Below are 71,812 nucleotides of genomic sequence, written 5' to 3'. Positions count from 1 at the left end.
ATACCACCTGTATTATATTACTTTACATGTATTGTTAGGATTTGGTAGCAATTCTAGCCACTTAGAGAACGTTTATTAATGTTTTCATTATGACCACGAGTTCATACACACGAGTCTAACGTGACTAGCTGTAAACTCCGCTAGCAACTTTCCATGCATTCAGTGTAGTTTAGCTTAGTGCTCATGGAAAGTGCAATTCAGTCTAGCAGGAAATGAATGTACATTTACTTTAGCATTATGTTTATTCATTACCTCCGTATGGTCTACGTCTGAGTGTTTAGTGAGTCTCAGAATATTAATAAACTCGTTCTGTGCACCTGAACATTCCATGTTGCACGTCTCCCTTGCTAGTAGGGCTGACAGTGATTGTATAGGAATCATGCATGTAATAAAGCCCATTCAACTACTTATTTTTATTTTGCTTGTGCAGATGCTGTTTTATCTATGCCAGTGTCTGAAGGCATGTTTTGTTTGAACTTTTCCTAAAGGAATAAAAGTGATAAGCCAGTTTTGGTCTCAGTCCCTTCACTGTCTGACTAATAGTTATATATTACTAATATATTAATAAAGCTTAACCAACTTTATTATAAGGGTCCCCCATACTGATAGTTATATATTACTAATATATTAATTAAGCTTAACCAACTTTATTATAAGGGTCCCCCATACTGATAGTTATATATTACTAATATATTAATTAAGCTCAACCAACTTTATTATAAGGGGCCCCACACTTATAGCTATATACTACTAATATATTAATGAAGCTTAACCAACTTTATTGCAAGCGTTTCTGGCGCCGACAAGAGTGGCGGCATGTCAAGGTAGCTCCGTGTTTTTTTCTTGAATTTCCCCTTCGGGATCAATAAAGTATCTATCTGTCTATCTATTGTAAGGGTCCTATGGGGAGTGGTTCATATTGGGATAGGCAGAAGCACATAATATCAATTAGTTAAATAATAATAAGTCATTAACTTTTCTATTAACATATAGTTTGTAAATAAACATTTAACATTTAAATTATGTAAGAAATAACTGTTAATTAGTTCCAAAAATACATTTAGTTAACTATTAACACATAATAATACAATATTAGTTAATAGATTTGCTAAAACATTAACATACATTTTTATTTGCAAACAACAAATATTTAATTGATGATGAAAAAACTATTAACTTGTGCCAAATAGATATGTTAGTAACAATTAACAAATATTAACAAAGGGTTAGGTAATTACTAGTTTGCTATTTATTATGGCACCTTATTATGGAGTGTTACCGATCATTTTGCTACATCCAGTTTCATAACAATGCTCTCCTTTTGTCTAGCTTTCCTATGTATTATCTTTTTGCATGGTTGTTTTTCTGTTGATTTATATTTAAAATGAAATAAAATATTGTAAAAAGTTTTGAAAGTGGATGAGTTCCAAAATCACTGAGTAATCATGTTTAATAATCGTGATCTCAATATTGAACAAAATAATCGTGATAATATTTGCAGAACTTGCATGTGTTTCATCAATCTAAAAAAAACATTGACACCTGGCAAGACTCAAAACCTTTGGCAAATTTGGAATTTGCTCTGCAGGTCCATCTGGCCAAGAGGCCATTGAAGCCCATTTCTAATGTCCCTAAAACATACAAATACAATCGCTAATCCAATTGATAACGTAGCTAGAAGCCTAAGTTGACTCAAGCATGAATGAGTTTATAAGTTAGACAGTAGGCTACGATGTACATAGACTGTAAACATGCCCGAATTGAATGTAGTACAATTTCACTTTGAAACATTATCGTTAGATAAATAAATGCTTGCTTACCATTAAGGTGGAGCGGCGAACTTGACAGAGAGCTGAACACGGTTGACTGTTGCTCAAAATGATCTCCCGCCGGACAGTTCAAACGTCGTCGCGCGGTTAACTAAAAATCCACTACTTTTCAATCACCACGTCAAAATTTCCCAGTAAACCATACATCCATGACTTTTCAATATCTTTTAGTGAACTATGTATCGATGCTCTATCGATAAAATGACACGCATAGCACAATTATTTAAACTGACACACAGAGAGCAAAACCTCTTCTCAAGTCTCAAAAAGTCTAAACACATTTTCTGCTTTACAAACATTTTGCAATTCAAAATGACACTTTTCAAATGCACTGAACACAGATCTCTGCATAAGACAATCTGACAGTCACATGTTTCCCATTTCAAAACACTGCCATTCAAAATGACACTACATAAGCTAATTGGCCTAGGGTGGATTAAGGTATATTGGGAAATTTTTTGTATTTTTATCTTCTGAGCTTAATATTGTCATCAAGTTACAAACATAACCCAATAAATGACACATTTCTGAATTCCTCAAGGTGTCATCTTAGTGAAAAAAATAAGTCTTCATGATATTTTATTAATGCATGGCTCACTATTTTAGTTCAGTTGTCACAAAACTATTTTTAAGCGACATGTTTGGTAATTTGGGACAGTATGTTTGGTAATTTGGGACACCGACTTGTGGGTGTAAATGAATGTATTGAACTATAATTAAACATGTTAAATAATGTTTTAATGGATTTGTTATCCATAAATATATATTTAGGTTATGCATTATGTGTAATCTTCTGATTTGGTTAGATTATACATATTATTACATCCAGAAACATCAGATTTAGACTATTGACTAAGAGAAATTAGGCCTTCAGCAGGAATCCAACAAGTTTTTTGAAAAAACAATAACATTTTATTTATATTTGGTAGAATTAAATGTTTTCATATATTCAACAAGTCATGTAACAATAATACATAATCAACAGCACACAAATGCATCAATAGGCTACTGGTGACACCACCCGCAAGGACACAAAATGATGCTGTAAACCAATTTCATCGCAGTTCCACACATGAGACGGAACATCTTGAAGGCTTGAAGGCCATGTCCTCATAGGTCTTAAACCATTGGCTGACGACTACGGGGTTGAAACAAGCAGCCCGAGCCGCAGAAAGGGCCTCTGGCTTCCTCAGACCAAGACGGCAATGTCTCTTTATGAAGGCCTTAAACCAATAGTGGCCTGCCTGACCTTTGCCCTCAGAAAAACCTTTTAATCCATTTGCCTGTGCAAACTGAAAAGCAAGCTTCTGGATTTCTGGCTTCCTCATTGGAAAACCTCATCTTGCTAGGTTTTCGATTATCTCTGCTAATTTAGCCTCATCCTGCTCTGACAGAACTGGCTTTCGTCCTGCTACATGCTTATGTCCTTTGAGCACACCTTTACCCGTCTTTGGAGGGTGGATTTTGGGACATTCCAGGCCCTGGCAAGATAACGGAGCTGAGGTCTGTTGCCTGCCCTTTCCAGTTCCCTGTAGCCTACTCCTGCAATGCTCCCTTCATTCTGCTCTCCTTCCACATGTTGTACTTTCCCTTTAATTTTCCCTGTTTGTTCACTCTCCCTTGCACCTCACTCTCCCTTGGTCTGTCTGTCTTTTTCCTGGGTGCCATTCTATTCTGTAAAATGAATTAGTTTCATAGATGAGAACAAACTCATAGATTAGGCAAAGTGCAGAAGAGTCCACACCAAATACATTAACGCTAGGCTAGGTTTACTAGGCTACTAGGCTAGTTTACTAGGCTAGGTTGCTTCAAAGATCAATTAATATGTCTCATCACTACCACACAAGGTCTAAATATGCTTTTACTTCATTGTTTTAACAACATAGCCTTTATTATTACTAATTTGTCAGGATATTATTGACATAAAATGATCTGACCCAAATTACAAGGCCCACTACACGCAGCTCTGACTGTTAACAACCTTAGCCTCTAATTTCATCTGCTAAAAGTTGTCTAGGATACATCACTGAGGTTTTGTGTTGTTATAAATGTGACTTTTCACTTTTAATCAGGTTATTTATGACTAAACTATTGACACATTTCATTGTATACCCAAAAAAGGTTGTCCCAATTTACCACACCATGTTTGGTAATTTGGGACAACAAGAAAATGCTCAAATTAAATTAATATAAACATAATTTCAAAACAATGATTGTTTATTTTAGTGCAATATTACATCAAACATATTTGCTCAACATTGATGTCAACATTTAATTAATCATACATACTTTATAGCCTTATATTAAAATCCACCTAAAGCAGATGTCATTTTTCTTACCTCTTGATTTTGGGGGTCAACTTCCTGTTTGATGCTGACCACACCCCGCTGTCAGATGTCACCTACATTATGTCATGTGACTTTAATTATATGCTTCCTAAGCAATGTATTACCACCCCTAACTTGACCATAGCCCTTTCAAGGCAGAATTAAAATGCTTTTTCCTTATGCTGTTCCAAATTACCTGATGTCCCAATATACCTGAAGTCACCCTATATATGTGCATATGTTGCACTGACTTGTTTGGTGAAAAATAAAAATAAATAAATGTTTCAACAGCACTGGTGTGTAGGCTATCTGCAAATACTTCTGTGCATGTGAACAATCTGAACTATTAGTATTATGGCAAAGCATAGGCTACTAAAGATGAGAGTGTTTTTCATTATGCCCAACAGTGTGTAGTTGGTTAGACAAAAATCTGGTATGAATGAAGTGTGTGCCATGTGGTGCAAACATTTGATTTTGATAATGCTATATTTTGGTTGCAGTGCTTCTTTTTGCAGGATATTAAGGTATTTTGCAGTTTGGGTGTGTGGTTTTGTGAAATATGTGTGAATTTTGATAAAACCAGACTAGTTTGCAAAATTGTGTTTTAGCTATTGGAAAAAAACTGTAATTAGGAATTTAAAGAATTTAACTAAAGCCTGGCTAACGCCAGACCTCAATCGCGCGCGTAAGACAGCATGGGAAAACCTGGGCTATAAACTAGTAGTAATAAGGTGACATACATTTTTATCTCTGTTTGGGGATACCAGGTCTATATGCAAGGACTGGACTTATTGCTGGGAAACTTGAAGCCAAATTATCAGTTTTAACACAAACTGGTAGTAGGTTCACTTATATTTAAAACTGCATTAAAAATAAGCAAAAGGCAGTGTTTTGAAAAATAGACACAGAGTTTAGAAAATGTGTGTAAACAGTTGTAAAAAACTGCAATCAGTCGTGGGTGTGTTTTGGGCGTAACATTCTTTAAGAGTAATGACAGTGACACCTGTCATTCCCTTTACAGTTTTTCTCAATTGTTTACACACAATTACTGGTACTTGAGCACAATGACCACAACATGCAACTCGTGCACCAACCCCCTGAACCAGTTCTGCTAAACTACAAGCACAATTCCTGCTTTGCACTCAAATTACAGTTCTAAAGCACACTTTTTTCAAAACACTATGACAATTCTCTGCATTTGGCACAATTTTCATGAAGATCTCTTGTTTTCACAAGGAACACACTGCCATTCAAATTCTAAAGTTAATTTCCCTACTTTACACTGACTCATCACAGGCAAACACCTGTCACACAGTTTTACAATTGACAATCAGAGCTTTAGCATAAAGCTAGTGATGTGGATGAGGTGCTGTGGCCAGACCGAAATAGAAGAGAGGATGCATGCAGCATAGTTTTTTTTATTTTTACAGTAACTGTATACAGTCAATTATTCTGTTGTTTTGTATGTAGACCACTGTATGTGCAACTTTGTGTTGGTTGGGATGTACACTGTGTACATAGTTTTTTGTGGGAAAAATAAAATATATTTGTTACCGTGTATTTGTGTGTTCTGTGTATAAAAACAATATTCTCAAATTCTGTCTATTACTATTCTGTCTGTAGTAAGTGTAACACTGAACAAAAAAAGGCCAAAGTCATTATGATGAATGGATAAGTGTTTCCCATTCATCATAGTGTTTTACATTGAGCACATCAGTGTTCAACTGGTTCTTATCAATGTCTACTCATATAATAATAATAATAATAATAATAATAATAATCTTTATTTATATAGCACTTTTCAAAACAAAGTTACAAAGTGCTGTACAATAAGAACATTGTCATTGACACAGACTAACAAAGACAATAGATGCCGGACGGAGCGGCGTAGTCGCCAGCGTACCCGTGACACCAAGACATACAAGACATACAACAAACAAATTAATAAATAAAATAGATACAAATTAAAAATAAAATTAGTCCAATTTCCAACCGGCTGAAAATGCCCAAGGGCAAAGATGACCCGCGTGAAAACTGCGCACAGCTGTGTCTTCACGATGCAACACCAACAAAGTTCTTCATAACTGACCAACCCGGAGAATTCACTGGCAGTCTGGAGAGCACTGGAAGGACACAGTCCGAATTTGTGATGGGCGACCCTGCTGATTATCAGCTCGGTGGTCCTAGACAGTGACCGTTTGTTGTTTGTTGTTTCATGGTTGACGCTGTCATCAGTTTCTTAGCACTTAATCCAGACTCCAGGCACCGGTAGATGCTAGCATGGCAGCTCGCATGTCAGCCGCAGCTCGGTGGTCGTGGCAGCTGCAGATCTCTTGCAGATTGACGTTAGGTGACGGTGCAGTAGGCACCCTTGCTGAGCAATCCCTCCGTCCAGACATTGGATGTGCAGCGTCACAGATGGATGAGGGACTTCAGAGACATAAGGCAGGCTAGCCAAGGCGCTCATCAGCCCAATGGAAGCTGGTTAACGTTAACTTGACGTTCATGGTGTCAGCCGAGTTTGTTCATCAGAAAAAAGGACTAAGAATAACACAAAAACGATCGAAAATAACATAAATAAAGAGTGATTACATTTAACTAGAAAAATAAATACAAAACATTAACTTGCTTGAACACTTTTTGCAAAACTTCAGCTCATTGTGTCAAAACTTTACACACAAGCAGACACAACACTGGGAAATAAACCATTCACATCTATGTTGAATTGAAACTCAGATTAGCAGCAACACACTAGTGTACCTTATATAAAACACATGCAGTCTTTAATTTGCACTGCTTTTATTCAGTTAATCAGTTAGCATTCTGTGCAGCTCAATGCAACAGTTTTTTGTTTTGTTGCTTTTCCAACAAACCAAAAATACACTTCTGTAAATACAGAAAAACAGGCTTACAGTAAATGTGGACTCTGCCCAGCTTCCCTCATTTTCAGGCCATGATTTACTGTACCACATGAAATATTGCTCCGTGCATAGCCTTTTCGACCACATCCTACTCCTCTCTCTCTTTGTCTTCCTCCTCCATGCTTGCAAAGTTCTCAAAATCGCTCAACTGAAGCCTATTTGTGGCTGGCTGATTGGTGTTCAGTTTTGTAAGTATTTTGAAGTGTGCACCCAATGTTTTTTGCATTTTGAATAGATGTGTTGTCCCAATGGTACCCATGAGATTTCATTTATGAGCGAAGTGTCTTATGTATGAAATAGTGTGTGTGCAGGTGCAAGTGTGTTGCAGGAAGGTGCAAGCGTAATGAAGAATTGGAACTAAAGTGCAAAGCAGTGATTTTGTTTAAGGTTACACTTTGTTTAAGGTATTGTAACAAAAGCTTCAAGTTTTGTTACTGTGGTCTAAGCATGTGTCTATAGTGTTCAAGCAATGGGCAAAACCTGTAATTAATCCTTTGTATTATAAGATGAAATGAAGCAAAAGTGGAGCATATACGTACATGTGTTAAATACTACAACAGTAAGATCTTGATTGATGTAGGAAGCTTCCTGACTTGTTTAATGCTGATAAAGGTCTTGAGGCAGGTGGTAGTTTGGTATGTTTATGACAGACTCTTCTGCCCGGCGACATCAGACTCTTCCCCTCATATACACACACTCCCAGCAGACATGGCCTCATTCTCACAGGCACCAAGGACTCACATATACACTGTATACTATATCTTTAAACCAGACAGTCATACGTACACACACACACACACACACACACACATACACACACACACACACACACACACACACACACAAACGTGTTGCACACACACAGACACACACACACACAACACATTGAGGGAGAGAGAGAGCTGCTGTTTTTAAAATACTTTCATTGAATGACCATTAGGGGGCATACTGGTGGTCAGACCTGACCAGATAGAGAGCCACGTGATTGTAATAATCACATCACTGATTCATGGTTAGTCATAATGTAATGTCCCATATTCCATGGCTCAGTGTCAGTATAGTTAATGTAGAAAATAATGTTGAGGTTCTGTATGATTGTGAAGTGGTTTGCATGCCTTTACAAGCGCCGTTGTCTGTGTGTGTGTGTGTGTGCAGGGTGCGATTTGTAGGGGGGGGATGGTGAGGATTTCCCCCCCTCTGGTTTTCCTATCCCTACCTCTGCTAAATTATTTTTTATCGTCGGGGGGGACAACATTTATCCCCCTCTGCCCCTCATATTGATTAATGCTACTTCATATAAGTAAAGCGCTGCAACGTGAGAACAGTCTAGATGCTGCTGACACAGTGGCTGCGTGATAACTTAATATGGCCTTGATCGTGCAGGACATTTCAGAATGTCGAGTGTGTAATCCATCATAAATGGCTAGGTTCAATGGAAAAGTTATCTGGACAAATGAAAGAAAACGAGAAGGATTCAGTGAAGCATAATAATGTTTTAGAACCTTCAAAATTAGAAAACTGATGCAACTGAGATGGAGGACAACTGCACGTAGAGTAGAACGTAGGCCTATTGTCCGAAGGAACTTACATTAAATGAGGAGATATTTGCTGAATGTCACAAAAAGTGTTACAGAAATTGCTTGGCATCGCTTATTCAATGGCTCTCTACCAAAACACCTGTAGTTTGCGGAGGATGAATGAGAAAGCACTCGTTTGATAAATCAGCCAGTAGTAGACAAATGTACAAAAAACTTATGTACTGCAAAAACGAATGTTGGTGGGTATTTAAACTATCTAGCGGGTGTTTTAACAGCTGCAAGAAATAGAAGCTTCATGGTCTTTATGTTCTGGTTCGTAAATTAGCCTATTTTCATAAAACTTCAAGTTGCCCTATAACTTTACTCTCCAAACTCTTCACTGCACTGTAGGCAATTAACTGACAGTATGATAGGCTATTTATTTTCTGTAGGCTACAATAAACACATTTATTTTTTCAACTTTTGCAATATTACGCACTTGGCTACTGAACGCAAATCAGCAGGAAAGAGAATGCACGTAGCGCAATGTGTAGGCTATTTGGTTACCAACTAACAGTGTTAGCCAATTCACTAACTTAAGACTTCAGTGCCATCATATACAACGTTCTTTTACACAACAAATACAGAAAGGATGGAGGCAGCAAAAGTAGAGAAGTCATTTCAGATGGGGCAAGAACAAGGTGAATTTGTATGCTTGTCAAAACGTAGTCCTACCCTGCATTAGAGGAGCTGATCATCATACCAAGCACACTCGCTGTTTGAAGTCATACACCACGGTAAACTAAAACTAAAATGTTACAAAGGTGGCAAAAATAATAGGGTATTATTAGCCATGACATTACTAGGCTATGAATCATTCGTTCATTTTTTTGTTTTGTATTTTGGTGGTGGGGGGGGGGTTACAAACTTATTCAAAATCATCCCCCCCCCTCTGGTTTTTACACAAATCGCACCCTGTGTGTGTGTGCGTGTGTGTGTGTGTGTGTGAGAGAGAGAAAGGGGGTGGGGGGGGGGTTAGCATGTGTATAAGCCTGTGCTTCCATTTCTGCTTTCCATGCTGGAAAAACAACTTTTAATAGCAAAAGGATTCAGTGAGTCAGTGACACTCACACACACTCTCACACACTCTTGCATTAATCCAACGCCAACGGTTCAAGGACTAATCACTGTTCAACAGGTAAGGTCTGCCAGCTTTGATTAATATTTACGCCGTTGAGTGTGTGTGTGGGTGTGTGTGTGTGTGAGTGTGTGTGTGTGTGTGTTACAGATAGCCTGTATTACACCATGTCATGAAGTGCTTGTGACCTCAATTGAGGTTAGACAGAATCATATGTTGTAGTATAAGATTAAGAAGCTCACACACACACACACACTCACACACACACAGTCAGCATGACTGTTCCATATGGCCATTTGTAAATACCTATAATTCAGACAGCTTGACCAACAATGGATTACAAGGGTACATGCACCTGCACACATTTGTGTGTGTTTGTGTGTGTGTGTGTGTGTGTGTGTGTGTGTGTGTGTGTGTGTGAGAGAGAGAGAGAGAGAATGCAGGAGCTAGTGACATGCATGAGGAAGTGACATCAAACCAACAGGTAATTTATCAATACATACACCAGGTATAAATCACTGTTTGTGCACACATACAGACTCAAGCATTCCGTCTCCCTGTCGTCGGGTCAAAGTTCTTTGGGACGCACAAACACACACACACACACACACACACACACACACACATAATTACAGGCAGTTAGGTGGGTTGGGAACCCGCAGGTGTTGGTGTGTCCGAGGTGTCAAGGGGAAGATTTGCTGTGTGACACCAGAGGACAACAATAACAGACACCAGGGTAAGGAGTGTACACATATGTGCACTCAAACAGGTAGATACACACACACACATACAAACACACTCTCTCTCTCACACACACACACACACACACACACACACATGCACATTCAAAGTGAGATAGACATAGGGAGAGTGAGAGAGTAAAACTCCAATCCACATGTGAGCAAACTCAACTCTGGAGCTTGTGTTTTGAAGAGGTAAGTGAGAGAATTGTGTGTCGCTTAGGTTTGCATCTTTTGTGTGTAACTGGTTTTGATCTTCATTCTATTAATCATTAATTGTGTTAGTTTATTGTCACTCTGTTAATGTGCGGCATGGAAAAGAGCTTTAGTCTCCTATCCTAGTCACAGGTGTGTATGCCTACTACTACTTTGCTTAAAACTACAGAGACAGACACACACACACACACACACACACACACACACACACACACACACACACACACACACACACACACACACACACACACACACACACAATAACACATGTTCTTACAAAGCAATTGATCAGTCATATATACATATGTAGTCAAATAGTCAACATTAACACACAGAGAAATACTATTTTCTGATTGGTTGGTGGAGTGGATATTAATTCGGGACACCTATGAAGTTGATCTGATAAACAAAAAAAAGTTGATTCCATTGTTGCGAAGCCTGCTTCCAGGCTCAACAGTCGTCGTACTATGGTTGTTATAGATACCATTCATAAGCATTGATATGGAACAATGATTAAACTTTTTTTTTTGTTTTGTAAAAGCATATCATGTTGTGTTATTGTGTGTGTGTAGATTAAAGATGAGTGAGTCAAGCTCCAACAGTTGCTGCTCAAGGCTGAGATCCTGCCCTAAGCCCAGAGGATTTGTGTCCACAGTCATCACCAAAGGTGTGTGTATGTGTATTTTAAAAGTGCGTTATTGAGTGTGGCATACATATTGTATAATTCTATCCGAAAGACTCAGGGAGGTATAATGAAAGTTAAAACACGTTTTAATCCATCAAAGGATATACAAAAGGCCTAAGCAACAATAAGACAGTCTTTGGCATAGGCCCCGTCCTCGGTCCAGGTCACCGAGTGTGCAGACCCTTGCAGATCCTGCCGGTATGAGACGGCAGGGGCGGAGCCTACCCCCTGGACATCTGGACAAGGCCAAACTGGTGGTGGTTAGGGAGGGAGGGTGGGAACATCGAAAATCGGCACCTGAAAGCAACAGGCAGGTGCAAAGTAAAGTGATTATAAAGGCTGATGCAGACTGGTGATTGGTCAGAAGTAATGAATGAATGAGTGACGCATGCATTGAGTCTTCCTTACAGAATTTAACGCTAACGCTTCCATTTCTATCCGAAAGACTCAGGGAGGTATAATGAAAGTTAAAACACGTTTTAATCCATCAAAGGATATACAAAAGGCCTAAGCAACAATAAGACAGTCTTTGGCATAGGCCCCGTCCTCGGTCCAGGTCACCGAGTGTGCAGACCCTTGCAGATCCTGCCGGTATGAGACGGCAGGGGCGGAGCCTACCCCCAAAGAATAAGAAATAAAGATACCCACCAGAATGCTTAGATGGTCATCCTCTCTGAAATAGAGCATACCAATATTAAACAGTGCATGTTGTATTATCCGGTTGAACTCGGGAGATGAATCAGAGAAAGCAAGACAGACAGCAGAATAAACTGATGATTTGATGAGGATGATTATTATGATGGATTCAACCACCTGTGACTCGAATTCTATGATTAAAGTTATGGAAGGGAATTGAGCTTACGGATGTTCAACCCATTGAACAAGACTGCTTGAGTGACTAGTGCTTGCAGAAGCTTAGCTTAAGGGTTAACTAACGACGTGCAGGGCGATGAGCTTGCAATTACAGATGCTCAGGGTCAGTGCAGGGGATAGAGCCTGCAGTTGCAGATGCTCGGGGTCAGTGCAGGGGATAGAGCCTGCAGTTGCAGATGCTCAGGGTCAGTGCAGCAGAATAGAGCTTGCAGTTGCAGATGCTCAGGGTTAGTGCAGCGGGATAGAGCTTGCAGTTGCAAATGCTCGGGGGACGATGAGCTCGCAGTTGCAGAAGCTCAGTTTAGTGCAGAAGAAATAGAAAAGATTATGACCTGCACAAATGCAACCAAGCCAGTACGGGCACCAGAAACGAAGAGATGAGTAATATGATTACATTTAGATAACCACCACCAGACATTTGCAAGAGGAAGTACATTGATTACAAAATGCTCATTACTGCTGAGTGAGTCTTTAGTAATTAAGAACTCAGTAACCGTACAGTCCATAGATTCTTGTGAGCCTTGTGACGAGCAAATGGAGTAGCTCTTAATTGATAAGCAAGTTGATGCAAAATATTACAGTTTGTGAACTCCATTTGTTACAGTTCAATGGTGAACAGAAGCTGCAAGGACAAGATGTACAGGAGATGAAATTAACAGGTACTACTGTCCATCCGGCAGAGGTAAAGCCATGTTAAAGAAAGCTAAATAGCACAACGTATAGGCCTACTATTAGGATATAAATGTAAACAAAGCAAGGTTTAGATTAATGAATTAATTATGTTGACTTACCCCAAAATAACAGCACGGTGTAGTGTCCATGACAGATTATATCCGATTTAAGTACGACCCCTAAATGTGATGACTGTTTCCGTGAGCGAGCCGCATCCTGCAACGGAATGGAGCTAAAGGCAAGGGCAAGATGAAAAGAGTGAGGCCATGCTTTTGTACCTTGCTCTTGGAAAGGCCCCCCAAAATAAGATGAGCAGCATAAGTAACGTTAGCTAAACAAGACAGGAAAACATGAAATAGACATTGTCCATGGGTAATAAGTTCAGAGAGAAAGGTATAGAGAACAGATAGAAAGCTTGAGCACTCTGGTGAAAAGAAGAAAATGATCGGCATGGTCTGCAGCGATTGCAGCGAAGTTGAGGAGCTTGCACAAGCTCAGAGCTTTCGTAAGCTCGGTTCTTGCACGGCAAGAATGTAATGCAATGTGGTGCAAATCCCTGTGGAAAGTGCTTAATGATCGTTCTCAGTCCGGGACCCGAAGCGTGGAGACCCTCGCAGATCCTGCCGGGTGAATACGGCAGGGGCCGAGCCTACCCCCAAAGAGAAAGATTGGAAAGGCCTACCCGAGGGTAGACGTGAGGCTGGGACACTTCCTGGAACAGAGCATAATCAAAGAGAACATTAATATGAGACAAATCCTTCGTTAATAGTAAAGTGATTCATGAAAGGAAATGAAACCGAGAACAGATGATAGGAAAAGTGTACTCTTGCGGGTACAGAAGACATAACCAGCATGGTCTGCAGCGATTGCAGCGGGGAGCTGCACGAGCTCAGAGCTTTCGTAAGCTCGGTTCTTGCACGGCAAGATGTAATGCAATGTGGTGCGAATCCCCGTGGTAAGTGCTTAATGATCGTTCGGTTCGATAACGATTGATGATTGCGATTTGATGATGCGATTCGAGTCGACTGTCGAGTCGAGTTGCGTATGTATATGATGAGTGAAGTGGGGTGATGGAAGGATAAAGGAAATTAACTGTTGTGACGTGATTACCCGAGGTTGCTTGCAGAAGCTAGACCAAGGGCGGCGGTGCGTAGTGACTAGAATGTATTAACACTTTATTCTGTGCCTAAAGTGCCGGCTGTGCGTAGTGACTGGAGAAGAGTGGCTCGGGTCCATCGTAATTAATATAATGCTTTAGCTGAGCCGAATAACCACCACCAGACCTTTGAAAGGTAGCTTACCTTATTTGGCACTTGCGAGAGCTATTTGCGCATCTAGAAGGGCTTGATCCTGAGGTCTTATATAGGACTCGTAAGCCGACGAAGACCATCTTCCGAGCAACTTGATAGAGGATGCAGGTAATCCTAGAGCGGCTGCTGACGTTGCAGCGCCGATGCGAAAGGGATGGCCAGTATATTGGGAGGTTGAGAGCCCGCAGCTACCAACCGCTGTCGACAAGTGGATTCTGAACCATTGTTTAGACATAGATAACCCAGTGGGTAGAAGAAAGAGGTGCATTTGGAGAAGTGTGTGGGTGAAGTTTAACATAGTTGATCATAGAAGTATAGGGACAGAAGAGTTATTTACTTTAGAATCTCTGATAATGACCACAGACCTGAGGTGTCCATTTTAGAATGTTTCAGAAATACATAGAAGTGGGAGGAGAAGAGGATGGCTGAGCAAGCCAGATCCTGAGAAGGGTTAAGAACCTGGCTGTCAGAACAAAATTCCCCGGAGCGCATGAACCCATAGAAAGCCATGAGGAACACTGCTTCAAGGAGTGAATTGATAGGGAGTGAAGAGAGCCAGGGTTAACTAACCAGCAGCAGACCTAAGGACACAACAGGACAAGACAAAATACAATCAACGGATACATAGCTGGAGTACACTAGCACTTATGGATGGTCGCTGAGGATGATTTAGCATAACTAAAATAAAGACGAAAGATGGGAGAGTAATCATCATGCTTACTGGGTGAAATAAGATTAAATGTGAGCAAAGCACTGCTCCAGAGCCAAGTGTAAGTGGGTGTTTAGAATATGTGAACCAGCATCACAGACCTAGTAAATTAAATAGTTAGAGTGAATTGGTGATGTAGCCTAATAATTGCTGGTTGATTTGATTATATGACGATTGAGAATTATGTGATTGAGATTCGAGGACATATGGATATTCGATAGTGAATTGCAAAATCTAATGATTTAACAATGCAAGTTCACTATTCTGCTGCTCCTACTGTGGTGGGATAAAGACATGAAGGGTTAGCGTATAGCTTAGATGAGGAGGTAAATAAGTTGACATCACATGACCTGGATGAAGTAAGATTAAATATGAACCAAAGCACTGTCCCTCGATGAACGTTTTGGCTATAGGCCTACGTGAACCAGCCCCGCATCCCTGCATGAAGTAGATAGTTACGGTGAGGGTCAGTACTCCACTGCCGACAGATGCATACGCTTAAATTAGAGAGAGAGGCATTTACATTAAACGAAGAGGAGCTGCTCCTGAAATGGAAAGATTATTAAGATGTTAAGTAATGAAGAAATGGGAAGGAATGCCATCCCTGTGCTTGCGGCTGCCGTGATGTAATGGGAGATTACGAATGACGACAAGCAAAGTGCATTGTGCTTGGAAAAGTATATGAGTGAGTGCAGTATTGGCCTGAAGGAGAGTTTGTGCCTGCTGTGAGGTGTTGCTCTTTTGGCAGAGAAGAGTTTGAGGAAAGATCTTGTTCTAGTCCCTACAGCCTGAAGACCTGCGAGGAGGAATGGAGTGGTTAGAGAGGAGACATAGCATTTTCAAAAGGACCTAGCAGGCAGGCAAATAAACAGCCATGATACATTTACGTTGCCATTAGTTAAATCAACGAACACGATGTATGGGCCTACATATTATGTACATAACCAATGACAGTAACAGACAATAATGATCAGCCAGACAGGAGAATGAAAATAAGACTAATATGGCCTTCAGGTGCATCGGAAATATTATGGTTAATGACAGTAGCCTAGAAAGGGACAGGGACTAGGAAGAGTACTTTTGTCCCTGTTGGCCTTCCATGCACGACCGCCTGACCGGCGAGACAATTTGCCTAGATGTGGACCTAGCAAAGCTGTATCATGGCAGCTTTGGCAAGGAAACCATCGCGAGTGTCGATAACTGGAGTAACGGAGTTTTTTAAACGGTTCCGTACATGTATGTTAACAGCGTAGCCTGATAAGTCAGACGGTTTTCGTCAGAAAGTTTAGCAACCATATTTCCGTTGTTAGCGATACGACGTTAACCTCATTAAGCGACTAGGATCTAACACGAGACTAGGGTGAAAGAGAACCTTCGAGCCGCGGAACTTGTCTCTTTCCGTTGATAAGACCGGGCGGACAACCCGAACAGTGGCAACAATTTGGCCTACCTTACTCTCCGACGTTTACGAGCTACTATCCTACAAAGTCAAAGTCTCCCAACCCCCGAGACTTTGGTGAGATGCGTCCAACTCGGTTGAAGCGAACGAAAGGTAGGCTAAGCTACTATGACTGCATCACATGTTAAAGTTGTGGCGAAGTGAATGACTAGCTAACCGGGCATGGATACGGAACATCGAAAATCGGCACCTGAAAGCAACAGGCAGGTGCAAAGTAAAGTGATTATAAAGGCTGATGCAGACTGGTGATTGGTCAGAAGTAATGAATGAATGAGTGACGCATGCATTGAGTCTTCCTTACAGAATTTAACGCTAACGCTTCCATTTACGCTTTGTGTTTTCCAGTTGTGATGCCACCATCACCTTGGGTGGGCGTGGGGTAGAATACATACATAATTTATGCTGACATGAATGACAGGTGATCTGCTGTGTTTTTAGAGAGTGTATGCGTGTATTACGGATATGATATTGTCTCATCTCTTTGTGTGTGTGTGTGTGTGTGTGTGTGTGTGTGTGTGTGTGTGTGTGTGTGTGTGTGTGTGTGTGTGTGGTGTTTCAGCGGTGATGGGGGCTCTGGTGTTTGGCGTGGTTTGGGCCATCACAGGTGTGGAGTGTCTGCCGGGGGAAAACCTGTTTGGTCTGGTCATTCTGTTCCTGTGTGCGGTGTGTGGGGGCAAACTGGTGGGCCTCATCCAGTTCCCAAACCTGCCCCCACTTCCACCACTGCTGGGTAAGAGGAATGAGCTTTTATCAGTGTGTGGACATAAGTAAATGGTCAATGTGTGCATGTATGTCTGAACCTAACCTTTATGGATGTGGGAACCTGCACATTACAGTAGTTTTGTGAAGTGTGTGTGTGTGTCTGTGTGTGTGTGTGTGTGTGTGTGTGTGTGTGTGTGTGTATGCGTGTGTGTGTGTGTGTGTGGACACAAGTGTTTGCAATTTATTGTTATAGTTAATTACCCGTAACTGCATTATTTATCTGACACTTGTCTCATCAAATCTCAAATGTACTCACAATGTTAACGCTTCAGCACAGTCGCTATTCAGACTGCTGAGAAGCAGCCTACAGAGCTTTGCTCTGTGTATCACCACTGACACAAACTCCAGTTTTTAATTCCTGTTAAAGATACAAAATAAATTACTATTCATTTCTATTAACCCTCTCTCTCTGGCATCTTATGGCTGTCACCGTGAAAGTCAGTTTGAGTTTAGCTAGCGCCAGCAAAATAGATAGATAGATAGATAGATAGATTACTTTATTCATCCCCAGAGGGAAATGATGGTGTAACAGCAGCAATTAATAATATAAACATATATCACACATAAACATACATACAAGTTAAAAAAATAAATACAATTGGAAATAGACATAATTCAGTGATGGGTCATAGCCTAATTAACCATAAAGTTTATGATAAACCCATGCCAGGTTTATTTGCAGATATATCTTAACATATAACGTTAATATTACTCCTTTCTGGCATGTTCAGTAAAGCTAACATTATCATATCCCACTTACAGTTGACTAATAACCAAAGCGTGAACCACCGTTGTGTTTTCTGCTTATGGATGTCAGGACAATGTATTTGTATACAAGTAGGCTAACGTCTCGTCATCTCATTTGTGATTACAAAAAAGTAGCCTGCTAATTTACCTTCACTGAGGTTACGTTAGTCTGAGAGTCGTAATGTTAGGATAGGTTGAAGGTTAGTGAACGAGTGTAACAGGTTCATTATCATCAATTGGTCAAGTTCAGATAAATTATATAACATGATGTGCATGTGATACATTTAAAAGAGCCATTTCTAATCTTTAAACTGAAAGAAACTCAATTGGCTTTTCATTAGCTTTTTAGTTATTCTTGTTTATTTGAAATGTTTCTCAAATTGCCCTTTTCTCTTGGAATTCCCAGGAATCTGGGGCATTGTTGTAGAATTCCATTGGGGTATAGAGGGTTACATTTCTAGCCTATTATGAACAAAAGCCCACAGCTGGAGATCTAAATGTACCAGTGACAATGGGAACATTATGCAGCTGTGGTAGAATGTAAAATACACATAAATGTCCTCTCATATCCTCTCTACTTCCCTCTCATGTTTCTCTCCTCCCCTTCTCATCCTTTCATCCCCCTCCTCTCTTCTCTCATGCCTCTCTCTGCTTGTCTTTGTTCCTTCCATTCCTGACCAAACACTTAACACACACACACACACTAAAGTCAACAGCTCTTTCTGGAGAGAATGAATACCTGGAGGTGACACTGACCCATTTAAGATGCCGTGTGTGTGTGTGTGTGTGTGTGTGTGTGTGTGTTTGTGTCTTGTAAAATTAAGTATTTTGATGGTTATACAACAAAGGTACTGTATACCTGACAATGTTTATATGAGACTGAAACTGTCTGTCGGCTTTGTGTGTGTGTGTGTGTGTGTGTGTGTGTGTGTGTGTGTGTGTGTGTGTGTGTGTGTGTGTGTGTGTGTGTGCATGCATGTGTTCGAATTACCATAGGGCCCGGTAGTGCCCAGCCCCCTTAGTTCTGGGCAGGGCACTATAGTTCTGCTCGAAATCACTGTCAGAGGGGGCCCACTCATTCATTGTCAAGTTGACAACCCGTAACTATGATAATCTACATTTTCCCCATTGGTTGCAATGTGTATTCCCCCCCCCCCCCCCAGACTGCAGGGGCACTGCTGCGCATAATATCCCCCTGTCCTGTCCGATCTCACCCTCTGAATCGAGTTTTTATTAATTTTGCTAGAGCATTGTTAGCGATTGAGCAATTAGCAGCAGTGGAAAAAGTTAAAAAGAATGTATAATTTAATTAGAATTAGATATTAGAAAATTGTTACAACACGTTTTTACCTACTTCGGCAGAATGCGAGAGAGGATTCTCTACGCTTAATGACATTGATGACAAAGCCAGAAATCGTTTAAGGGAGCGCAGCTTAAATGCACTTCTTTTTCTGGGCATCAATGCTCCTCCCCTGGTCCAGTTCAACCCTAAGCCATTCGTGAAATCATGGCTCAAGGCTGGGCATCGTCCATCAACTGTGTGGAAAACGGGAAAAAAATGCCCAGAAAGAGACCAATAGGCCACTTTGGGACTATCTCCAGTAGGCTTAGCCGAGATGTGATAAAGACAGCTGTCAAGTGTTAACTTTCAGTTTTTTCAGTTGTGCGATGTTCAGTTGTGCACGTAAAATATTTGACAATTAGCTCTGCTCAGATTCATTTTTGACGATAGCCTTTGTTATTAGCAGTGGTGGAGGAAGTACTGAATCTCAGTACTTAAGTAAAAGTACAAATACACAGAGAAATATTTACTTTAGTAAAAGTAAAAGTACCACAATGACAACCCTACTTAAGTAAAAGTAAAAAGTACCTGCTTTTAAATGTAATTTAAGTATTAAAAGTAAAATAATGATTTATTCTCTTAATATCTATATTCTAAAAGAAAAATTAGTATGGGCTGTGGCATTTTAATTAAGCTAGTTTTAGGTTATACTCGACTAGATACAGTAGTTTTAAGCTAATGCAATTGTGCTTACCATCTGTGGCCCAGTTTACATTCTGACCTACAATTCTAGAGACTGTAATTCTGGTTATCTACTAGGGTGATCTGCTGAGTATATCATTCAGCAAAACACGAGAGCCTGAAGTTTAACGGGGTAGACCAGGGAAACGTCGGGTGGATCGTGCCTGATTGAACAGAAAAGTCTTTATGATTAGGTTTCACTTGCGTATAGACGCACATAGACATTGAATGAGCGCTCACATTTCTACCCCCCAATTGTAGGCTATGCCTTTTTATTTGATCACACACAATTAAGAAAATATTTCCTAATCTGGAAAATGCTACGTTTTTTTCGGCCAGCGGTTCTATATGCTAATAGTCTACCATTCATTTGTGCCGCAAATGATCAGACGTGTGACAGAAGCATGGGCATAGCCTGTAACTTCGCTGATCCGCGGATAGCAATCTCATCGGAGAGGAGGCCCTAACGCTGCAGATAACAGACAGAGAAAGGCACAGAACACAGTTGCATGTCCAGTGTAGCCATGGGTCCGGTGAATATAGCCTACCGAATGCAGATGGCTACAAGCTCACGCTTTGCCTGGTCTAGACTAAAAGCTTATGTTTCAAAGATTTAGAAGCTGGGCACGTAGCGCTCCAGAATAGCAACCCCGCCCCCTGGTAAAACAAACGTGTTTGTCAGAGAGAAAAAAAAATCTGATCATAAAATGTATCGTAAAAAGGAACGATAGTGTTGTAGAAATGTACCGGAGTAAAAGTACAGATAATTGCTGTAAAATGTAACGAAGTAAAAGTCAAAAGTATGCAATATAAATTCTACTTAAGTAAAGTACAAATACGTGGAAATTTTACTTAAGTACAGTAACGAAGTATTTGTATCGTTACATTCCACCACTGGTTATTAGGCTGAATTTCATAATGTCATAGATTTCATTTTAATAAACTGGCTACCCTGCTTATTATAATCTATTGGATGTTGAATGCCCCCCCCCCCCCCCCCCCCCCAGTGGGCCCCCCCGGATCCGACGGGGTAATTCGAACACTGCCTGCAGGCAATCATTGATATGGAATATTTTGCTTGCGCAAATGTTATTATGGCTATGCATGTGTTTACACTATTGCATATGTGCATGTAGAGGTCTGTATGTGTCTGTTCTTTCTGCTGTTGTAAATGTATGCATGTGTGTGTGTATATCATATATCATGGGTGTGGTGATGGTGTGTGTGCAGGTATGTTACTGGCGGGTCTGGTCTTGAGGAATGTTCCATATGTAACGGATGCAGTTCGTATTGAGCAAGCATGGTCATCTGCATTGAGGAATATTGCCTTGGCTATCATACTGACCCGTGCTGGCCTTGGACTCAACCCTGATGTAAGTGTGTGTGTGTGTGTGTGTGTGTGTGTGTGTGTGTGTGTCGGTTTCACTGAAATTGATACCCTCAATGAACCACCGAGAATGAATAAAGGTTGAATGAAAGAATGAGTAAATATAGAGTTGCGGGCACTCTCTGCTGGACTGAATGTTGTGTTGGTCCCAGCTCACAGTTTTGCCTAATTGCCTACAGACTTTTTGCAGAATATGGCTCATTATGTCAAAACGCTACACATAGCCAAATTAAATAAGACATAGCACTTGGAGATAAACAACTCACAAAATGAAACACTGCAATCAAAACTCAACAATCCTTTCTAAATGTAATTATTGCAACAAAACCATACACACATGCACACCATTACTCTTTCAAATCAACAGAAACACACTGATGTGCTTTATATAAAAAACTGCAGTCTGTGTGTTTCTATTGTCATTTTCTCAGACATTTTTTGCAACAAAAGTTTTTACAAAAAACAAACATTCTTACAGAGATAAAGAAAAATATAGTCACACTTATCAATGCAATTGATGGTTAAATCGAGTTAAATGGTATCACGAAGCTCACTTACTTGTAAATTTGTCACTAATGAGATTGGCGTCAAATCGTGCTCTCCCACACTGTTCTGGGGCCGGTTCCCCCAAACGTTCTTATCGCTAAACCTTAACCTCTCTAACTTTAACGTTATGGCACGATTCCCGACACGTTCGTACGCTAAGTATATCTTCTGTAAGTCACACTTTCGTAAGGTTGGTCTGGGCCCAGTTTCCCGATAACGACGGAGACACGCTCTTAAGAGGGTTTTCTACGATTCATCTTACGATCGTTCGTTTGGTTTTTCCGACTGTTTCCCGAACATGCTCGTAGCGTGAACGCGCGTGCACTGCTCTTAAGATGCTCTTAAGGGGAGCTGTCCACGTTAATAGTTCTGAAATATCCTCTGATTTGACGGTGATGTCAGGTGACTGCACGTCACAGCTATAGGCTTACCATTTAAACCTCGGATCTACACATTCATTCACATCAATACGAAAATAGAAACACTTTGACATCTGCATGTAAGCATCCCAAGTAGGTTATATACCACACAGAGACATAAATAATTGTAATTATTTTAAGATTAGATTGTTGCACCATGCAATAATTTTTCACGGTGCCACTTAAGAACACGTTTGAAGATAAGAAAGAAGTCGAGTAAGAAAGAGAGGAAATGTGTAGGCTTAGATTTTGATGCAGTAGGCCTAGGCTACAGACTAAACCACATGTTGCTTTCTCTGCTTTTTACCTCATAGGCCTAATAAAATATTCACTTAGCAAAGATAATGTCAAACTATTCTGGCAACGTCTCGTTTCATAACTTGATTGCATTTTTGTCCGCTTTTCATCACATTATTATGACCATTAAATGTAGGCTATTTTGCACGCTAAAATCTGATTCATCACAGGTAAACACAATAAAGAATGGGAACGTAAATTGGATTATGTATTCTAAGTTGTAAATCCTCTGTATGTCCTGTTGGTGACCTCAGTGAGAAGTACTGTTAAGACGCTCTTAGCCGGTAACGAGTACTCTGGAGCACTCGTAGATCTACGAGTGTTTTCACGATGCTCTTAAGCTACGATGGTTTCGGGAAACAGTCGGCAAATCTTAAGACGTTCGTAAGAGGGACTTTACGACGCTCTTCGGCTTAAGATGCTTTCGGGGAAGTGGGCCCTGGACCATTCGTAGCTCTCTCTTAGCGTTGTTTGAGCTCTCAAGGCGCTAGTCGCCGCCACTGTGCAGCAGTCTTTAGAAATCAGCGCAGCAGTACAAGTCAAACTATGGTACGTTGATGATGTTGTGGCTCAACGATGATTTTATGTTATGGACATTTTAAGACTAATGATAAAATATGTTCGCAATGGATGCAGGACTATTTATGAAGTTTACTTTATTTGGTATCAGAACTAATATGGTGGTAAGCCTAGGCTATTTCGTAATGTCATTAAAGCGTTCAAATTGGCAATCACTTTTGATAATTAAAAGCTGGCAAAGAATTTGCCTCTAAATGGCTAAGATCTATAAATGGGTAAGCATGGTGGTGTCCAGTAAGCGACCAACTAGGCCTATGGCAGCGATCCAACGTGTCCTTGTATTGAATCAAAAACGGCGCCGGCCGCGGAGCCGTGTAGTCCATGTCGCTCCATAGCTCTTTTTTGTTGCTGTTGCACAAGTTATTCCGAAAGCTGGAAAACAGTGTCACTTTGTGCAAGCTCACCTCGTCCAGCAAAATGTCAAGTTCCTCTGACGAGAAGCTTGGTGCCCTTTTTTTACGTTGCTTCCCCACCATACTGTAGGCTATCTAACTCTCTCTCTGTTCATTGTAGATATTTGCTTTTTATTGAAAACATTAACTAATGGCAATCAATACCGCAATACTGCAGCTGCTTGCCAATCAATTGTAATTGTAAGGTACCTTACCATTAATATAAAAGTGTATCACATAATTTTTAGAAGTCCTTAAACCCATCAAGAAGCGGCACAAGTGGCACAACGGGATAAGGAGGGTGGATGATTAGCGAGGGATACCCGGTTAGTCTACCCGTCACAACATATCGTGTGAACATATTACTGCCAATTTGATAATTTAGTTAATAGTTTATATTTTACTGATAACTTAAACTATGTTCAAATAAATGTTACTGGAATAATTTGAGGAATATTTTATTTGCATAGAACGTGTTGTCTTTCTTAACGCCGTCATGCACCTTCGCGTGAAGTAGAAAATCGATTCCTGAGCAATCGATGCCAACTAATTCAGCACCTTCACTTGGGACAGCGCCTTTGTAACGTCGAACGTAAGAGGCAGCGTGTTAAGAAGCTTCCTAAGGGACACTTCGGGGAACACACTTAGGAACATAAACAACTTTGGAAAGATATATCTTTTGAGTCTTCTCAGCGGGCTAAGAGTGAGCGTTATCGGGGAACCGGCCCCTGATCACTCGCCTTCAGGCAAGCAAAACAATGCTTTAAGGGCAGGGGATACAGGACAACAGTACAGAGACGGCAAAGTCCGATGGGGCTAATGTTATGAAAGTAATAAAATACGGGATATTTTACGGGAAAATATTAAAACAGGAAGACAGCTGGAAAAAAGTTAGTAGGTATGTTTCTGACAGTGGGTGACTCTAGGGCTCTTTGCTGTTGTTAGAATGGCCTGTATTGCTGTTGTTAGAATGACCTGTAGCCTAGGCCTATTGCACAACATAGGCCTATCACGTTAAATTTTGTACAAATAAACAAATAGCCTACAGCGATCATTAAATAGACCCACCTATGCATTTTCTATATCAACAAAATGGCCGCTGCGAACGTTATTACCTGATTATTACATAGATCGAATATGCCTAATTACAGCCAACCACTTATTCCCAGCCTCTCTACTAGATACTTTTACTCAGGTGGGTTAAATATCAAGATGCTATATAAGGATGGTGTTTTCATGCCATTTGATCAGGTTAGACAGGAGTTTTCTTTACCAACAAGTAACTTTTTCAGATACCTACAAGTGAGACATTTTATACAGAATCACCTCACCCCACTTCCACCAAAATTTTCACTTGATTCAATCCTTGAAACCCCACCTGAGGTAAAAGGAACAGGTTCCTCAATGTCAATAATAAAAGAAAACTAGGGAAAGGATATGGATGCTAACATAACTGTAGATCAATGGTCTGACATACTGTAGTTCAAAGAATTTACTCTTCCTCCATTTGAGCGAAGCATAGGGCTCTAATTTGATGATCAAAAAAGCGGCGCAAAGCGTATTCTTATCATAACGCAAAGCTTATTCCTATCTTACACTCGATTTTTTTTACACAATGTGCCCAGGGGTGTGTGTGGTCTGGCGGGTGATCTAAAAATCGCTATCTTATACCATCTAAAAAGCATTATGCCACTGACCAAGAAAAACCTGGTCTATAGTGAAAGGCGCATATGAAGCACAGCTGAAGAGATGTAAGCAGCAACCCAGCTAACAATTTATGGTTTCCAAAACGTTCTGGGAACCATAGTTTTTGGTTTCGGAAACGTTGCCCGAAGGTTAGTTTTTGAGTAAGTTTTGGTTCCCATGGAAAGTTTGCTGAATGTTCCGGAAACGTTAGTTCTTGGTTATATAAAACGGTTGCAACCTTTAGAGAACCTTCCCCTAACGTTCCCTAACCGTTGCAAACTTTAGAAACCTTCCCCTAACGTTCCCTAACTGTTCCCATAACATTCCCTAAACGTTGTAACATTTAGGGAACGTTCCCTTCCCTAAATATTGCAACCTTTAGGGAACCTTGCCCTAACATTGCAACCTTTGCATACCAATTGTATTATTACTTTAAACAGCATGAGCAGGAATGCATTATTATATATTAGCAGGAAAGAATGAACAGGCAAAAACGATGGAACTTATAACTTTAATATAAAATTATCAAAAGACAAAAAAAACAATATAAAAGGCCTAACAATATATATATATAAATTAGACTTAGTGTTAGCTAAGTATATTAACATAAGGCATTTGACTTTGGTAGGTGCTCTATACATTCAACAAATAGACAGACATACTGTACAATAGAGACAACAATATACATTGTGGCAGATACCAACACAATATACAAAACAACTATACAAATAAGACATAATACCAATATAAGTAGGGGAGACCGGGGCTGGTTGTCTCACGGGTTGGTTGTCACATTGCTTATTCCAGGCACACTAGGTGATGCTGTGGTAAAATTTTGATATCAAAATGTTACCCTTTGATAGCTTACTCATTTGCACTAGGAATTTTGCTGAGCAGACACACAGCATTGAGGTGAGGAGACAATTTTTAAATTTCATAGGTCAGAGTAAATTTTCATGTTGGTGTTGTTTTTGTATTGAGAGCTTGTAGGATATTAGTAGTTCAAAAACAAAACACTCATTAAAAAGCCAAAGGTAGTAGCTTTATTTTGAGTCATATTTTAGCTATCAAGTTAAAGCCATGTGGCAGCTAGGTTAACATCTTTGTCAAGAGGTCAGTTGGGGATGGTTGTCACATAGCTCGTGGGGTTGGTTGTCACATGTGTTTGTTGTCACTGAGACACAGTTGTCACTGTGTTTGCAACTTTGTTTGCAACTTACATGATAATAAAGAGGTTTTAGCACGGAAAATGATTTCATTTCATTTCTCAACACAGTAGACAATTCAAGTAACTGATCACCTCCTTTAATCCCATTGTTTAAACATAAGGGGCATTGATGACAACTATCATAGGGGTGGTATTCATATTAAAACTTATTTGCAGTTTCTAGCTTAAAAAACTAAAAAGTTACACATCATTTTTTAAGATCCCATTTTATCACTGAAATCCCATTGAAACTCTATAGGGACAACCAACCCCATATCCTGTGACAACCAACCCCGTGATGGGGTTGATTGTCACATTGTGTCAGAGTGTCTTTGATGGTTAATTGCTCCCTGTTACAATACATTCTAAAAGTAAAAATTATACACATTTAAAGCCAAGACCCCAAGCTTTCATTTCATGTAGGAATTACTGCTGAAAGAGTTTTTGAAGATGAGCAATTCATGCATGAGTAAAAATTGTGACAACCAACCCCGGTCTCCCCTACACATGGAGTGTGATGTAGAGTGCAAAGTAATAGTGCAAATGTAGTGTGCAAGACACATACTGTATTGGAATGATAAAGTATGTAATGGGCAGGTAAACGGTCAAAGTGGGGATGACCCCACTTATCTGCAGTTCAGGAGAGTGACGGCAGTGGGAAAAGAGTTGTTCTTGTGTCTGGTTGTTTTTGAGTGCAGGGATCTGTAGCGCCTGCCAGAGGGGAGGAAGTTAAAGAGTGTGTGTGCAGAATATGTGGAGTCTTTGGTGATGGTCTCTGCCCGCTTAGGTCCCAGAGTACAAGTCCTGGAGGGAGGGCATTTTGTTCCTCCTCTCCTGCAGCTCAGTAACTGTCGAGCAGGACGACAGCAATATGTCATCGACTGGAGCAGAGGGAGGTGACTGGGAGCTCCTTAAGAGCATGAGCAGCTCATCCATCTTCTCCTCAAATGCGTCCATTCGCTGTGCCATGCGGTAATGGTTGTCCTTATTGCTATGGAAAAATGGATGGTGTTAGTTTTAGTTGTTAAATACATTATATACCTGCATATGTGAACAAATTAAGTGAGTCTTCTTACCTCTTATTTCCGTCTCCATGGCCAAGCCACCTCCCTCTGTGTGACGAGTCACTTGTGCTGTTTACAACAACAAAAAAAGTTTAGTTACTCTCAAGTTCCTTGTCATGAAATTGTATTTACTTGGAAATGGAAAATTCAAAGACACTGTACCTTCAACTGGGTCCCAAGATGAAGTGGCAGGCGTTGTAATAGACCCATCCAGCTCTGGGCAATGAGCTGGTTGCCTGTGTGGTGTTGACTCATCTAAAAAGAAAGTAAATATGAATATTGGTCAGTTAATTTATGGTAGGTTTTTTTTTGCACATGACATTTGCAAAAGATAAACCTATGCTGTTACATTAAACAATCGCTAAAAAGAAAAACTCACATGCAGGTGGTGGAGGCAGTGACATCTGCTTACCTAATAAAAGGCAGGAAGAGACAAATACATCAGAACAGTAACATGATATGCACCAGGTTAATAAACATGAATGTCAGTAGTTCCATGGTAGGAAATATGACTCAACTGGTTTTCTTAAATAATACATGTGTAAATGTTAACTTACAGACAGGGCTTCCAGGCACACGCACCATCCTGGAATGCTTTCTTGCTTGCGGAACGGATTCATCTGAAATAAAAGACCATACAATCTGCACTGATTGCAAAAAGAATATTTGAATTGTGCAAATAATGTAGTCTGTATTTAAGAGGTCTTACCATCACGTGACCATGCACTGCCTTTTGTGGACGCTCGCATCTTCTTCCGCCTCAATGCTAGAAGTGTCCATCAGCCGCTGACATTTTTCCATAGCTTTGGTGTATGAATCTACGTTAAGAGAACTAAGTTTTTGTGTGCCAGTAGTAGAGCAAAGCTACGGAGCCCCCCGGGTGACATGGGAAAAAAAAAACATGGGTTAGAAAAAAAAAAAAAAGTAGTGGGGAAAAAAAAACATGAGGAAGAAAAAAAAAAACGATGCACTTTTGCGGGATCTCATTGCGGGATCTCGCAAAGTTTTGCGAGATCTCGCAAAAAGTTTTGCGAGATCTCGCAAAACTTTTGCGAGATCCCGCAAAACTTTTGCGAGATCTCGCAAAACTTTTTTTCTACTTTTGGAACTTGCTGGGCTTCCTACTTGACCCCAATAGGCCCACAAACCACTACCGCCAGATGGCAATTGTATCATGATACTATGATTGCTCTATCACTGTTGCGTGTTGTGGGTTTTCTGGACACATTACATAGGCCTATGACAAGGGAGGGGGAGGGAGACACCTGCGTGCAGACACGCACACACGCAGGCGCGTAGCAAGCGTGGGGGATGTGGGTGTTATAATGTACACAGTTTTGCTGGAACACGATTATATCCCCCACACTTTTTGTCAGATTAAATTGAAAGTAAAATATGGAAATAAACGCTCCCGTAAAGAGTTGGAACCGTATCTATAACGAACACACAGAGACACAAATAGGTCTGTTGATTTGATTGAACGGTCATCCAGGCAATCACACCAAGTTAGGTGAAGAACCAGAGCCGCTCTGATCAAATTCAAAGTGTACGTCTTTCAAGGCTGCTGCTTGGGTCTGCATTGTAACGTCTGCAGTGAGCAGATTTCAGATAGAATTGAAATGATAATTGTTACCGCATTATGCTAATTTAGTAAACCAAAATTCACTGTCTGACTGACAGTTTTTGCCACAATGCAGGGAGTCAAAGTGAAAGCGGGGTGCGTGCACCAAGGCACCTGTTTCTGCAGGAAAACCTTTGGCTACTGTTCTCAGAGCATTATGCTTTCTCTGCCTATGATCTGCAGCTTTTCTCAAACTATGGGCCTCCTCAACAATGAACCTACTACTGCTCCACGTAGCCGCGAAATTAAGTTATGCCCGGTGCTTCACACATCTGCTCATTTGCAGCATACTGTAGTGAATGGCTACTTGCGAACGTTGTGGATTACTTGCGAACATTGTGGATTACTTGCGAACACTGTGGATACTTGCGAACTCTGTGGATTAGGCTACTTGCAGACTCTGAATTATCTCTGGACACTTACGGTCAGTCTCATAACGCTCCAGGCTGGAGCTGCTGTACGGACTAAACCAGTACTTTCTCAAAGCCGGTCATAGGACCCTGTGATCTAGCTCAGTCTATTGATTGCCTTGTTATTGCAGTCTAGTGTGGCCTACTGTGTGTGTGTGTGTGTGTGTGTGTGTGTGTGCGCGCGTGTGTGTGTGTGCGCGCTTTGAGTTTAGCCCCCGGCCGGGGTTAATGGCCAGTCCCTTCCCCTAGTTTAACTCGGCCATAGAGAGGGCTAGTTTAAGCGGGTTGTATGAATGCGGGGTGGTTGTGTGTGGGAGGTAGTGGTGTATTAATTAATTCTTGTGAATAAACTGTGAAAAGTAAATCCCGAGTTGTGTGTGTGTGTGTGTGTAACTCCTCCTCCGACTACCAATAACATAATTACAATACTTATTCATTTGGTGTCATCAACTATATAGACATAGCCCAGTCATCACACATACAGTACGTCTCCAAGACGCTTGGAAAGGAACAGCTTAATTACATCGCGTTCCATTTAGAACGTTTTATTTGATCTGATCTTACAAACGGCGGCGTCAAGACACATTTGAGTTCTACATCGGAGATAGAACGCTTATGATCGATCATGCAATGTGTGCGTCCCTGCAGCAAGTGAAACTGGAGGTAACGTGGGCTAGAAGCAACAATAGTTTAAACAAAACGTGGCTTCCTGTAACTATCAATGGAAAAATGCATAGAAACTGCTCATAATCTTTAAATTGACATTAATTAAGCTGGCTATATGCAGCACAATTTATATATATTCCCTTTGCATATGTTTAGGTAGACTTCAAACGTTTTTGAATTTGAGCTTACAGTTCTGTGTCCTTTACATTTATTTAATAGGTATTAGTGATACCCAGGGTGCGATTTGTGTAAAAAACAGAGGGGGGGGGGGGGGGGGGTTGAATATGTTACCTTGAATACCTTTAGCTTAGTTTTAGTTTACCGTTGTGTATGACTTTAAACAGCGAGTGTGCTCAGCTCCTCTAATGCAGGGTTGGACTACGTTTTGAGAAACATACAAATTCACCTTGTTCTTGACCCATCTGAAATGACTCCTCTACCTTTGCTGCCTCCATCCTTTCTGTATTTGTTATGTAAAATGTTGTATATGATGACACTGAAGTCTTGAGTTAGTGAATTGGCTAACAGTGTTAGTTGGTATACAAATAGCCTACACATTGCGCTACACGCTGCGTAGGCTGCGTGCATTCTCTCTCCTGCAGATTTGCATTCAGTAGCCAAGTGCGTAATATTGTAAAAGTTGAAAAAATAAATGTGTTTATTGAAGCCTACAGAAAATAAATAGCTTACTATCATACTGTCAGTTAATTGGCTACAGTGCAGTGAAGAGTTTGGAGAGAAGTTATAGGGCAACTTGAAGTTTTATGAAAATAATTTACGAACCAGAACATATGGGCCATAAGCTTCTATTTCTTGCAGCTGTTAAAACACCCGCTAGATAGTTTAAATACCCACCAACATGTTTTTGCTGTACAGATTATTTCTGTAAGTTATTTGTCTACAAGGCCTAGCCTGGCGGATTTATCAAACGAGTGCTTTCTCGTTCGTCCTCCGCAAACTACTAGGTGTTTAAAGTAAGACGATATGCTGCTCTGAGCGCGTTTCATGTTTGGTTCAGCTGTTTTCCCTGCGGAAGTTCCCGCACTAAAATGTTGAGAGGGACTGAAAATGTTACAATGTTTTTGTGTTCGATGACGTTCAGAAATATGCGCCATCTGCCAGAAGGCTACTGAATAGCCTACTCTGATGTATTGACACTGAAGATCGCTAGATTTCAAGAGTTTAAGTAGGCTAGCAGTTAAGTTGCATTCATCGCTATCAAGGGGTTTAATCCTTGTCCCCACCGGAGATAAAAATAATTTAGCAGAGGTAGGGATAGGAAAACCAGAGTTGGGGAAATCCTCACCATCCCCCCCTACAAATCGCACCCTGGTGATACCTCGAAATTAGGCTGCTGTCGGTTAGGCAATTTATTGTAGCCTGCTGTGTGTGCGTGTCTGCACGCAGGTGTCTCCCTCTCCCTCCCTTGTCATAGGCCTATGTAATGTGTCCAGAAAACCCACAACACGCAACAGTGATAGAGCAATCAGAGTATCATGATACGATTGCCATCTGGCGGTAGTGGTTTGTGGGCCTATTGGGGTCAAGTAGGAAGCCCAGCAAGTTCCAAAAGTAGAAAAAAAGTTTTGCGAGATCTCGCAAAAGTTTTGCGGGATCTCGCAAAACTTTTGCGGGATCTCGCAAAAGTTTTGCGAGATCTCGCAAAACTTTTTGCGAGATCTCGCAAAACTTTGCGAGATCCCGCAATGAGATCCCGCAAAAGTGCATCGTTTTTTTTTTTCTTCCTCATGTTTTTTTTCCCCCACTACTTTTTTTTTTTTTTCTAACCCATGTTTTTTTTTCCCCATGTCACCCGGGGGGCTCCGTACAAAGCAGTATTTCCATATAGAGAAAACTATTATTGATAGTATTGCAGCAATCAGTCATCTGTACACAACCAGATTTTCTTGACTGGATATTTGGCCCAGCACCACGGTGAAGTTGGTTTTACTTTGCCTGTGAGTTCAAATAATAGACTGAAAAATGACCCCAGGGTCTTTTTCTGCATTAAAACACATCAAATAGGCCGTGGAGACAGTATTACTGTACCACTACAGAGCCTTCCCCGGTAAACGCTATAGCTAGCCCCAAAACGCAAACAGTGGATTAGCTAAAGGCGATGAGCTAAACCCTTCCCAAATAGCATTTTTTAACCAGTATAATATTGTTCAAAACAGCACCAAACTTCGTCAGTATAGCTTGCTCAGGGTCCCTATCAAACGAAGCACCAACAACGTAGTTAGCGAACAAAACCCTGAGTTTATTACAGAAGACTGTTAATCTCACCAACTGTCCCGCTTCCAGCTCCTCCAACCTCAGTACAAATAATAGATTAACCAAACGTGACAGTACAACCAATCCTTGCCATACTGGGTTGGAGGAGCTGGTATGTTGGATGGTAGGTAAGATTAATCGTGTGTAGTGTTTTGCAATAACAATTGCAAATAATGTGCAAAGCAGAAAATGTGTTTAAGCTATGGTTACAGTGTTTAAGGTATGCTAGAAGAAGTTTAGGTATTGAGGCTTTGGTCTAAGCATTAGTTTTTGTGTGTAACTTAAGCAGTGGGCAAAAACTGTAAAAGGGAACGTTCTGAACATTGTCTGAGAGGTTTTTATTTTCCACAGGACATGTAAATATATGGGTTTGTATTATAATTCTCTCTCTCTCTCTCTCTCTCTCTCTCTCTCTCTCTCTCTCTCTCTCTCTCTCTGTTCTGTAGGCCTTACGTCGCCTAAAGGGAGTGTGTGTGAGAGTAGCCGTGGGACCCTGTACTACCGAAGCTTGTACAGTTGCTGTGGTTTCTCACTTCCTCTTGGGATTACCGTGGATATGGGGCTTCATCCTGGGGTAATACACAAACTCATCTATACCATTTCAATACATCAACTCAGGACTCTGCATGTACACAAGGTCTGACGTGTGTGTGTGTGTGTGTGTGTGTGTGTGTGTGTGTGTAGGTTCGTGCTGGCTGCAGTGTCTCCTGCTGTGGTGGTTCCCTCCATGCTGTTGCTGCAGAAGGAGGGCTTTGGGGTGCAGAAGGGCATCCCCACGCTACTCATGGCTGCTGGCAGCTTCGACGACATCCTGGCCATCACCGGCTTCTCTACGTGCCTCGGCATGGCATTTGGCACAGGTACGTACACAGGAATGCACACGCCGCACACACACACACTTCTCTCCCCCCCCCCCTCTCTCTCTTTGACTGATCTGTTTAACCTGTTGGCCTGTTTAAAAAATGTTTCCCAAAAGCCATAACCACTCTAAACTCACACATGCAGAACTGTGCACCTTACCCCCCTCCTGCACTACTTATTTTATTTCATGTTGTTATATTTATTTTATTTATCTTACGTACATGTTGCCACTGAAAAAAGGAGTTGCTCTTAATCTCATTGTACATCTGTATAGTGACAATAAAAGACATTCTATCCTATTCTATTCTATTCTCTCACACACACACACACACACACACACACACACATGTATGTTCTTGATGTGTGTGCAGGATCTACCTGGTTTAACTTGCTGAAGGGGCTTCTGGAGGTGGTGGGTGGAATAGTGGCTGGCCTTCTGCTGGGACTTTTCATCCATTTCTTCCCCAGTGATGACCAGGTAATGGCACACACGCACACACACACACACACACACACACACACACACACACACACAACCTTACCCAGGTGTGCTCTCACTCCCCATAACTGTGCCGTTGGGCTGCCATCTGGTGGCTCAGTACATGCACTGCACATGGGCATTTTGTCTCTTCTCATGCCACAGCAGAACACTTGATTTCTTGCTAAAAATGTGAAGCATTGCATTTAATTCAGATGTTTCAACCCCTGTGTTTGAGTGCATTTGTGATGTGTGTTGTCAGGCCGAACTGGTCCAGCGGCGTTCCTACCTGCTGATAGCCCTTTCTCTGTTCTCCGTGTTTGGGAGCCGGGCGGTGGGCTTCGCCGGTGCCGGGGGCCTCTGCACGTTGGTGCTCGCCTTCCTTGCTGGACTCAGCTGGGGCTCCGCAAAGGTCTGTGTGTGAGTGTGTGTGTGTGTGTGTCAGAGTTTACATCAGCCGGCCACAGCTGGAAATTCGCCAATTTCATGTGAAGTTGTCTGACAGAAAAAAAATATAAACGGACGGAATGTCCATTGGAAAATATCCTACATTTATTACAACCTCAAATCAGAAAAAGTTGGGACGTTGTATAAAATGCAAATAAAAACAATAATATACAAGTCTTGTAAACCCATATCTAGCAGCAAAAAGGACATAGACAACATATCAAATTTTGAAAATGAAAATTTTGACTATTTAAAGGGAAAATATATGTTCATTTTGAATTTGATGCCAGCAACATGTTTCAAAAACAAGTTGGGACAGGGAATGTTTACCACTGTGCTGCTTCACCTCTTTATTTAACAAAATTCTGTAAATGTTTAGGAACTGAGGAGACCAGTTGCTAGAGTTTTGCGAATGAAATGTTGTCCCATTACTCCCCATATAGGATTCAGTTGCTCAACAGTATGGGGTATTCTTAGTCATATTTTTCATTCCATGATGCACTTCATTTTACAAATCTGGACTGCAGACAGGCCATTTTAGCACCTAGACTGTTCGTCTATGGAGAAATACTGTTTAAATATGTGCAGAATTCATTTTGGCTTTGTTTTCCTGAAATATCCAAGGTTTTCCCTGGAATAGACATTGCCTGGATGGCATTATATGTTGCTCAAAACCTGTACATCATTCAGAATTGATTGTGCTTTGCCAAATGTGCAAGATGCCCATGCTGTAGGCACTAATGCTCCTCCACACCGTCATAGATGTTGGATTTCGAACTGCACTGAAACAAGTTGGATAGGTTGGATATTTGGATAGGCCCTCTCCTCTTTAGCTCAGCTGAGTCCATGATTTCCAAAAAGAACGGCACATTTTCATTGGTCTAACCACAGGACCTTTTTCCATGTTACCTCAGTCCATTTTAAACAAGCTCAGTCCCAGATAAGACGGTGGTTCATCATTTGTGCACACAGGTTTTATACAGAGTGATGAATACCACTACATCTTAGCTTCTAAGAGACCCTGCCTCTCTGGGATGCTCTTTTTCATACCCAATCGTGTTGCCAGTTATCCTCCTTTTGTTTTCCTTATCATTACACAACTTTTCCAGTCAAATGTGTCATTTTCAACATTTGATATGTTGTCTGTGTCCTTGCAACTATACTTGCAACTTGCAACTATATATGAGTTTAAGAGATTTGCAGATTATTACATTCTGTTTTTATTCACATTTTACACAACGTCTCAACCTTTTCTGATTTGGGGTTGTAATTAATCAATAACATTAGACTTATATTGTACATCATATGGTCTACAATATGTCACCACTACAACTTAAATAAAAATTAACCTATGAAACGTTTGTTTTTTTATTTCAAGTTTGCACAAACAGTGTAGTCAAAGATCCTTGATCACTAACTGCTTTAACTCTCTCTGGTGCAATACTTTCACTCTATGAAGTCTAGTAAGCAACGCTAATTTATTAAGCATAGTTTCAAGTTATTTATTGGGACTATTCCTATTTTAGGGGGGAAATCCAGAGCAACTGAAAATATGTCACGACCACCCATCTAAAATGTTCAGTCTGTAAGTCAGATCCCTACTGAAAAAACCAGCCTGACCAGCTAAAGGTGGTTTGCTGGTTGACCAGCTCGTTGACCAGCTTGTTTGACCACCCTATGATGGTTGACCAGCTAGACCAGCAAATCTCTTGCGAAAACATACCTTCAGCTGGTTTACCCACCTAACGATGGTAATTCAGCTGGTTTTGCTTGTCGTACCACCTCAAGCTGGTCATTTTAGCTGGTGTTGCTGGTCTACACTGCTGGTTTAACTGGCCGTGCCAGCTTATGTTGGTCAAACCAGCATGACCATCTTACACCAACAATGTCAAGCTTGGCAGGCTGGTCACCAGCATGACCATCTTGCACCAGCTTTATCCCACACGACAGGCTGGTCAAACCAGCATGACCAGCTTCCTCAGATGGTCACGCCAGCATATCCAGCTGGTGGTCCAACCAGCTACACCAGCAAAGACCAGCAAGAGCTGGAAGAAAACCAGCAAAGACCAGCTTAAACCAGCTAAAACCAGCTACCAGCATAAGCTGGTTTCTAGCTGGTTTTTTCAGCAGGGATGTAAGCCCTTGACATGCAGTTATCACAGCTTGTGCTTTGTTATAAGGCTACAAGGAAGATTTTTTCTAGTCAAAAGAAAGTCTACCGTAACCTCTGGTGTGTGTGTGTATGTGTATACAAAATGTTGCAACGAACGCATTCATTAGGACGGTGTATTGTGAGTGTAAGATAGAGATAGTAACTATGAATTAAAGGAATTATCCAGAGTAAAATGCACTTTAGATCGATTTCCGGATGATTGGGGGTACATACGTTGAGTTGACATCAAAATTATGTCATTCGGATGTGTTTTGAGAAAGTTTGATTGTACCGTTTTCAGTCACAACTCGTAGCCTGGAAGTGAGCGGGGCATTTCAATTGCGCCGCTACAAAACGCTATTTTTGTACCTCTTCTACAGTTCCAAACAACATAACACTTACGTGGTAGTGACTAGAGGGTCCCTAAAGCCAAACCGAAGTATCCCGAGGTCTTTATGTGGTCGAATAGAGAGTCCAGAATGAATTTCATCAAGCCAGTACCTTTCCGGAAATGTTGCCATCTTTGCCGCCACCTTGAGGGGAAAGTCCGTAGGAGTCTTATTGCTGAGTGTGTTGTAACACGCTCTGGAAATTCACAATTTCGTCGCCGTTTTAAAAAAAAAAAAAAACATAGTCCAGTATTTCTTTCGAAATTGAAATGAAGTTATATGGACTGGACTATATATATTTTTTTTTTAAACGGCGACGAAATTGTGAATTTCCAGAGCGTGTTACACAGCAATAAGACTCCTACGGGGTAATTGGTGATGACTGTGTATGACTTGTTAGCTAGAATTGCTACAGCTCATGCTTAATTGTGAAAAATTAAGGTTGACAAATTGTGTGTTTGTATGTGTGTGTGTGTGTGTGGACATGCTGTGTGTCAGGTCCCAGTTGCTGCTGTCTTGGCGGTGGCCTGGGACATCTTTCAGCCCCTCCTGTTTGGCCTGATCGGAGCAGAGATCATCATCTCCACACTGAACCCCAGCACTGTGGGTGGGTCGCTGACAACCAATAACATGGCTCTCTCTATTTCACACATGCATACAGTCCTCCTTCTTGCTTTCCATCATCACACACACACACACACACACACACACACACACACACACACACACACACACACACACACACACACACACACACACACACACACACACACACACACACACACACACAACACATAGAGGGAGAGAGAGAGCTGCTGTTTTTAAAAAAAAAATCAATGCATGACCATTAGGGGGCATACTGGTGGTCAGACCAGACCAGATAGAGATTTTGGGGGTTGTGGGTGAAGAATGACAGCAAGCAAGTGGGATGGGAAAATGGGGTGGGATGGGAAAATGACCACAGGTTGGATTCAAACACAGGTCCCTATGGACACTTGGATGGAGTGCAGAAGCTGCAACAACCTGCACTCCAGCTCCCCCACACTGAGATGTTTTTAGAAATAAAGACTGCTGTGTTAGTCATCAGTGTGATATTTTGTCACAGTTCTTATTCAACAGAAAGCTTGTGTCAGAGCATTTACTTCCTCTTGCTCCTTCCTCATCCTTCGCTCCATCTCTCTCTCTCTCTCTGTCTGTCTCTCTCCATCCCTCCTGTGTTCCCTGCAGGGCTGGGAGTGGCAGCACTGCTTGTGGGTCTTGTGGTTAGGGTGTGTATAACATACCTCACGGTTCTGTTTGCCGGCTTCAACCTAAAGGAGAAAATCTTCATCTCGCTTGCCTGGATGCCCAAAGCCACAGTGCAGGTGTGTGTGTGTGTGTGTGTGTGTGTGTGTGTATGCATGCGTGTGTGTGCGTACGGCGTGTGTGCGGTGTGCGAGCGTGCATGAGAGAGAGAGAGAGAGAGAGAGAGAGAGAGAGAGAGAGAGACGTGTGTAGTATTTTGCAAAAGTTGTGAATGGGTGTCTAGTAAGAGCAGGCTCATTCTTATGAGTGTGTTTGTGGAGTGGGGTGTTGGGTGTTAGATGGGGTACACATTAGTGAGAAAATGATTTGTGTTTATGTAGTGGTCCAGAGCGTGAGCATATATTTATAGCACCCATGTCCATTATATGTCTATTGTGTGAATGTGTGTGTGTCTCTGTATATATGTATGACATTAAGTGCTGTTTCTGTAATGTTTATGTGTATACAGTATATGGTGTACGTCATGTAAAAGGTCAGACTACTCTTCTTAGCATTCATTTAACTGGTGTCTGTATGTTTACTTTGTGTGTGTGTGTGTGTGTGTGTGTGTTTGTGTGTGTGTGTGTGTGTGTGTGTGTCCAGGCTGCAATTGGCTCCACAGCTCTAGACCTGGCACGTGCGGAGGGCAATAAGGTACTGGAGGAGTACGGGCTGCAGGTGCTGACCGTGGCGGTGCTGTCCATTCTCATCACTGCACCCATCGGGGCTGTGGCGATCGGCCTCGCCGGCCCTAGACTGCTGCAGAAATACACCAGCATGCCCGACGAGCAGCCAGGTATGTACTCACACAAACACACACATACACAAACGAAAAACACACACACACACGCACGCACGCACGCACGCACACAGGCACGCACACAGACATGCACACTCTCACAGAAAGTTTATTACAGTTTTTTCCAATTGCTAAAACACAATTCTGCAAACTATTGTGGTTTTATCAAAATAGTTAACACAATTCACAAAACCACACACCCAAACTGCAAAATACCTCATATAGCACTGCAACCAAAACTACATATAGCATTATCAAACCTTTGCACCAAATGGCACACACTTCATTCATATTACCAGATCTTGGTCTAACCAACTACACACTGTTGGGCATAATGAAAATCAATCTCATTTTTAGTATGCTTTGCCATAATACTAAAATAGTTCAAATTGTAGAAAATTCTTCAGATTGTTCACATGCACAGAAATATTTGCATATGGAAAACTTTTTTTCACCAAACAAGTCAGTGCAACATATGCACAGCAGATATATTTACATTGGAGTGAAAAAAAATATGCTCAGAAAAAAAACGGTAAACTGAAAAAGAAAATTGCAGAAAAATATTGTCTTCTTTGGCCATGAACTCCTCTACCAGCTCTCACTCTTCCTCCCCCTCTCATTCTCACCCTCCCTGCAATGTCTTCCATTGTTGTTGTAAAAAATGGTGCTCACCTGTGGTCTTTTCATAGTGCTTACTTCCTGATTGAAGTGGTAACAATTAACCGTTGACGTGTTTGGCCAGGTGGCACATATGTTGGCCAATTAGCTCATGCAGTGTCATTTTGAATGGCAGTGTTTTGAAATGTGACTTTATGTCACTTTATGTGACCGTGTTCTGCATTTGAAAAGTGTCATTTTGAATTGCAAAATATGAGTAAAGCAGAAAATGTGTTTAGACTTGTGGAGACTTGAGAAAAAGTTTTGCTCTCTGTGTGTCAGTTTAAATAATTGTGTTTTGCATGTTGCCAATTCAGCCAACATCAGAAGTTAGGCAACGTCTATAATCCAAATCGTCAAAATAGAACAAAAACTCCAAAAATCCAGACAGGCAATATCCAAACAGAGTCCGAGTCAAAGATTGCAAACAAATCAGGATAACTTACAAAACAGAACGTTCCTTGGTTTGGCAACAGTCAGCGAGCAAAGATGACCCACACACAGCAAGAGTCAATCTGACAATGAGTCACAAGTAGAGCAAGGTATAAATAGGGTGGGTAAAAGAAGCAAATAAGAAACAGGTGAGGACCAAAAAATGGCGGGAAGGAGAACAAAGGCAGGAAGTAGGGGTGTGGCCAAAAGCGCATGGAAAAACAAAACACAAAAGCAGACATTGAAAAACACAGAAACAAGCCAGCAGAGGGCTACAGGAAAACAGTTCTGACAGTACCCCCCCCTTCAATGTACGCCTCTTGGCGTCAGAGCAGGATGGTTGGGGACGGGGTGCCGACGACGGAAATCCTGAATAAAAGTCTTATCCAGCAACTGACGAGTAGGCACCCAGGAGCGTTCCTCTGGTCCATATCCTTCCCAATCGACCAGGAACTGGAGCCCTCTCCCCTGGCGCCGGACGTCCAACAATCTCCGGACAGTGAAGACAGGAGCCCCATCGATGAGACGGGGGGGGGGGGGGATGGGGGGCCGCCACAGGTGGAGAGAGAGAGCTGTGATGGACCGGCTTGATCCGTGAGATGTGGAACGTTGGATGTACCTGTCGGAGGGACAGGGGTAAGTGAAGCCGGACTACTGAAGGACCCAGGACCGGCTCGATCAGGTAGGGTCTGATGAATCGAGGAGCCAACTTCCGGGAGTCAACCTTCAGAGGCAGGTTTCTTGTGGAAAGCCACACTCTCTGCCCCTTCCGGTAGTGGGGTGCCTTGAATCTCTGTCGGTCAGCCAACCGCTTCATCTGGGACCCCGAGTGCAGTAAGGCAGCGAGAGCTCGCCTCCAGGTGGACTTGCAACGCTGGATGAAGGCCTGGACGGAAGGCATAGAAGCTTTTGCTACCTGGGAAGAGAACAGAGGAGGTTGGTAATCCAGGGAACACTGAAAAGGAGACAAACCAGTGGTGGCTACAGGCAAGGAGTTGTGGGCATACTCAGCCCATGCTAGATGCCGACTCCAGGAGGCCGGATTCTGGGAGGACAGACACCTCAAGACCCGCTCCACACGGTCCGCTCTGGCATGGTCTGTCTGGCCATTGGTTTGTGGGTTGAATCCAGACGAGGGGGGGGGTGTAGTCCAGTCACATGTGTGCGACCATGGTCGGTTGGGAATATGGAGTGGTTGCAGGAGCCCAGTAGAAGGTTCATTGGAGGTCTTGTTACGTGCGCAGGTTGAGCAGGCCCCAGTGAAAGTACGAACATCATCCACCATTCTGGGGCACCAGAAACATTGGCAGAGACAGGCCATCGTCCTCCTGACCCCAGCATGACATGCCAAATCAGAGGAGTGACCCCACTGCAAAACCTGAGAACAAACAGATCTGGGAACAAACAGACAGTTGGCAGGGCAGTTATCTGGACCAGGCTCCTTCTGCAGTGCCTTGACCCTCCTCTCAATTCCCCAGGCTCCCACCAAACACCTAGTGGGCAGAATAGTTTCCGCAGCAAGAGACACCCCAGGATCACCGAACTGCCGGGAGAGGGTATCTGGCTTGACATTCCTGGAGCCTGGACGGAAAGACAGGGTGAAGTTAAAACAGCTAAAAAACAAGGACCACCTAGCCTGATGGGCATTGAGGCGCTTAGCGGTCTTCATGTACTCCAGGTTCCTGTGGTCAGTCCAGATGAGAAAGGGTTTCTCAGCACCCTCCAGCCAGTGACGCCACTCTTGCAGAGCCATCTTGACAGCAAAGAGTTCCCGATCTCCGACATCATAATTCCACTCCGATGGGGACAACCTATGTGAGGAAAAAGCACAGGGTTGCACTTTGTTATCCCAAGAAGACCTCTGAGACAGAACAGCCCCAACTCAAACATCGGAGGCATCCACCTCAACAATGAACTGACGGGAGGGGTCAGGGGTGGCCAAAATAGGAGCAGTGGTAAATCGTGACTTCAGTTCCTGGAAGGCCCGCTCCGCAGCTTCACACCAGAGGAACCTAACAGAGGATGAAGTTAAAGCGATCAGGGGAGCTGCTATGGAACTGTAGTCACGAATAAACCTCCTATAAAAATTGGCAAAGCCCAAGAACTTCTAGAGATCCTTGCGAGATTGTGGGGTGGGCCATTCCACTACCTCCTTAACCTTCCCCAAAACCATCTCCAATCCACCATTGTTGATGATGAATCCCAGGAAGGACGTAGTGTGCTGGTAGAAAACACATTTTTCCGCTTTAACAAAAAACTGATTCTCCAACAATCTCTGAAGCACTGCCCGTACTTGACTGACATGTTCTGAAAGAGACTTGGAAAAGATTAAGATGTCATCCAAAGAAACAAACAAAAACCTGTTTACCATATCCCGTAGGACATCATTAGCAATAGCTCAAAGGCATCAGACATGAGAGGAAGAGGGTATTTGTTCTTGACCATTATGTCATCCAATCCCAGATAGTCAATGCAAGGTCTCAAAGAGCCATCCTTCTTGCCAACGAAAAAGCCGGCACCTGCAGGGGGAAGAGGAAGGGTAGATGATACCTGCAGCCAGGGACTCATCGATGTATCTCTCCATAGCAAAGCGTTCAGGGGGAGACAAGGAATATATCCGACCTCGAGGAGGGCATGTTCCAGGGAGCAGGTTGATGGCACAGTCATAGGGTCGATGAGGTGGCAGAGAGGTGGCCCTAGACTTGCTGAACACCGGCCTCAGATCCAGATACTCCTCCGGAACACAGTCAGGAAAATCCTCGGGTCCCTCAGGAACAACAGACGAAGGGTTAAGGGCAGACTTCAAACAGTGAGACAGACAGAAAGGGCTCCAGCCCAAAATGATGTTCTTGGCTCAATTGACATGAGGGTTATGTTTAACCAGCCACCGATGGCAGAGAACTATAGAGTTCTGAGGAGAGTCAATGAGAACACAATATCTTCACAGTGATTGCCAGAAAGCATTAAACTCACCGGCTCGGTGCGATGTGACTTTGGCAAAGCGGCTACCATCGAGGGCTGAGACAGCTAGTGGTACCCCAAGCACAGAGACAGGGACCCCCCACTGGACGGACAAAAAGTTGTCGATGAAACTTTCCTCGGCACCAGTCTCAATGAGGGCCACCGAGATGTGTGGCCCCTCCAGAAGATCGTTGCTGGCAGGAGAGTTTGATGAAGTGGTGGGGAGGTTTCACAGGAACACCGCTCGCCAGGACTCCCCTTACTACTGACGAGCATTGTCTTTTACTGGACAGTCATCAATTAAATGACCCACCTGGCCACAGTAGAGACATGCCTTGGCCAGCAACCGGCATCTTCTCTCTGCTGGGGTTAAACGAGTGCGGTCAACCTGCATTAGTTCAGAAGTGTCTGGAGAACCTGGCACTTGGAGTCAGCAGAAAGGCCTGGGACTCTTGATGTGGAAAAACGAGTGGTGCACTTATCCGGCGTTGTTGACTTAGCCGGGCATCGACATGAGTTGCCATATCCACCAGACCATCCAATGTTCGAGGTAAGTCGTGGGGAATGAGCTCGTCCTTGATTTCTTCAGACAGGCCATTGAAAAAGACATCGTAAAATGCTTCTTGGTTCCAACCAGACGCCGAAGCCAGGGTACGGAACTGGATAGCGTAGTCAGAAACCGACTGGGACCTTTGACGGAGCTGTAGAACCTCCCGAGCTGCCGAGCTGCCTTGCTTAGAACAGTCAAAAACCTTTTTCATCTCGGATGAAAACAGGGAAAAATTGTGTTGAATGGCCGCATTGTTACTCCAAATGGTAGTTCCCCAGTCAAGGGCTACCAGACAGCAGGGTGATAATGTAGGCTACCTTGGCACGATCTGTTGGAAACGTGGAGGGTTGAAGGGTCCGATTGTACTGTCAAGTTTGCACGTCAGAAATTGGACCCAAGCGGAGATACTGTTCACAAATTTATTATCAGGGTCAGAGTGAACAAAAGGGGCAACACAAAGTCACAGGCAAACAGTTCTCCTGGCATAATTAGAATCTAACATTAGAATCTACTCCAAAAACAAAAATAGGTCTTTGGCCAACATCAGAAGTTAGGCAATGTCTATAATCCAAATCGTCAAAATAGAACAAAAACTCAAAAAATCCAGACAGGCAAAATCCAAACAGAGTCCGAGTCAAAGATATGCAAACAAATGAGGATAACTCACAAAACAGGACATTCCTCGGTTTGGCAACAGTCAGCGAGCAAAGATGACCCACGCACAGCAAAAGACAATCTGACAATGAGTCACAAGTAAAGCAAGGTATAAATAGGGTGGGTAAAAGAAGCAAATAAGAAACAGGTGAGGACCAAAAAATGGCGGGAAGGAGAACAAAGGCAGGAAGTAGGGGTGTGGCCAAAAGCACATGGAAAACCAAAACAAAAGCAGACATTGAAAAACACGAAACAAGCCAGCAGAGGGCTACAGGAAAACAGAGTTCTGACATATAAATGGCACACTTGTACATACCGGTATGTTTATACTTCTTCAGACTAAATTGGCCCACTTTCAGTTTATAATGGTAAACTCGTAAGTACTGAGAACTGTACTGTATGTAAACTAGTGAAGATAGTTATACTTCTAGCAGACCTTTTAGTTTAGTATACATTTCATATAGTTTCATATAGATTTACGTAACATTTTTAAGGTGTATGTAGTAAACTTTTAGGTGCACTACAAGTGAACTTATAGGTGTACTGTTTAGTAATAAACAGCATTTATATTGCCTATTTATATTATATACTACATTTACCGATATATTTTACACACATCAATGGCGTAGGCTGCCATGCAGGGCGCCAACCGGCACATCGGGAGAACTTTTGGGGTTTAAGTGTTTTGTTAGGACAACCTACAACCTTCCGGTTCCTGGACGACCACCTGAGCCACTGCCATCCAACGCTGATATACATTTCTGGCCCAATTTTTCATATTCATGATAGTATAGGTAAAGTATATCCTCAGTAAAATTTAAGTTTACCGGGAGGGTAGTATTAGAATCAGTTAAGTTAAATGAGTTAAATTAAATTAAATGAGAATCTGTCACACAGCCTCTCAAAGATCAGTCTCTGGCTACAAGTACATGCAAATATACTTAGACTTTTCCATCAAGTATATTAAGTATTTTATCATAAGTATAAGTACCAATAGGTTACATACATATCTTTATGTATACTGATTGGTATAAGCCAAGTATAATTAAATTTAGTGTATCTCTGATCAGTACACAAAAAGTAAGCTATATGTATGCTTAGTTCAAAATAAGTAGACCAGCAGTGCACTTCCATACACTTGTTTTTGCTAAGGGAAGATGAGAGGTGAGTGCTATCCCATGCAGATGATGCACACACAGGTTAGGGCAAGGAAACGGAAGCCCTGCATGGAGAGTTGCTGTTGTGCTGTGTGTTTACGTGTGCTCTTATTTCTTATTCTTTTCACAGAGAAACCAGAAGCATCTGCAGCTCCTGATGGCAAAGACAATACAACCTTCGAAAGCAAACTATAGAGACAGAGAGAGAGAGAGAGAGCGCTGATGGAGAGTGATATGACTAGTTATATTATTACTTTCCCTACTCATATTTATATGGTAACACAGACACTCATGTGATATTTCTGCTCAAACAACCTGCAAGACATCTGAAACATCAAAGTGATTACTTTTGATAAATGCTCTGATTAAAGAAGGCAAAATATTGTTGGCAAAAGACTTATTTATTTAAAAATGTATGCATGTTGATGACATGAACTCTGCATGCTCCTGAGTTTAGAATCAAGTCAGCATAAAATGAACTCTTGTGTTGAATTTAATCCAGAATTACAGTCAGATGGGTGGGACTCACACAACATGCTTATCATGATATGCCTCACTGCCCGCTGTCATAGCAACCAATATGACCGAGATAAAGACAATGCAGGTGTGGTCTGTCTGTGGAAAAATCCTGTTATAGACAGACACACGCACACACACACACGCACGCACACACACACACACACACACACACACACACGCACGCACGCACGCACGCACACACACACACACACACACACACACACACACACACACACACACACACACACACACACACACACACACACACACACACACACACGCATACACACACAAACACACACACACACACACACAACCACACACACACACACACAGAGTTTCCAAATTCAAAGACAATTTCTCATACAGCAGCACACATACACCATACACACTTTGTCTGTAGCGTGTTTACTTAAGGGAGAGGACAAGCATCCAAAACCTTATGAGGTTTATGTGGTGCAGACAGCATAATCAGTTTAAACAGTTGAAACAGAAGTCTGTCACTCTTATATACACACCTCAACAAGACACAGCATCTCTCTCTCTGCCCACACATGTTGCACAGAAAACAATGCTCGCTACATACATATAAACACCACTACCACATTTAGTTTCTCACTCCTCCACTAATCTCTCCTCTTCTCCCAGTAATCGCTAACTCAGTGAACACCCACACTAGGGATCACCACTCCATTGCATCACTCTACATACGCATACGCTACATATGCACAAGCTTAACATATCAGGGAAGAGGGATCCCTCCTTCTCAAGTGCTCTTAAAAGCTTGCCCAGAACGCCAGTGTCTCTGTTCTTCAGTGCACTTTAGCAGGAATATATAGACCTCGTGTCTGGCAATATACAGTACGTACTACAGTAGATTCTATTTGTGGGTCAGAAAATATAGTTAGATACTTCTTGTGCATGTGTGCATATTTAAAGGAGCATTAAAGGGAGAGAGTGTGTGTGTGCGTGGGGGTGGGAGTTTGAAGAGGCAATGTGTATGATGGTCGGAGGCACAGCTGGACTGCTCCTCTTTCAGCTGACTTTACTCTTTGGAGGCTCTTCAGGTGAGCTCGCACACTTTCACACTCTCTCTCTCTCTCTCTCTCTCTCTCTGACACTCTCACACACACACACACTAATAGACAGGTGGCATTAGTCACTGAATCCTAAAGCTAGCCATCATGGCACTTGGGAGTGCATACATGTTTGTACTGACATAATGATATGAAGTTGACGTATAACAAATGCAGTTGTTTTACATGGTTTTTCATAAATGCAATGTTAACAAGTGCTAATATATGGCTTAACAATATCTGACTGAGAAAGTACTATGAACTTAGTTACATTCAGTCCAGTTGTTACACATTATAGCATAGCATTATAAACATTCTTAAAGGCTTATAAGGAATTCATAAACGCAAATAAATAGCCTACAGTGTACAACTTTTTACATAGTCATGACTGCACTTATAAAGTGTTATAATGTAATTGTAAAAGAATTTAAACACATTCGTAAAGGGTTATGAAGTATTCATAATGCCTCATAATAATAGAAATGAATACAATATTATAAGCCCTTATAGCTTAAAGTATCACAATGCATTATAACATTTATTTTATCTCTGCAATGTCATTATTACTATCATCAAGAGGTAATGGCTTAATTACACATTACAGATACTTCAAGCTGTAAGGGCTTATATTATAATATTGCATTTGTTGTTCCTTGTTTACTTATTTTATTTTTTATATAATTTGTTTTATTTTGTACAGCACTTTGGGCAGTGAAAACTGTGTTTACATGTCTTTTATAAAATATTTCACTTACTTACTTACTTAATATTTTTCTTACCTGTCTACCATTATGAGGTCTTGTGAAGACTTCATATCCCCTTATAGACAGGTAAGAAAAATAGTAAGTACCAGTAAGTGAAATGTATATTATGTTTATATCCTTAAGAAATACAGCCTTTAAATACAATGTCCACACAACACTTGTGTGTAATATTAATGTTTTATAAATGTTTTTGGTTGATCTCTAGGATTGGGGATTCCATGGCTGGACGGGTTCCAGCCACCTGAGCTTGATGGAGCCCCAGTTGTGCCAGTGTGCACAGTTGTCACATTAACGCCTCCATATCCAGCTTCAGCTGTTCCAGTTGGCCCTCAGCCACCAAGCAGTGTGTTACCACACAAGACACAAGCCACTCCCATCCTGAAAAGAACTCATTTGCTGTCTCTGCTGGTCTTCCTCCTGTCCAATCAGAAAGGTGCTGATCTCAAATCTGCTCAGAGTGCTGTGGTCATAGGAGCCAGCCGTCACCATGGCAGCGCTGCTGTTTTGCCCTGGTGGGAGGTGTTGAGGCAGGAAAAGGGTGGGGCCAGGCAGAAAGGGAGGGCCACGTCTGTCCATGCATTGGCCTGGAGTCAAGTCCTTCAAAAAGCATCAGACTCAGACTCATCTGAGGAGCTCGAGTTAGTATGACCAGACATCCCCATTCTTCAAGGACATTGCCCGTTTTTGGTAGCCTGTCCTTAGTCAAAATGCAAACCAGAACGGTTCCCCCCTATCTATAGGTAATACAATTTCTATTTTAATGATGTTGACCACCAAATTGGAAATGTTTTCCAAGAAATGTCCCTGATTTTCATCTTAGAAATCAGGTCACCTGAGCCTGCTCACAATATGCATCAGGGACAACGGATGAAAACTAGCACTCACAAGCTAACTCTGGCTTATGAACAGCTTTTTATCTGTCAATTAATGATCATTGTCCCTATTAAATAAATAAACAAACAGATAAATAAATAAAAATACCGAGATATTTCTACACATACATTACATACAGGCATGGTCTTTGGTTATTCTTTATTGACACAAAAAGCAGCAAAATGAGAATATTTATACATGTATAGGGAACACTGCAATTGTTGTTTTGTACAAAAATAATAAACTATGCGGTAAATTCAGCATTTGTATAATATTCCCTTTTAATATGTAAAAGTCTATCACAGTCTCCTTATGCTTTCACAAATTATACAATAAAAACATGTAACAGGTTGGAATATCGTCTATTCTACCCCTGAACAAGCTCAACTCTTAAAGCATAAGGAGTTTGAGTTCTGCCCACTGAGCAATATCTGTCCTTTTCCCTGGTCCAACATAAACAGCTTTGTACGTCCACTCAAATTGTTGTCTTCACAACAGTGATGAAATACAACATGTAGGCAATGCATGTGGAAAGCATCAGAATGTTGTTCTGTGTGATTATCTCCTCATATGCCCAGATGTGTATTGCAGTGCAGGTCCACTGCCGCTAGAGATGGGATCTTTGTCTCTCGCTTCTGATCCTTCTCTTTAGTCCACTTGTGTTTTCCTGTGACACCAACACACACATGCCAGATTTGATTTACATTTCAAAATAAAACAAAACCACTGACCATTTAATTCTCTCTCTCTCGCACGTGCACGCACACACACACACACACACACACACACACACTTACTATATCCTCCACCATTATACACACACACACACACACACACACACACACACACACACACACACACACACACACACACACACACACACACACACACACACACACACACACACACACACACACACACACACACACACACACACACACACACACACACACACACACACACACACACACACACACACACACACACACACACACACACACACACACACACACACACACACCCTCTGTTCCTCTGAGCTCTGGCAGCAGTGTGTTCTTGAGTTCCGGGAGTCGGATATCTTCCCGATGTGTGTGTGTGTCCCTTCTCTTCATCACGGTCCCAACTGACCGCTCACACACCAAACTTCTCTCACTGGGTATCTGAAGAGAACCCAAACACACAGACAAACACCGACACACACACACATACACACATGGATTTTCTTGATTACAACAATGCTAAATACTACCAAAACAGTGATGAGTAAATCATGAACACATTATTCTTGTATTAACATTTGCAAAAGCCACACACCACTTACCACACACCTTAACCTGTAGTGCACCTCAGAGAATGTGTCAGTGACTATGGAAAAGTTACTGTGGGAAGATTTCTGACGTGCTCTAAATATCATACCTCATACCAGTTGAAGCAGGGATAAATAACCCATTTTTACACAAACACACACCTGTACGGCAAGGTGGCTGGACACAGACTGCTGTGAGATTCGGTTGAGGATGTGGACATGTTTCTTAGTCTTGTCAAAGGACCTTAACAAACAAACAAACAAACAAACAAACAAACACACAAACACACACACACTTAATTCAGTCCACATTTCATATGCATTGAAAAAATAGGTAGAATATAGTGCATTTTGGGAAATGCAATACTTAAGTGGCCCTGGCATGGTCAGGGGGTTCTGGGTAATGGGAGGGATGGGTCTTGAGGAGGAGGAGGGGGGCTCCTGGCTGGTGAGGGGGCAGGACTCTGGCTCATCCTCATTGGGTTTCACATGTGCCATGGCTTTAGAAGGGGGGTCTTTAGGGGCAGGGGCCTATGAAAAGAAAGACATTACAACTCTGTGTGTGGGAGAGAGAGAGAGAGAGAAAGAGAGAGAGAGACACTCTCTCAGACTGTGGACACTACATCCACATTATTTCGTTGAATCAGAAACACATTTGACGTTTTTGCCTCTCATATACACTACACTGGTGTTTTCACAGGCTGTCAGCTCGTATTCATTCAAAACTTTGTGTTTTAATGTGGACACCGAATCCACAAACATCTCAAAACAATGACGTAGAAACTCATGTTCCCTTCCTGACTAGACCTTGTCAGTGAGTGAGTGAGTGAGAAAGAGGGAGGGGGGTCTACAAAGATGAGGACGATTAGGATGGATGAAAGCGTGTATGAGAGTGAGGGAGACAGAGAGAAAAGAGGAAGAGTGGAGGAGGGTGTTAGTGTGGATGTGCCTCACCCTCCCCTCCTCTGGCTCCTGTTTAGCTGCTACGGCTCCTTTAAGCCAGCTATGGCTCTCCTTCACGTCCTCTCTGGAGCTTTGGACTTGATGAAACCTGAATAATAGAGAAAGAGTTGAACTTTGTGTGTGTGTGTGTGTGTGTGTGAGTGTGTGGAGTGAAAGTGTGGGTACCTGACATTAAAGCCATCTTTGGTAAAATACTCATGCTGTTGAAGATCCACACAGCACGGTCTGTTATCAGGGTCAATCTGCAGACATTCCTGACACACACACACACACACACACACACACACACACACACACACACATAAATAACAATGTAACTGGTAAATCTGGTAAAGATTAACATGTGGTGAGTGTGCCTTTGTGCTCAACCATGTGTACAAATGCATGCTTGCTTGCTTGCTTGCTTGCTTGCTTGCATAGCGTAGTGTGTATCTTTTGGTTGGTTGATTAGTTGGTTGTGTGTATACACGTGTGCACGTGTGTGTATGTCTAAGAGAGAGAGAGAGAGCGAGAGAGAAAGAAAGAGAGTGTGTTTTCTACCTTGGCAAAGCTGGCAGCAGATTGTGTGAGTGTCGGGAAGCGCATGTTGAGTGTGTGAGTGTTTGAATGCAGGTTCTCAGGAAGACTGACTCCAGAGAACAGTGGGTTTCTATAGAACATCTCCTGGTGCCGTGGTGTGAGACTACCTGCGCACAAGGACAGACAAACAAACACACACACACACACACACACACACACACACACACACACATACACACACACCAAACATTCCTAATGGTCACACACAGATTAAGCAGCACCCTTAATGGCATAGGGTAGAGTTTTCCCATGATCACTCCAATGGGCTGTTGGACAATAGTTTGAGGAAATTGATGGCTGCTGTTGGACAATAGTTTGAGGAAATTGATGGCTATCAATGAAGGATAACATTGTGAAGAAAAAGGTCTGAATATGAGAGTGTCTGGTCACAGTCTTGTTGGAAGGGGATAATAGAAGAACATCCACTTAGCGTCCACTCAATACGGACAACTCTGAGTGCAACCGTACAATAGATTTGCCAGGGGAGGAACTTAACTGAATGTGTGTGTGTGTGTGTTTGCTTGTGTGTCTTACCGATGCATCTGATGATGTGGTAGAGCTGGTCAATGTCGGAGTCACCAGGAAACAGAGGTTCCCCACTCAGCATCTCCATAAACAAACACCCAACAGCCCAGATATCCACAGCCCTACACACACACACACTGTTAATCTCTCACACATACACACACACACACACCATATCTCAGATATCCACAACTGTACACGCACAGATGGACACAATTGCATAAAATGACCAAAACAGATATCTACAATCTAAACTGTTCCGATATCTACACCCTTACTCTGACACTCTCTCTCACACAGACAGAGCTGATCACACATAGCAGAGCCAAGTTGCCCATACTCCAGCATGCATTATGCTCAAGCAAAACCCCACTCTGCGGGACGGGACTACCTACTTGCCGTATTTGGGGTCCCCCACGAGTAGCTCAGGCGCTCTGTACCAGCGCGTTGCCACGTAGTCTGTGTAAGCCTCCCCCGGCAACGCCAGTGTCCGTGCAAAGCCGAAATCACACAACTTGACCACGCCCTGCTGTGACACCAGAACATTCTCCGGCTTCACGTCCCTGTGGATGATCTACACACATACCACACCATCAATGACATATATAGTGTAGGGATGATCTACACACATACCACACCATCAATGACATATATACTGTAGGGATGATCTACACACATACCACACCATCAATGACATATATACTGTAGGGTGGGACTAGAAAAGGATGCTTCAGTTTGCCTTGTCACTAGAACAGTATTGATCAAGTTTGGCAGGTGAGTGTGTGTGTGTTGTATGCAAGGGGTTTGCTATCTAAAAGTGTGTGTTTACAAACTGTTGAGCAGATCAGGACACTGAATGTGTTAAAGAGTAAAGACCTGTTTGGAATGAAGCGTAAGCATTGGCACTGTCTGGTTCAGGTTTGTTAAGAGTGTGCAAATAAGACACAAAGAATGTGTTGGTGTTGTTGCCTGTGTGGTGAAAAGCATGCCTCCACAACTAGATTCTGCGCAATTGTGCGGTTTCCCCAGCCTATTGTCTGGCCAAACCAATGAAATACAGCACAAAGCGGTGCCAAGCCGTCATCTGAACATGCCTAATAGGATTAAAATATTCATCACTTTTGGAAAAGAGATATGGGGGTGTTTGTGTGTGAATGTGTAGGCCTACGTGTGTGGGTGTGTGTGTCACATAATTGCTGGAGTCAACGCTGAATGGTGTGAGCTCATCAGCAGGATCACCTTTCACCACCACAAACACAGACAGACAGACCCACACTTAACCCTTAAGAACGCAGGTTCATGTAGCCTACTCCACTGGGTGAGTTTTCTGGGGCTGCGTCACTATCGCCCCCCCCCCCACATGTTTTAAATGCACCTGATTACTTAAATGAAGTTGCGATGACAAGGGGATAAAATTGTCGCGAGGATAATACATGCACAATCAGGGCTAAGTATAGGATATAATTCTCACAAGGAAACACTCTGGACACTGGATTGATAAAAGGGCCTGCTGTGGTAGATAGCCTATGGATCTGTCAAACATAACACAAGGCCTAATAACAGCACACACAATTACTGATAGACATGACTAAACACAGACATAGAGAGCACATTTGTGCAAAAAAACTCACTCGCTCTCTCTCACACACACACACACAATAGCTATAACGCGCGCGCATATGGTGGCTATTCGGACTTCACACACACACATTGTGCTGGTGACAGTAGCTGAGAGCCCTCAGGATCTGGTACAGATAGGCCCGGCATCGGTTCTTCTCCAGCCCAGAGGAGTGGAACTGGAGCTCATCCAGCAGGTTCCGGTCCACAAACTCGAACACCAGGTACCAGCGGCGTCTCCGCTTGCACACCTCCAGCAAGCTGACCAAGTTCTCATGCCGCAGTTGCTGCCACACACAAAGCATCAGTGTTTAGTGATGGGTGTAGGCTAGCCAATTTTAAGTTAACAGTAAAAACATACTGCTTTAAGTAAATATATACGGGAATAGGTGGGTTCAGGCATTTTGTCGGAGGGTTAACTTTACGCACAACCCTAAAGAAAATCTTACTTTCAGCATCTTTATCTCGCGGAGTGCGATTTTCTTCACGCTTTTGTCATCCTCACTCTCCAAAAACTTCTTCACAGCCACAATCTTTCCGGTCTCGCGGTTGCGGCACTTCATCACCATTCCGTAACTGCCCTCTCCGACAAGCCCCAAATTCTCATATTTTTCCATCAAGTGTGAGCTGGTGCTGCGCTTCACCTGCGCGATACAGCGATGTCTTTGTTGTGTAATTGTAGCCAGCCTTAATAATGAAGCGTCTCAAACCCACCCACAGACGGCGGCTTCATTTTACCAGGACTCTGGGAGTCAGTTATATAACACTAAAGTTAAACCATTAAACATTTGCTAAAGCTCTGCTAATGATTGTTGGCCGGGGCATTGCGCCCCCACCCCACTTTCTTACCGGTTTTAAAAATGCTTTTCCAAGTTACATCCCACGGGGATTCACGCCAGTTCGTCAGGCGACAAAGATGTCCCCTGGAGGGAAAAAAAAGTCACTCGTCACGCTAGTGTTTTCGCACCTACTTGCATCTGCGGGTTGATCAACGAGAAGGATCAGCTGTCAGCGCAGGTTAACCATAGCAACGGGCCTCCTGCTTGATACACAAAGGGAGATCCGCTGAAAAGATGTTAATGCCCCAAGTAGTCTGGATACAGGTGCCAAGATAAAATTAATTTGAAGAACCAACATCCACGTAGCCTCATCAATTTATCAATTCAATCCAGAAGGTGGACTGAGGGATTCTTGGTGGCTGGTAGATGAAACCTCAACTTGTGTTCATAGAAACTATTGGAGTATTGCATTCTTCTGAAATGGCCTACATCAGTTAACTATTAAATAAAAAGTGACCTAGTGAAGGTCACGTCAGTCAATATCTAAGGGGGTGTGTACTGAAGCAGAACTGGCCATTACATGGATGAGAAATTAACTATTCTAGCCTCTATGCATCTTACACATTCAAGCCATAATATTCAAGGACAACTATTATCAAGTAAAATGAATGCTGGATATAATTCCAAACCATTACTTCTAAGCTCATGTAGGTTAGTAGTACAGCCATCAACACCAACCCCCTTCAATGGACAGCTGTATTGTGCATTAGAGGAACAGCTTTTAAAAAAAAAAAGATGTCCGCATGTGCAGTTTCTCAGTAGTTTCGTTTTTATTGAAAGTTGACACGCTCACACATACACATACACACAGTTGGGATTGGTCGCGCGGGAGCCGGAAGCAGTGCGACACCCCAGCGGATAAGAGGTGCAGGGCTCTGCAGATCACCTACATTTTTTACCTTTCTGTAGAAAAGAGCGGAACATTCAATCACGAGCGGGAACTGTAAGGTCTCACAGAACATACGCACGCACGCACACACACACACACAAACTGAAACGGTCGCACACACACACACACACTCACACACACACACACACACACGTGCACACTAAAAGCCTTCCTTTCACCACAACAAAAACAAAAAGCTCAACCTGCTTACAAGAACAACCCAACGACAACCACACACAAACAAACGTGCATGCGTACAAGAATACCAGCATTGATCTTTTTGAACCATTCACACAGCTGCGGTGTCACCCATCTCACAGCACACAGACAGGGAGAAAGAAACGAAAAAAGAGGCGGCGGAGAGAGAGAGAGAGAGAAAACAGTTATAAGGCACCATCTCGCGTTATTATTAACTACCAAAATAAATTAATCGAGTGTGAGCGTTGATTTGCGTCCGTCGCGTGCGAGCTTTCCCGGTTGACCAATCCAGAAACCCCTCCCACCTCCGAGTGACATCACCAGTTCTGTTTGTTCCTCAGAAATAAAAAAAGAAAACAGAAGAAAAAAAAACAAGAAAAAAAAAAAGGCTTTTCCTCAGGTTCTCTTGTTCTGCACCAGCAGTTAGGCAGTCCAGGGACATTCCAGAAAGAGAAAGAAAGAAAGAAAGAGGGTAAAGAGAGAAAGAAAGAGCGCTGTGAACGTTGGGATATTTTGTCGCTTTTTTCCCCCATTCCGTCAAACACCATGGGTCAAGCTAGCTCTGGCCATTCAGCGCCTCTGACCGGCGAATCTGCTTTCTCCGCCCTGGCCGCCACCCCTGCCGGAGCCAATCCCTCCGCGGGAGGAAGGCGGGCCGCGGCCCATGCCGTTGCCCATTGGCCCCCGGGCTCCCCCGCCGCGCCGCATGTCTCCTCCCGCGCCGCTGCCTCGGGTCTCCCTCTCCCGCAGAGCGCGAGTCTTCTTCTCCTCCACGTTCAGACGCACGTCCCCTCGAAACATCACAGGCTGGACAGGAGAGAAGTGGGAGAGGAGCTATGTTTCAACTGGCCATCCACCACAAAGCTGCTTGGCATAGTTACACACATTACACAAGTGTAGTGGTCTCTTCACCTTTTGGTGAGCAAGGTTCAATATGCCTGACAAAATGTAATGGAAATGGAAAACTGCTGTGTGTGTGTGTGTGAGAGAGAGAGAGAGAGAGAGAGAGAGAGAGAGAGAGATTCCCACCTTGGCTACCAGGATCTTTTGCACAGGCTCAGAGTCATCAAATACGACGAAGCCAAAGTTGGGCAGTTTCCCGCCAACACCCTTGGTGTTGATGCGCATCTCAACCACGTTTCCAAAAGCTGCACACAGATAGTACACAAAGACTGTCTACAACCACATATTATAGTATATGTTTATAATTTTGAAATGTGGAGCCCCTGTAGCTCAAGAGGGGTTGTCAAAAGAACCACAACCTTCTAAATGGCATCTATTACTATATGTACACACCACCACCGAGTTGAAGTTATTCATTTTCAATGGAAGCTGGCTTCTCTCGGCGGTGCGGTGAGAAGCTGCAAATCCGTTTTGAGTGACCAGAGCATCAAAGTAGAGAGTTGAAACTTGGTCAACATTATGCTAATGAGCTATGACTCGGTTCAGCAGCACACGACCGGCAACCAATTCAAAATGAGGTGTAGACAGTTGAGATCAAAACCAATGTGAACTTTTCTTGTGAACAGTTCCTACGAAACATTGTTTCATTTAGTGTTTGTAATAACGAGTATGAGGCCAAGTTAGTGTTTTTAGTCTATAGGCTGAATAACGTTACATGAGTAAGTTATGAATAGTAGCAATATACAGGCTATTCATGGGTTTCATCAGGTGCCCTGCCACAGGTGTATAAAATCAGGCACCTATTTTATGAATGATGAAACCCATGAGTACTATCCGAGTTAAGTCAGACACTGTCAACGACAATCATTCAAAGCTCAATTTGTATTGCTTCTTGATAAAGTAATGTTTAATATTAGAGATGCACCGATTGCAATTTTTTGGGCCGATTCCAATTTTTCATAGAGTTTGACCTGCCGATACCGATTTTAGCCGATTCCATTTCTTCTAACCATTTTACAGCACACACAAATAGTTATTTTCTATCTTTTCTTTAATATAACATGTTATGTTTTTTTCTTCTCACATCCAATACCCAACTAAAGATATAAGAACAATTTTCATGATACACTTGAACATCCTAATATGTAACATATTTTCATATGCATTGATGAATTTATAGGAGGGCGAGGGAAATGTGGGAGTAGTAGGCTATCAGCAAACACTGGGGAGAAGTAGTGCTATTAGCAATTAGGTGCTCCACCATATACGAAAACAGCGCACGTCTGTTTTGCGGTGAAAAACTTAAATCCAAATTCCGGTTAAATGCATCAATTAGGCTATAGAAACTTTCAGAGACAGCTGATTCAGTATTCAGAGCATCAGTTTTCTTCATTGTAGGCTACTATGTCAAAAGCAACTTTAACTTTTGTTTGCCTTTCTAATAGGCTATCGTTTGTTCACCTTCACGACATCCACTTCTCAATCTGCTAGACTAGAGTATTTTAAGGCATAGCCCTAGTCTACGTGCAGTAAATAGTTTGAGTATTTTTTTTTAAGTGGACTAGAACTAGGGCTACTGTATGTCACTGCTTGTTGGCATCTTATTATCATGTAGCCTATGATCGCTAAACTTTGATTCTTTTTAATGTCACAATCTGTTATCTCCGTTCAGCTGCGCTTGTGGTTCAGCCGTGGGCACGCAATTAGCAGCAGAGACGGGCGGTGATGAGCGATGTTTACGTAGCCTAATGAAGTGACAGATTAGTACATTTCACACAATATGGCAAAGCACAGCATTCGCTGCAAAGAAAACTCAGTAGCCTATTAGAAATTTCTTTGTAGCCCTACGTCCAGCCCTGAGTGTTGGCCTGGTTGCTAGCTTCTTCAAACTTTGCAAACTCAGCTGGGTATTTTTACAATTGTGGCGCGCGAGTGCATTTGACCGGCATAAAACCGATCACGTGAAAATCGGCCAATTCCGGTCACCAGCCGATCTATCGGTGTATCTCTATTTAATATCAAATGAAGTTAATTTGTGTAGGGATACGTTATCCCAGCGATTGTTTTAAAAAGTTAACAACTGCGGTCATCTGGAATACCTCATGGGGTTCAAGCGGCCAAAACAGGGCTGCGAGAGCGTATTTTGCAGCTCAACTCGGTCGCGGTGTGTACATACAGTTACAGAGCGTTGAACTTCTTGAATTTCCCCTGGGGATCAATAAAGTGTCTGTCCCAGAAAGGTTCTGGCTTTGCCCTTAAAACTCAGAAGGGGTTAAAACAAGGCCACTCACTCATGAAGAAGTCCTTGAGCTCTCCCTCGTCGATGTCGTGTGGCAGGTTGCCCACAAACAGCTGATGGGAGTCTGGGTAGCGCACAGTCCTGCGCACCTCCTGGTCACCTGACTCTCCATCCCCACGCCCTACACACACACACATACATACACACTGTCTGTCACATATCTGGAGTTATACAATATATACACAGTTTCATATGTAAACATGGCTTAAAGACATTAAAATGTCTGTGCCTTAAGACATCAGATACATCTGTTTCAAAACAAGTTGTTACATATAATTATCCATTTTCAAATCTTAAACAGCCAGAATTCAGGCACAGTGCCTGACAACTTTAAGCCCTGTGTGAAAGATTTAAACAGGACCCTTACATCTGGATGTGTGTATGCACACGCGCACACACAAACATGGGTTACATATGAGGAAGTTCATACCTTTGAAACTGAAGTAGGGTTTCCCACTGGATTCTGAGGCTGCACCCTCTACAAACAGACACACATCAACATTAAATGTACTACATCCGGCACAATATTAGACATTCTTTGGCCACTGAGGACGAGGGGAGTTTCTTATGCTACTCATAATTACCCTCCAAATGAATTGTTACCAACCCCACCCTTCTTCAGAGGATATTTCTTTTTTAAACACATTGCATACTTCACACGTGTTATATCAATGTCCTTGAACACAGAGAACCAAGAAACAGCTGAACATGACAACCTGGTCAAACAAACGCCTTTTACTGGCCATTAGCGCTGCGCAGGACTGTAGTCTCGCAGTATGAGCGGCAGCAATACCAACTGCTTAGTAACAGTGGCCCATAAAAGGTGCCTAGGGTAATGCAGCGTGATGTGGGTGCCAAGCGCCATGCTGGACTGTCAAAACTAGGGGTGGAACGCTTCAGAAACGTTTTTGGGCCACGGTACGGTTTGGTAGGAGGCATAATGTTCTGTTTAGCAATGCACAGTGTACCATGACAATGTACTGTGTCCCTTGTGTAAACCCAGCAGTGCTGTCTGAGGGATGTGGATGCTGCTCTGTGTGTGTGTGTGTGTGTGTGTGGGAGGGGTTTCGTCCGCTCACCTGGGCGGTTTCCTCTTGGGGCGAAGCCCGGCCTCTCACGAGCCCGCTGGTCTCTAGGCAACGCCGCCTGGGCATCTGCCTTCACCTCCACCCTGGGCTGCAAGGACAACAAAAGAGTCTCAAAACAAGGAGTTTGTAACTGTCCCCATTTTCAAGTGTCTTCCCAGACAAATCCATAGGCATTTCGCCTGAGGAGCTCTCACCTGTGGGCTGGAGACTTTGACCACATGGGGAGGTATCCCAGTGGTGTGAAGGCTAGGGGGCAAGTTCTTACTGGTCACCGAAGCCCAGGAAAAAGTCTGAGGAGGACCAATCACAAAGCAGCATTCACCCAGAGTATTCAATAGCAATTAAGAACAACTGCAACTGATAAGGTAATGGTCATAAATTATCTTATTAGATCATACAGACACATCAAGGACATTCATCTTCTCCCCATACCTAATAATTAACGTGTTCATTTCAATTAATTAATTAATGAATTATTACAGACAACAACAAGTAAAAAAAATACATGCTGATTAATCACATTTCGTAGTGACATTTGACCCAGTGCAGTCTGGCTATAGTGACTGAAGGAGGCAGACGAGAAAGCACTGCTTGGTCCAGTGAATGAAAGCTTTTCGTTTAAAAAAAAAGAGAAAAATGCCCAGACCACTCCTGTTGACAGGAGGATCATTCTCTACTATTTCTGCAGTAAGAAATTTCCGTTGCCTACCATTGAAGTTAACTCAAATCTGAAGTTATTGCATCAATGCAAAGCAATTCGGAGGTATTAGTTAGCACACCTCTTGATGCTAATAATGTCAGCCGCCAGCCGTGTCAAAGTTAACTTTGCAAACGTTTACTTAGCCTATCCTATGACCAACTAACAAACTAACAAACCATCTTACTAAAGGGAAAATTATAATAAAAGAGAGAGACGTTTAACTTTTAAGTCTATAATGTTGCTTTGGCTCTGAATTGATTCACTCATCTGCCAAAATTGTTTTTGAAATATGTTCATAGCAAAATGGATGCATGCGATTAATTTAGCCTATTTTTTTTCTAAATCATGTCACAGCCCCACTAATAATTACATTTCCAAGACAAAGTTAAATGAAAGACTGAGAGGCTCCAACCTCCTCTACCTAGCCAACCAGAAAGTTCAACTCACCTTGGGTGGTTCAGGTGTTTGTGGGGGTGGAGACTGAGCAGGTGCAGGAGAGGGGACTTTCTCCTCTGGCTCTTCCGGAACCTTCTCCTCCTCCTCTGGCACCACCTCCTCCACCTGGGGCTCTGCCTCTGGGACAGGCTCAGGGCCCGCCTCCTGATTGGCCTCCGGCTCAGGCTGGACCTCTGGCTCCGCCTCTGCAACCACCTCCTCCTGAGGCTCTTCCACACCATTACTACAATACACACACACACACACACACACACACACACACGTATAGATAAATGGGAAATATACATTTGTGGCATGCATGAATACCCATGTGTACATGTGTGTGTGTAAATACAAAAATATGGCAGTATTAGGAAGAGGCCTATATGAGGCCTCATATCAGGATCATAAAGGCTAAACGCTCAGACTCAAGTGTGTAGTTGGGACATATATGATAGGACTCGTACTTAAACAATATGTGGTTTTTCATGAGTAGACGTGTCTCCAGTGCGTGTGTGTACCTCACAGGGGCATGCTCATAGTAGGCTGCGCTGGAAGGGGTCTCCTGGGGCTCAGGGGAGGTCTGGGTCTCCTGCTGCTCTTCCTCACCCTCCTCATCCTCAGAATCTGCACACACAAGGATACAGAACAGGGTCCAGTTTTATGGTCAGAATCTATCTAATGCTCCACCCTGATTGCAAATGTGACTAACAGGATAATTACAATAATTGTCTGTGTGTGTGTATGTAAGGCTGACTTTAGTCTGTGTGTGTGTGTGTGTGTGTGTGTGTGTGTGTGTGTGTGTGTGTGTGTGCGCGCGCACGTGTATTATATGGGCGCATGGAAGCAAAACAGTACTCACCACCCAGCTCAGCCTCAGAGTCGTTGAAGAGCTCCTCCTCATAGCGGAAGATGTCATTGTGTACATAGAACTTATTTGCTGCAGAGCCCTAAAAAGGAGGAGAAACAGAGTTTGTGGCTTGGTAAATATACACGCTTGGTAAATATATATGCCTGTGATGAATACACTTTTGATATGTCCAGAGTATATGTGCTCTGAAAGCAGCCTTGTATTGATTTATTCCCCACTGGTGCGAGTATGCCTACTAGATCATGCATAAAACTAGAATTGGAAGACAATTAAATGAGCTCACCGGCAGCACATAACCGCTCAGAACATAAACACTTGATGGGAGCTTTAATGTTGGGTGTGTGTTCATTTCTCTAATCAAGGTGTGTATGAGAGTGTGTGTAAGAGAGAGTGCGCCCACACCTCTGGTGCCAGCACAAACGTCTGCATGAACCTTCTCATGGGACGGCCACTGTTGGACAGCTCCCCCATCACCTGGACAACAACCCCATCACCGAGGGTCGCGTGAGCGTCGACGTGACGGATCTTGGTGTGACATTCACTGAATTGCAGCGACATCACTTTCTTATGGATCTCCTATAGGCACAGTCCAGAATTGACAGAATTTTAAAGCAACATGCTTTCTAAACTATATCCAAGGTACTTTCTGGTACATAAAATCCTCAAATACGTTTGGTTCGTATATGTGCACACATGCCATTACCACAGGCCGCCAAGGCTTCAGCCAGTGGTTTTGTGCATTGGGAATCAGATGATCAAATATCACATTGAACACAGCAGGTAAAAAGGTATATGGGTCTGTTTCCTGTACATTGATTAAATCCTATACCAAAAGCTTTTAACAATGAAGAATATTTCCTATGAAATTTTCTTTTAGCCTGTATCTAAACTTCATCCACAAATACTCACAGGTAAGGCTTAATCCATGGACAGGAAACCAGGACCATATGTTGTGTTGGCTGTGTAACACTTTAGTATCCTCTAATAAATGTGTGCCTGTGCCTGTGTCTATAGAAATGACTTACAGCCTGGCCATAGACAGCCTCCTCGGGTTTCCCACTGCTGTCAAGTCCTCCATGCACATAAGAGGAATTCCTGCCATAGAACCTAAGAGAGGAAAACAGCATTATTATGAGCGATTGGACAGACACTAACTGACTGGCACCACTCAGGAGGTCCGATCAAGACATAAATTACAGGTTTCCCTCTCTCACACACACACCTGTGTAGGTAGTCAGGAGCCTTGTTCAAAAGTGTGTAGTACTGCCTCACAAACTCGCGACCTACGAGCAGGGGGCTTGGTTTCTCCATAACCATCTCTTAGGGAGCAGGGAGCTGCACTAAGAGAGAGAGACAGGTAAGTGGCAACAAGGGAACAATGGAGGCACATCACAAATGACGACAGATGAGAGGAGCAAGGCAAAGCAATGCGTTGCTAGTGGCAGTATGCAGATTCAATAAGACCAACGTTATTGTCTAACGTTACACTACAAACAAGCGAACATAAATTGACAAATAACGGGAATGGTAAACAGGATTTAATCCCCTGCGGACATCACCTGACCATACCGTTAAGTTACCCGAGCCACTGCGGTCACTGTTCATAACGTTAACGTTACAGTTGGTATTTATAGTTATCCGACGTTAACAAAATAGTTGATTATAATATAATCAAAGCATATATGGTAAGACAGTGTAGTAAATTGTATATTGGTCACACAAATTATGGAATAGGCGTCGTAAGGATTTATGCGACATGAGTCCAGCAAACATAAAGGCTAGCTAGCTAACTGTTAATTGTCTAGCGCAAGGCAGACAAGCAACACTAGCAAGCTAGCTAGGAACTGCGCAGTGCCATAAAACCCGTCCAACATCAACCAACATTAGTTAATTCTTAGAGGTTTACCGTATTTGGTTAAATGTTCACCGCCCTGAATGTTATGTTAAACCAATTGTCTTTGTTTGCAGGTTCGCTATGGCACAACCACTACACGTTCACAAGGCTGACCCAGTGGTGGATTGGGGAAACTGTCCTAGTCTATACCAATGGCGAAGAGCTGGACTAGCTTACCTAGCAAGGCAGCTAGCCAGCTAACTCACCAAATAAAAGCTCGGGATTTCATGATTGACGTTGACATATACTTGTATAACATCACCTTATACAAAATACTAATTTATAATCAGACGACATCAAGCAAACGACAGGAAAAGAAAGGCTATTTTTGGAAAGGTTTCCAAACGGGACAGTGAGTCAGGCTAGCTACTTGAAGACAAAGCAAAGTGGGGTCTTGCTACCTGGGTTAGCCTTAGCTTTCTGTTGCCGCAGGGCTACTCACCAGGATGAAGTGTGGTTGACCTGACGTTACGGTGCTCTGTGTGGAATCGATTAACAAACCGTATATTGATGCCACCACTCCGGCGAACAAATGGCGTTCGGGACACAGAATTACTCTGGTCTTCACACACCACTTCGGCGTCTCACCCCCTGCTGAGCGAGCAGGGAACCCCAATGCTAAGCCGGGTGTGACGCAAAAGGCATCTTTTTCCCGCCGGGGTCGCGGCAAAATTACGTCACTCTGGAATCAATCTGGAATGTATGCCTACTGGAAAGCTGTTATTTCTGGTGATTAGATAATGAATGACATATATTAAAAAAGAATATTAATTAAATATTAAAAAGGTCAAAACATTTGTGCAGACAGAAATAACATAATGTAGTTTATTTGATAGCCCAGCATTGAAAATGGAATAGGCCAATTTTACAATCACAGCGAAAGCATGAGGGAGGCCTAATGCTAAGATCTCTTTTTCAGACAATGGATAGGCCTACACATTATGAATGCAAATGCCATAGAAGTAGCTCGATTTGCAGAGTGCCTCAAGTTGCTCAATGAGCAATGATTGCTTTGTGTTGGCAACTGGCTGCCACACCTGTGCCAACAATTTATTTGTAAAGAAATTGTTTCAAACATGTGTAACCGGATGAAGTGTGTTAAGACAGCCTACCTAGGTGTCAATCTATACCTACTCCCCTCCAACAGAGGGAATCCGTTGTAGGCTAACCTCCTGTATTTGGTTTTCCACTCAGGTACTATAGGGCGTGGTTGGGACTAGGAAGTAGATAAGAAGCAGTGGGTAGAGTGGCTTAATTGTCAGTCTTAATTGTTTGGTTGGGCCGGTCAGCGCGCGTCAAGTGCTAGCTGGTAAAAGTTAATTTATACTGGAGTCAGAATCCTCGTTTTCCGCATCAAGCACAACTTGTTAAAAGTTGCACGAGAGCAGTTCATTCATACTGGTCTGCGCATAGCCGTTGTTCTCAGCGTCAAGCACAACTTGTTAAAAGTTGGACGAGAGTAGGCTAGTTCAGTCATACTGGTCGGCGCATTGTCTTGTTCTCAGCTGAAAGCAGAGACGTCGTGAGCTCGAGCAGCGAGAGTTTTTCTTTCACACTGGCGAATTGCTGTAAACAGGAACGACACCGAGTGCTCCTAGGTGTAATTGCCGCTTTCCCCTATCGTAATTTTAAGAATTGTACTGTACCTCCAAGACTCATTGTACATTTTGTATATTTGTTTTGTTTGTTTCTTTTCTTTTCTTTTTAAAGGGATGTTTGTTATTTTGAAGGGTTTTAACATCGCACAACACTTGTCCGCAGTCAGCCTCCAACATAGATGTGGTGTGGCTTCACATGTATTACCCAGTGTTGAGCTTGCATGCTTATACAGAGTTTTCCTATTGTGGTTGCAGTGCTAACTGAGATTGAGATGTCTGATACATTGTGTTTTGTGTGGTAGTGAGGCCGTGCTGTTGGTCATTTGTGTGCCCTCGGGCTGTATTGGTTGCCAACCGTCAATATTTTAACCAAACCATTAGCGATAATAAATTGAGATTATTTTTGTATACCAGTCTCTTTGAATCCTTTAAAGATACCTGTGGAAGGAAACTAGGCAATGCTGTAGGACTAGTTCCACCCTGTTACATTTGGCGTAGTCGGCACAGGATTCTAAGACTGGTTACACAGGTATTTTTTTTGTTTGTTTTTTTGTTTTTTTTGCTTTCATTAACAAATTGTGGTACTTGGAGGTATAAGGTTGTTTGGTTGGGGGGAAAGCGGCAGTTCACCATCTTCAGGGAGAACGTGGTTGGAGACATCAGCAAGTGATCGGCCGAGATGTCTTCGCGACCAGGTATGACGGAACTTCAGGGATTGTGCTGATGGAACCATCATCTGACCTGGACAATAACAGCGGTGCGCCTCCTGGAATCCGTCTAAACACACCTAGCACCCCTGGGCCGACGGTAAACGTGTCCAATGGAACAGAGGACTACCCATGCCTTAATGTCTATGTCATCCCCACCACGGAGATTGAGCCTGGTTTCCCCTCAAACCCCGACACTGTAGTAAGGCACTCGGCAAGGGCCACAGCAGGTCAACATGGCAAACCATTCCATCTGCCTAGAAATGTCCGTGGCAATATGTGCCAAACTAACTCAATCGAGGGTAGACTTACAACCTCTGCCCCCTTTTGAAGAACATTTAGACCGTGGGTATAAGGACAACGGGGGATATCCTCACTGGGACGGTGAGCTTTCAAAGCTGGGGTGAGTGTAACCGGATGAAGTGTGTTAAGACAGCCTACCTAGGTGTCAATCTATACCTACTCCCCTCCAACAGAGGGAGTCCGTTGTAGGCTAACCTCCTGTATTTGGTTTTCCACTCAGGTACTATAGGGCGTGGTTGGGACTAGGAAGTAGATAAGAAGCAGTGGGTAGAGTGGCTTAATTGTCAGTCTTAATTGTTTGGTTGGGCCGGTCAGCGCGCGTCAAGTGCTAGCTGGTAAAAGTTAATTTATACTGGAGTCAGAATCCTCGTTTTCCGCATCAAGCACAACTTGTTAAAAGTTGCACGAGAGCAGTTCATTCATACTGGCCTGCGCATAGCCGTTGTTCTCAGCGTCAAGCACAACTTGTTAAAAGTTGGACGAGAGTAGGCTAGTTCAGTCATACTGGTCGGCGCATCGTCTTGTTCTCATCTGAAAGCAGAGACGTCGTGAGCTCGAGCAGCGAGAGTTTTTCTTTCACACTGGCGAATTGCTGTAAACAGGAACGACACCGAGTGCTCCTAGGTGTAATTGCCGCTTTCCCCTATCGTAATTTTAAGAATTGTACTGTACCTCCAAGACTCATTGTACATTTTGTATATTTGTTTTGTTTGTTTCTTTTCTTTTCTTTTTAAAGGGATGTTTGTTATTTTTGTTATATAAATTGAGATTATTTTTGTATACCAGTCTCTTTGAATCCTTTAAAGATACCTGTGGAAGGGAACTAGGCAATGCTGTAGGACTAGTTCCACCCTGTTACACATGACTTGTTAATGTGTCAAATGTTTAATGTGTAAACTAATCCAAGTTTTTATTAAGAATAGGTGATATTTATGCTAAGTGTGTTAAAAGTGATGAAGCAAAGTACGTTGTGTTTGTGTCATTTAGACTTGTCAACTTAATTCATAAACAGTCTCCTCTACATCCTGGAATTGTCGTTGGACCTGATGGTAATGGTGTTTGTGGCAATGGAGGTTTTGGAGTTGATGGTGCGGGAGGTTTTGGAGGTGACGGTGCAGGAGGTTTTGGAGTTGATGGTGTGGGAGGTTTTGGAGGTGACGGTGCGGGAGGTTTTGGAGTTGATGGTGCAGGAGGTTTCGGAGTTGATGGTGCGGGAGGTTTTGGAGTTGATGGTGCAGGAGGTTTCTGAGTTGATGGTGCAGGAGGTTTCTGAGTTGATGGTGCAGGAGGTTTCTGAGTTGATGGTGCAGGAGGTTTCGGAGTTGACGGTGAAGGAGGTTTCGGAGTTGATGGAGCTGGAGGTTTCGGAGTTACTGGAGGTTGAGGGATTCGTACAGGGATTTCCTGTAATACAAACATAGCCATTAATTGAATATGAAATTGGTTGCAAACTGTTGCAAAGATGTCAACAACTGTCGTGCATTTTCATCATGCAGTTCTCTCTTTGTCATGTCTAGATTTCTCATAATCATTGACACCAAACTCACCTCTCAGAATAGACTACATTTACAAAATAGCAAGGCGTCTCTCTCTTTTCAGGAATGAATCTTCAGCACCAGCAAAGCTACCCCCCTTTTGTTTTTACTGTGTTGCCAGATTGGCAAAAGTCAAATGAAGAGTTGGTTCCAAGCGCTATTTTTCTCAATTTTTGAAAACATAAATAAGTCATGTCATTTAATTGTATACTTCAGGTAATATCAATAAATTGCAGTTGTGGTTTTTATTGAGATAACTCAAATAACAAAAATTATTATATTATATAAAAAAATATTCATGAAAATTCATTCAAATGGAGGATATAGCATTTTGGAAAGTCTTTAATGGAAAATTATCCCATCTTATTTTACATAAACCGGAATATGCTGTTTGTGATCTTACATAGCGAATGAACACCTTCACCTACAGAGAGAGAAAAAACAGAATTTTATTTTTATTTAGTTACATCTGCACATAATGCTATTTCATATGTTATTTCCCCTTACACCCATTCAAAAAGCTGAACATTGTGCCCACACACCCACCCTCTCTCTCTCTCTCTCTCTCTCTCTCTCTCTCTCTCTCTCTCTCTCTCTCTCTCTCTCTCAGACACACACACACACATACACTCACCAGTACAGGATGGACACTTCTTATCCCTCCAAAGGGGTAGCATAAGGACACCTACATAGAAAAAAAGATGAACAACTCCTTGAGCATGTGCTTATGGTTATGGTTATGGTTATGGTTATGGTTATGGATTTAGCAGACGCCTTTGTCCAAAGCGACATATAAATACAAAACAACATAATAATATTTAAAAATGAACAGGGAACAGATTAAAATCTAGGTCAAATATAGTAAGGAGAATAGTTGTAGTACACAATAATATCAATTCAATCAATAGCCTAATAAAAAAAGCAATGTAAAAAAGGGGAAAGGCAATAATAAAACAATAATGTCAATTCAATCAATAATATAAAAACAATAACATGCTAAGACTACATTAAGGAGAATATCAATAATAAACAATAATGTCAAATTAATTAACAGCCCAATTAAAATAAAACAACATTATATAAACCATAACACATAAGCGCTTAAACAACTAAGTATATGTTGAATAGGAATGTCTTTAGACCCCTCTTAAACGACCCAAAACTACCACAGGAACGGAGAGCACTGGGCAGTTCATTCCACCAACATGGAACCACTGAAGAAAAGAGTCTGGAATTAGACCCAGTTTTTATGACTGGTCGACACAACATACGCTCACCAGAAGACCACAGTGGGCGGTTGGGGATGTAAGGCTTGATTATTGAATTAAAATAACTAGGAGCAGATCTAGTTAGTGTCCTATAGGCCAAAGTGAGAGATTTAAATTTAATTCTGGCTACTATAGGGAGCCAATGGAGAGTAACTAGGAGAGGAGTTACATGTGTCCTCTTTGGCTGATTGAAGACCAGGCGTGCTCCAGCATTTTGAATCAGCTGTAATGATCTTGTTACACAAGCGGGTAAGCCAGCTAATAGTGAATTACAATAGTCCAGCTTAGAGATGACCATGGTCTGAACAAGAAGTTGTGTGGAATCTTGTGTCAGATAAGGTCTGATCTTCCTAATGTTGTAAAGCATAAACCGGCATGATTTTGCAATAGAAGCTATATGCTCAGAGAAGTTAAGTCGGTCATCAATTACAACGCCCAAGTTTTGTGCCGATCTAGTTGGGGTCAGTGAAGTTGAGTCAAGCTGGATGTTAATCTGTTGGGGAATAGCTGTTTTAGCTGGAAACACCAAAAACTCTGTTTTTGAGAGATTAAGCTGAAGGTGCCGATCTTTCATCCAGGCTGAAATATCCTTAAGGCATGCAGAAATCCGGTGGGAAACACTAGAGTCATCAGGTGGGAAAGACAGGTAAAGTTGAGTGTCGTCTGCATAACAGTGATAGTCAAATCCATGGGAGCGAATGGTATCACCTAAGGAAGTGGTGTAAATAGAGAAAAGCAAGGGTCCTAATACTGATCCCTGAGGCACACCTGTGGTGAGGGCATGAGACTTAGATACCTGTCCCTGCCAAGACACGTTGAAAGAACGCCCTTTAAGGTAAGACTCAAACCAGTCAAGAGCTTTTCCAGAAATTCCCAGTTCAGATAGTATAGATAGGAGAATGTCATGGTTAACAGTATCAAAGGCTGCAGATAAATCTAGTAGAATTAATACTGATGACTGAGCAGAGGACTTAGCTACTCTCAATGCTTCAGTCACAGACAGAAGAGCAGTTTCAGTAGAATGACCACTCTTGAAACCAGACTGCATAGGGTCTAGTAGATTATTCTGATGAAGAAAGTCACAAACTTGCTTGAAGACCACTTTCTCCAAAACCTTTGACAAGAAAGGAAGAAGGGAGACAGGTCTGTAGTTCTTCACCTCAGTTGGATTAAGTGTACTTTTCTTTAGCAGAGGTGTAACCCTAGCCTGTTTAAAAGAATAAGGAACTATTCCAGAACTGAGAGAAGCATTAAATACATGTGTGACTGCTGGTAGAACAGCGGGTGAGATAGACTGTAGAAGAGTGGACGGGACAGGATCTAATGGGCATGTTGTTGGACGACATCGCTGAAGCAATTGAGAGACTGCTTCCTCATCAAGAGGAGAGAAAGAGTCAAATGATGGGGTCATACTAACACAAGGCAAAGCCCTCCTTATAGGAGCATCAAACTGAGCACTTATTTTAGCAACTTTTTCAGTGAAAAATGTTGCAAAGTCATTTGCTGACAGTGAAGTAGTTGATGGTGGTGGTGGAGGATTGAGGAGAGATTTGAAAGTAGAAAAAAGTTGTCTACTGTCAGTGGCGCTCTCAATCTTGCTTTGATAGAATGCCTTTTTTGCAAGTGTAACAGTGGATGAAAAGGATGACAGCAAAGACTGGTAGTTACTAAGATCATTTCCATCTTTGGATTTACGCCATTTCCTCTCAGCAGCTCTAAGTTCCTTTCGTACTGAGACTATACTGTTCGTCAGCCATGGATGGCGAGGTTTAGAACGAGTAGGTCTTGAGGAAAGAGGACATGCTGCATTCAGACAAGATGCCAGTGTAGAGCAGAGAGTCTTTGTAGCGTCATTAACCTCAAGTGTCAAGAATGAGCTAGGAGTAGGTAAAGCAGATGTTACTAATGTTGCAAAATGGTCACTTGAGAGGCTTCTGAGATTACGCCGGAACGAAATTATCGGAGGAGGAGCTGCTGGGTTATCCAGGAGACGCACAGAGAATCTGATAAAGTGATGATCCGATACATGTAATGGATTAACCAAAACGTTGTCTGTATTACAGTTACGTACCAGAATTAAATCAAGATCTTTACCAGCCTTGTGAGTAGGAGGACTGTGGACACGTGTGATATTAAATGAGGAGAGTAAGGACAGGAAGTCAATTGCAGACGAGTTATCCAAATGAATATTAAAATCGCCAAGGATTAATAATGGGCATGCATCCATTGGAATAGCAGACAGTAGAATGTCCAACTCGTTCACAAAGTTCCCAAGTTGTCCTGGAGGGCGATAAATAACCACCAAGTATAATTTGTATGGTTCAGTTATCATGATGGCATGATATTCAAACGAGTTGTGGACCTGAGCAGGCAGCAACTGTGTAAACCTCCAATCATCAGAGACGAGAAAGCCTGTCCCGCCTCCTCTACCAGACGAACGACTGGTATGCGAAAAAGCATAACTGGTCGACAACGCTGCAGGCGTGGCAGTATTCTCCGGCCTAATCCACGTCTCTGTAAGCGCAAGCAATTGAAGAGATAACTGTGAGGCCAGAGCAGGAATGAAGTCCGCTTTATTCACTGCAGATTGGCAATTCCACAACCCTACAGAAAAAGTAGGACAAGCCTGCTGAACTGATTGTTGCCTTTCAACACCAGTACGCTTATTAACCTGACCGGATACAGGGATATGTTGAAGGCACATTATTAGAAGGATTGTCAGCTAACAAGACAAGGTGAGACAAGAGTGAAACTTATCTGAGAGGT

General features: G+C 42.4%; 3 protein-coding genes and 2 long non-coding RNA genes across 6 annotated transcripts; 1 reads left to right on the top strand and 4 right to left on the bottom strand.

The window, feature by feature from the left end:
* Nucleotides 1–16,955: 16,955 nt before the first annotated feature.
* LOC143127810 (sodium/hydrogen exchanger 9B2) lies at nt 16,956–45,664 on the top strand. The gene is made up of 10 exons (XM_076289522.1): nt 16,956–17,126; nt 21,159–21,301; nt 32,923–33,050; nt 33,161–33,336; nt 33,709–33,815; nt 34,078–34,227; nt 37,302–37,410; nt 38,031–38,167; nt 38,691–38,883; nt 45,428–45,664. Exons 1-10 carry the CDS (start codon nt 16,961–16,963, stop codon nt 45,490–45,492), a joined length of 1,374 nt encoding a protein of 457 aa, XP_076145637.1. The 5' UTR covers nt 16,956–16,960; the 3' UTR covers nt 45,493–45,664.
* LOC143128148 (uncharacterized) lies at nt 27,015–27,755 on the bottom strand. The gene is made up of 3 exons (XR_012987828.1): nt 27,668–27,755; nt 27,518–27,574; nt 27,015–27,432 (listed from the first exon to the last, which is right to left on the bottom strand). It is a non-coding gene; the product is annotated as an uncharacterized LOC143128148 (long non-coding RNA).
* Nucleotides 27,897–28,280, bottom strand: LOC143128149 (uncharacterized). Its single transcript, XR_012987829.1, has 3 exons — nt 28,215–28,280; nt 28,063–28,125; nt 27,897–27,917 (listed from the first exon to the last, which is right to left on the bottom strand). It is a non-coding gene; the product is annotated as an uncharacterized LOC143128149 (long non-coding RNA).
* Nucleotides 45,665–48,733: 3,069 nt separating the features above from the next.
* Nucleotides 48,734–54,136, bottom strand: LOC143127120 (cyclin-dependent kinase-like 4). The gene is made up of 12 exons (XM_076288425.1): nt 53,969–54,136; nt 53,612–53,806; nt 53,473–53,490; nt 52,298–52,476; nt 51,912–52,024; nt 51,339–51,484; nt 50,964–51,052; nt 50,687–50,886; nt 50,203–50,350; nt 49,998–50,079; nt 49,551–49,689; nt 48,734–49,196 (listed from the first exon to the last, which is right to left on the bottom strand). The coding sequence occupies exons 1-12, from the start codon at nt 54,134–54,136 to the stop codon at nt 49,096–49,098; spliced, it is 1,578 nt and encodes a 525-aa protein (XP_076144540.1). The 3' UTR covers nt 48,734–49,095.
* Nucleotides 54,137–55,104: 968 nt separating this feature from the next.
* g3bp2b (G3BP stress granule assembly factor 2b) lies at nt 55,105–64,273 on the bottom strand. 2 transcript variants are annotated; one of them, XM_076289504.1, is made up of 13 exons: nt 64,078–64,273; nt 62,964–63,081; nt 62,767–62,848; nt 62,144–62,317; nt 61,733–61,820; nt 61,392–61,497; nt 60,883–61,114; nt 59,930–60,025; nt 59,727–59,823; nt 59,078–59,125; nt 58,640–58,768; nt 56,475–56,593; nt 55,105–56,252 (listed from the first exon to the last, which is right to left on the bottom strand). In XM_076289504.1, exons 2-13 carry the CDS (start codon nt 63,056–63,058, stop codon nt 56,016–56,018), a joined length of 1,503 nt encoding a protein of 500 aa, XP_076145619.1. In that variant the 5' UTR covers nt 63,059–63,081; nt 64,078–64,273; the 3' UTR covers nt 55,105–56,015. The 2 variants fall into 2 exon arrangements, with proteins under 2 accessions (XP_076145619.1, XP_076145620.1); XM_076289505.1 differs by having other exon boundaries at nt 62,964–63,076.
* Nucleotides 64,274–71,812: the final 7,539 nt, after the last annotated feature.

Source organism: Alosa pseudoharengus, unplaced genomic scaffold, assembly GCF_046254945.1.
Source record: "Alosa pseudoharengus isolate Yale_2024_CS ecotype anadromous, Long Island Sound unplaced genomic scaffold, YU_APseudo_1.1 YU_APseudo_1.1_scf_17, whole genome shotgun sequence".
Classification (NCBI taxonomy): domain Eukaryota; kingdom Metazoa; phylum Chordata; class Actinopteri; order Clupeiformes; family Clupeidae; genus Alosa; species Alosa pseudoharengus.
The sequence above is the reverse complement of the archived record's forward strand: the minus strand, read 5'-3'. Positions and strand labels throughout refer to the sequence as shown.

Excerpts from the sequence above, each read along its gene's own strand:
- LOC143127810 (XM_076289522.1), top strand. The coding sequence starts at position 16,961 with ATGGGGGCTCTGGTGTTTGGCGTGGTTTGGGCCATCACAGGTGTGGAG. Across the intron at positions 21,302-32,922 it reads GCCTTGGACTCAACCCTGAT|GCCTTACGTCGCCTAAAGGG; the intron begins GTAAGTGTGTGT and ends TCTGTTCTGTAG. Across the intron at positions 38,168-38,690 it reads TGCCCAAAGCCACAGTGCAG|GCTGCAATTGGCTCCACAGC; the intron begins GTGTGTGTGTGT and ends GTGTGTGTCCAG.
- g3bp2b (XM_076289504.1), bottom strand. The coding sequence starts at position 63,058 with ATGGTTATGGAGAAACCAAGCCCCCTGCTCGTAGGTCGCGAGTTTGTG. Across the intron at positions 61,498-61,732 it reads CTCTGAGGCTGAGCTGGGTG|ATTCTGAGGATGAGGAGGGT; the intron begins GTGAGTACTGTT and ends TTGTGTGTGCAG. Across the intron at positions 56,253-56,474 it reads AAAAGATCCTGGTAGCCAAG|CCTGTGATGTTTCGAGGGGA; the intron begins GTGGGAATCTCT and ends TCTCCTGTCCAG.
- LOC143127120 (XM_076288425.1), bottom strand. The coding sequence starts at position 54,136 with ATGGAAAAATATGAGAATTTGGGGCTTGTCGGAGAGGGCAGTTACGGA. Across the intron at positions 51,485-51,911 it reads CCACATCATCAGATGCATCG|GTAGTCTCACACCACGGCAC; the intron begins GTAAGACACACA and ends CCTTGTGCGCAG. Across the intron at positions 49,197-49,550 it reads AGAGCTCAGAGGAACAGAGG|GAAAACACAAGTGGACTAAA; the intron begins GTGTGTGTGTGT and ends TTGGTGTCACAG.